Here is a 72,089-nt window from a genome sequence, read left to right as displayed (position 1 = left end):
GAGAGCCAGCATGGATTTTTAAAGGGTAGGTTGTGCCTGACAAACCTGATTGAATTTTTTGAAGAGGTGACTAAAGTAGTGGACAGGGGAATGTCAATGAATGTTATTTATATGGACTTCCAGAAGGCATTTGATAAGGACCCACATAAGAGACTGTTAGCTAAGATAGAAGCCCATGGAATCGAGGGAAAAGTACGGACTTGGTTAGGAAGTTGACTGAGTGAAAGGCGACAGAGAGTAGTGATAATGGGTTGGTACTCACATTGGCAGGATGTGACTAGTGGAGTCCCACAGGATCTGTCTTGGGGCCTCAATTATTCACAATATTTATTAACGACTCAGATGAAGGCATAGAAAGTCTCATATCTAAGTTTGCCGATGACACAAAGATTGGTGGCATTGTAAGCAGTGTAGATGAAAACATAAAATTACAAAGCGATATTGATAGATTAGGTGAATGGGCAAAACGGTGGCAAATGGAATTCAATGTAGGCAAATGTGAGGTCATCCACTTTGGATCAAAAAAGGATAGAACAGGGTACTTTCTAAATGGTAAAAAGTTAAAAACAGTGGCTGTCCAAAGGGACTTAGGGGTTCAGGTACATAGATCATTGAAGTGTCATGAACAGGTGCAGAAAATAATCAAGAAGGCAAATGGAATGTTGGCCTTTATATCTAGAGGACTAGAGTACAAGGGGGCAGAAGTTATGCTGCAGCTATACAAAACCCTGGTTAGACCGCACATGGAGTACTGTGAGCAGTTCTGGGCACCGCACCTTCGGAAGGACATATTGGCCTTGGAGGGAGTGCAGCGTAGGTTTACTAGAATGATACCCGGACTTCAAGGGTTAAGTTACGAGGAGAGATTACACAAATTGGGGTTGTATTTTCTGGAGTTTCGAAGGTTAAGGGGTGATCTGATCGAAGTTTATAAGATATTAAGGGGAACAGATAGGGTGGATAGAGAGAAACTATTTCCGCTGGTTGGGGATTCTAGGAGTAGGGGGCACAGTCTAAAAATTAGAGCCAGACCTTTCAGGAGCGAGATTAGAAAACATTTCTACACACAAAGGGTGGTAGAAGTTTGGAACTCTGTTCCGCAAACGGCAATTGATACTAGCTCAATTGCTAAATTTAAATCTGAGATAGAAAGCTTTTTGGCAACCAAAGGTATTAAGGGATATGGGCCAAAGGCAGGTATATGGAGTTAGATCACAGATCAGCCATGATCCTATCAAATGGCGAAGCAGGCATGAGGGGCTGAATGGTCTACTCCTGTTCCTATGTTCGTATGACGAAATAATGTAGACCATGACGAGCTATTTCACCTTGTCCAGAACAATAGAACCAGAGGGCACGGCCTGCACTTGATGGGGTAAATTCAAAACTAATCTACAGAAACAATATTTCAGCACTTGAGTGGTCAATCTATGGAACAAGCTCCCTGGAGAGATGGTGGAAGCAGTGAGTTCAATTTAGACTTTTGGGCAACTGATCGGCGGAGCATGCTGGCGAGCCGCCCCATTCCGGCGGCGAAGAGGCCCCTGCCATTTTGAGGCCCCGGCCTCATTTAAATCTGGCAGGCGAATTACAGGACTCCAAACAGGCGTCCTGATGTAGCTGGCTGGATTGAGGCCTCAAGATCGGGCCAGGGCGGCCGCTAGCAAGGTAAATTGCAGGCAGGGGGTCACGATCGCGGAGGGTGGCGGTCCCGGGTTTGCAGAACGGCAGATTTATTTTGTGGGTCCTGGAGAAGCACTCCTGCTCCTCCGAGGCCCACAAGAATAATTCAACACTTACCTCGTCGGGCCTCTTCAGTTCCATCACCCGTGGAATTGGTCGGAGTGTGCATGGCACAGGCTCCAACCAGTTCCCACCTAAAATGGGAATCAGTGTCCTATTTATGTCACAGGACCCAACCACCATATTAAAAGGGGCCTATTGCCTGAAACAGACAGGCGCTTTGGACACTTTGGAAAGAACAAAAGGAAGGTCTGTGATAAGATGGAGGGCAGCAATGATTAAATGACAAAAGGGATGATGGTGCAAGGCAAGGAGGGTGGTATTGGGACAAGTAAATCTGTTATGGTGGCACTGGTTGTTGGCCAGAACAGCAAGAGAACTTTGAATCGTGCCATGGGTTCTATTACATCTACCTGAATAAGCCAACAGGGCTTGAGTTTGATATCTCATCTGAAAGACGGCACTTCTGACTTTGCACCACTCCCAAGGTACTGCGCTGAAATGTCAGCCTTGATTATGTGCTTAAGTCCCTGCAGTGGGGCTTGAACCCTTGACCTTCTGACTCAGAGGTGAGAGTGCGACCGTAGAGCTAAGCTGAAACTAAGGTGATGTAGTCACTTATATGCTTGCACAATTTCAGCTGGGTCTTTTTGAAACCCTTGATTTACTGCTTGATTGCAATTGTATTGAGTAACTGATATCAGGCATTGCGTTGGCCATCTGGTTGTTGGTTTGTCTTCCCTTCCTCCTACAACCTACAGGCTTTTGCCTTATTTCCTACTCCCAATGGTGCCCTGCACTGTTGGTAAAATAAAGATGAGCGTGGTTTCTTTTTTTATCCATATAGTTCAGAAGACTGTTCAAACAGTGTTAGTGAGGGATCAAGAAGTGTTAGTGAGGGATCACTTTGGGACCAGTGATCATAATTCCATTAGTTTTAAGATAGCTATGGAAAAGGATAGGTCTGGCCCAAAAGTTAAAATTCTAAATTGGGGAAAGGCCAATTTTGATGGTATTAGACAGGAACTTTCAGAAGTTGATTGGGAGAGTCTGTTGGCAGGCAAAGGGACGTCTGGTAATTGGGAGTCCTTCAAAAATGTGTTAACCAGGGTTCAGGGTAAGCACATTCCTTATAAAGTAAAGGGCAAGGCTGGTAGAAGTAGGGAACCTTGGATGACTCGGGAGATTGAGGCCCTAGTCAGAAAGAAGAAGGAGGCATATGACATGCATAGGCAGCTGGGATCAAGTGGATCCCTTGAAGAGTATAGAGATTGCCGGAGTAGAGTTAAGAGAGAAATCAGGAGGGCAAAAAGGGGACATGAGATTGCTTTGGCAGATAAGGCAAAGGTGAATCCAAAGAGCTTCTACAAATACATGAAGGGCAAAAGAGTAACTAGGGAGAAAGTAGGGCCTCTGAAGGATCAACAAGGTCATCTATGTGCGGAACCACAAGAGATGGGTGAGATCCTAAATGAATATTTCGCATCGGTATTTACGGTTGAGAAAGGCATGGATGTTAGGGAACTTGGGGAAATTAATAGTGATGTCTTGAGGAGTGTACATATTACAGAGAGGGAGGTGCTGGAAGTCTTAACGCGCATCAAGGTAGATAAATCTCCGGGACCTGATGAAATGTATCCCAGGACGTTATGGAAGGTTAGGGAGGAAATTGCGGGTCCCCTAGCAGAGATATTTGAATCATCGACAGCTACAGGTGAGGTGCCTGAAGATTGGAGGGTAGCAAATGTTGTGCCTTTGTTTAAGAAGGGCGGCAGGGAAAAGCCTGGGAACTACAGACCGGTGAGCCTGACATCTGTAGTGGGTAAGTTGTTAGAGGGTATTCTGAGAGACAGGATCTACGGGCATTTGGAGAGGCGGGGACTGATTAGGAACAGTCAGCATGGTTTTGTGAGAGGAAAATCATGTCTCACGAATTTGATTGAGTTTTTTGAAGGGGTAACCAAGAAGATAGATGAGGGCTGTGCAGTAGACGTGGTCTACATGGACTTTAGCAAAGCCTTTGACAAGGTACCGCATGGTAGGTTGTTACATAAGGTTAAATCTCACGGGATCCAAGGTGAGGTAGCCAATTGGATACAACATTGGCTTGACGACAGAAGACAGAGGGTGGGTGTAGAGGGTTGTTTTTCAAATTGGAGGCCTGTGACCAGCGGTGTGCCTCAGGGATTGGTGCTGGGTCCGCTGTTATTTGTTATTTATATTAATGATTTGGATGAGAATTTAGGAGGCATGGTTAGTAAGTTTGCAGATGACACCAAGATTGGTGGCATTGTGGACAGTGAAGAAGGTTATCTAGGATTGCAACGGGATCTTGATAAATTGGGCCAGTGGGCCGATGAATGGCAGATGGAGTTTAATTTAGATAAATGTGAGGTGATGCATTTTGGGAGACCGAATTGGGCCAGGACCTACTCCGTTAATGGTAGGGCGTTGGGGAGAGTTATAGAACAAAGAGATCGAGGAGTACAGGTTCATAGCTCCTTGAAAGTGAAGTCACAGGTGGATAGGGTGGTGAAGAAGGCATTCAGCTTGCTTGGTTTCATTGGTCAGAACATTGAATACAGGAGTTGGGATGTCTTGTTGAAGTTGTACAAGACATTAGTAAGGCCACACTTGGAATACTGTGTACAGTTCTGGTCACCCTATTATAGAAAGGATATTATTAAACTGGAGAGAGTGCAGAAAAGATTTACTAGGATGCTGCCGGGACTTGATGGTTTGACTTATAGGGAGAGGTTAGATAGACTGGGACTTTTTTCCCTGGAGAGTAGGAGGTTGAGGGGTGATCTTATACAAGTCTATAAAATAATGAGGGGCATAGATAAGGTAGATAGTCAAAATCTTTTCCCAAAGGTAGGGGAGTCTATAACGAGGGGACATAGATTTAAGGTGAGAGGGGAGAGATACAAAAGGGTCCAGAGGGGCAATTTTTTCACTCAAAGGGTGGTGAGTGTCTGGAACGAGCTGCCAGAGGCAGTAGTAGAGGCGGGTACAATTTTGTCTTTTAAAAAGCATTTGGACAGTTACATGGGTAAGATGGGTATAGAGGGATATGGGCCAAGTGCAGGCAATTGGGACTAGCTTAGTGGTATAAACTGGGCAACATGGACATGTTGGGCCGAAGGGCCTGTTTCCATGTTGTAAACTTCTATGATTCTATGAAACCAGCATGAAGTGCCTCAGCGTTGCCCTGGCGACGCAGTAGACACGCAGTAGAAACTCTATCTTCTGATGAATGAGATGAACTGAAGTGCTGACATTTGTATTCTTCATGTGTTGACAGTAGGCCTCTCCAACAGAATTGAGTGACAATTGATGCTGTGCCTTGGACTGAGGTGCTGGCCGAGGATTTAGTTCACTCGAAGAAATTTGAAGAGGTTGGGGGTTAATTAGTTTCTACCATAATATTTTTGCAATATTTGCGAGAAGCGAGACAGCATAAGAAATTGAAAGTGGAAAAGTCAGTGTTGTATTCGGGTTTTATCAGAATCGCCTCAGCAATGGGATTCTAATAACAATACTTTATTCCCTTACAGGTGATTCGCTTGAAGCTTCCAGCTGTTTCTCCAGCCTGCTGTGTTCTCAGTATAAACAGTTCCACTGATCTGCATTCCTCACTACTCACTCAATGTTCCCCTGGGCCTTTTCTTATTTACACATACCTGACTTATAGCCTTGCATTGTAACCAGTGCTATTAGTGCATGGTGATTGAATAAGTCAAATTCAAGTTTTATTGGATGGGATACCAAGAATTTTTGGGCCGATTGCACTCCACAATTCTGCCGATTTTTCTTTGAAAAGCACAAATTGGTGGCCTTGATCGTAAATGGATAACCGTATGTTCTCCTTCATAATAAATATACTCAATAAATGCTCCCCCTCCCAGAGCTACAGTTAATAGTCGAATCTTTTTAGAAGAAAAGGTAGCCTCCTGGGTCTTGCTGTGGTACCTCCACTGTCCTGTACTTTAGGATTCTGAGGTGGTCTCTGGGACAGCTCCAGAGAGGTTAGTCTCCTTTGCTTTGGCTATTGATGACTGCCAATTGCTTTGGGATTTTTGATCATTTTTTTTTCTTCACACGTAGGATTTGGAAATGAGTTGTGTTTTGAAACAAAGTGAATTCACACAGGTTTTTTTTTAAAAGCCACAGGCTGCAGACGTTGATGATATGTATTAAAGCTAGATCAGCCATTTTGTGGAACGCCAAAGCTCACCATCTACTTCAAACTGAAGATAATGAGAGTCAAGGGACTCATCCCCGACAGTTTAAACCAGGATCCCTTTATTTATTTTGAGAATAGCAGGAGATGTTTTCTTTAAACTTACACCCCAAGGAGGGTGCTGGTTTTATCGCCAAGCCAACTGGTAAATCACTGAACGGGGAAGAAGACAGAGGGACAGCCCTCTGGCTGGCAGGGAACACAGAGTGAAAGCAACAAAGGGAAACATGGGCAGTTGGACAGCCAGGTACGTCTGGGGAGAATGCTTGGCCTGGCGAGGGGAAACTTGCTCATCTCAAGCCCAGAGCCAGTCCGGATCAGAAAGACTGACCAGGAAAAGTTAAGCAAGCCCGCGAATAGTGTGGCACATGTTTTATTATTTTTCTTGTTCTCGAGGAGGATTCTGTAGTCAGTGGATTCAAGGTGAGATTTAATGACATCTGTCACTCTGTACATTCACTTCATGTCTGTGCAATAAAACAGTTTAATGGTTTGTATCTGACCTCGTCTCACCAAATGTTTCAGCCCACCTTTAGGATGACTGGACAATCACACACGTGAAAGACATGGGACATGGGCGAGGACGCAAAATAGGTAGAGGTCACCCGTTATACTCTCCATCAGACATTCACTTCCACTGACTTCAGTGGAAATAAATATCGTGTCGTATAACGGGCCACAAATGCGATTCCACCAAAGTCCAATTTCACCCCATGTTATCCAGTTCAGAGCGTACGGGGGGTCCTATTGTTACACCTTTGGGTTATGCTACTAAATAACTAAATACTGGGTCGTATGAGCTGACTCCTGACTGTTGGCTACTTGGCCTGCTTACAGGAGCGATTCGCACCGCTGTACCTGAAGAAATATCTGACAGACCTGAAACTTGTTACCGTGACGCCCCCTAGAGTGCTAAATTCAGGGTCTCTTGGGCCGATCTTCAACTTCGGCCCAGAAACGGGCACAAAGTCGCTGGAGCGGCAGAGCCAGTGTTGGGAGGCCTGACCCACTTTCAGTTCGGGTCCCTTTCCAAACGGGCACCCAGCTGCAGTCCGCCCGTTTTGGGAGGCCAACTGATCGGGCTTGGGGCATGAATGGGTGGCTAAGGTGACCTCCCGCACCCCCCAAACCCCTGATTTTCAACTGTTAGTCACCTATTTTTCAGGTGAGAAACGGGCAGCCGTCAGTTGAAGATCGCTGCTTTGTGACTTTTTTCTTGTTCCTTCGTGTATTTGAACAAAATGGTTTCTTCTTACAGACCGACTAGGTGGTCAGAAAATATACAGTCAAAGGTATTGATGATTTTTATTGGACTGGTCCCTCGGCCTTTGAGTCTGTCATCATGGCCGCCTTCACTCAGTTGCAGTAACCGCCTCACTCTTGTGCAAAGTTTGAGATTAAACTGCACCATGTAAACAATCCCAGTACAGAATCGACCTGAACTGGAACTCGCACAGATGACAGGAGATTTTAATCTGAAGTGAAGCCAGTTTCAAGGAAAGTAAGATTAATTTTTTGATCACCCCCCAATATCTCAGTGGGTAAGTGCACTGTGTGGTATCGCACTGGACTCTACAGACTAGAAGGCCTGAGTTAGCTGATCACAACCAGGGCAGTGGTACCAACCTACACTTTATCTCAGTTCTCCTGGATTAGGGAGGGGGAAAATCATTCAGGGTCCCCAGCCCTGATCACTATTTAGTGACCTCCTGATGGATAGTGCATGTGTGCGGATGTTGGATGATGACAGGAATGTGGCTTGGCTGTGAGGCCCTCCACCGTGGAATAGCCTGCCAACACTCATTGTCTAAGATCTGGGGACTCACTAATGTCTGGGGACTTGTGCCAAAATTGGGAGAGCTGTCCCACAGACTAGTCAAGCAACAGCCTGACATAGCCATACTCACAGAATCATATCTTTCAGCCAACGTCTCAGACTCTTCCATCACCATCCCTGGGTATGTCCTGTCCCACCGGCAGGACAGACCCACCAGAGGTGGCGGTACAGTGATATACAGTCAGGAGGGAGTGGCCCTGGGAGTCCTCAACATTGACTCTGGACCCCATGAAATCTCATGGCATCAGGTCAAATATGGGCAAGGAAACCTCCTGCTGATTACCACCTACTGCCCTCCCTCAGCTGATGAATCAATCCTCCTCCATGTTGAGCACCACTTGGAGGAAGCACTGAGAGTAGCAAGGGCACAGAATGTATTCTGGGTGGGGGACTTCAATGTCCATCACCAAGAGTGGCTCGGTAGCACTACTACTGACCGAGCTGGCCGAGTCCTGAATAACATAGCTGTCAGACTGCGGCAGGTGGTGAGCGAACCAACACGAGGGAAAAACCTACTTGACCTCATCCTTACCAATCTACCTGTCGCAGATGCATGGCAGTATTGGTAGGAGTGACCAATGCACAGTCCTTGTGGAGACGAAGTCCCGTCTTCACACTGAGGACACCATCCAATGTGCTGTGTGGCACTACCACCATGCTAAATGGGATAGATTCAGAACAGATCTATCAGCTCAAAACTGGGCATCCATGAGGCACTGTGGGCCATCTGCAGCAGCAGAATTGTATTCCAGCACAATCTGTAACCTCATGCCCAGCATATTCCTCACTCTACCATTACCAACAAGCCAGGGGATCAACCCTGGTTCAATGAGGAGTGTAGAAGAGCTTGCCAGGAGCAGCATCAGGTCTATCTAAAAATGAGGTGCCAACCTGGTGAAGCTACAACATAGGACTACATGCATGCTAAACAGTGGAAGCAACATGCTATAGACAGAGCTAAGCGATTCCACAACCAATGGATCAGATCAAAGCTCAGCAGTCCTGCCACATCCAGTCGTGAATGGTGGTGGACAATTAAACAACTAATGGGAGAAGGAGGATCTGTGAACATCCCATCCTCAATGACGGCAGAGTCCAGTACGTGAGTGCAAAAGACAAGGCTGAAGCGTTTGCAACCATCTTCAGCCAGAAGTGCCGAGTGGATGATCCATCTCGGCCTCCTCCCGATATCCCCACCATCACAGAAGCCAGTCTTCAGCCAATTCGATTCACGCCATGTGATATCAAGAAACAGCTGAGTGCACTGGATACAGCAAAGGCTATGGGCCCCGACAACATCCCGGCTGTAGTGCTGAAGACTTGTGCTCCAGAACTAGCCGCGCCTCTAGCCAAACTGTTCCAGTACAGTTACAACACTGGCATCTACCCAACAATGTGGAAAATTGCCCAGGTATGTCCTGTCCACAAAAAGCAGGACAAATCCAATCCGGCCAATTACCGCCCCATCAGTCTACTCTCAATCATCTGCAATGTGATGGAAGGTGTCGTCGACAGTGCTATCAAGCGGCACTTACTCACCAATAACCTGCTCACCAATGCTCAGTTTGGGTTCCACCAGGACCATTCAGCTCCAGACCTCATTACAGCCTTGGTCCAAACATGGACAAAAGAGCTGAATTCCAGAGGTGAGGTGAGAGTGACTGCCCTTGACATCAAGGCAGCATTTGACCGAGTGTGGCACCAAGGAGCCCTAGTAAAATTGAAGTCAGTGGGAATCAGAGGGAAAACTCTCCAGTGGCTGGAGTCATACCTAGCAAAAAGTAAGATGGTAATGGTTGTTGGAGGCCAATCATCTCAGCCCCAGGACATTGCTGCAGGAGTTCCTCAGGGCAGTGTCCTAGGCCCAACCATCTTCAGCTGCTTCATCAATGACCTTCCCTCCATCATAGGGTCAGAAATGGGGATGTTCGCTGATGATTGCACAGTGTTCAGTTCCATTCGCTACCCCTCAGATAATGAAGCAGTCCATGCCCACATGCAGCAAGACCTGGACAACATCCAGGCTTGGGCTGATAAGTGGCAAGTAACATTTGTGCCAGACAAGTGCCAGGCAATGACCATCTCTAACAAGAGAGGGTCTAACCACCTCCCCTTGACATTCAATGGCATTAGCATCACCGAATCCCCCACCATCAACATCCTGGGGGTCACCATTGACCAGACACTTAACTGGACCAGCCACATAAATACTGGGTATTCTGCGTTGAGTGACTCACCTCCTGACTCCCCAAAGCCTTTCTACAAGGCACAAGTCAGGTGTGTGATGGAATGCTCTCCACTTGCCTGGATGAGTGCAGCTCCAACAACACTCAAGAAGCTCGACACCATCCAGGACAGCACCTCCCAAACCCGTGACCTCTACCACCTAGAAGGACAAGAGCAGCAGGTACATGGGAACAACACCACCTGCACGTTCCCCTCCAAGTCACACACCAGCCCGACTTGGAAATATATCGCCGTTCCTTCATCGTCGCTGGGTCAAAATCCTGGAACTCCCTTCCTAACAGCACTGTGGGAGAACCTTCACCACACGGACTGCAGCGGTTCAAGAAGGGGCTCACCACCACCTTCTCAAGGGCAATTAGGGATGGGCAATAAATGCTGGTCTCACCAGCGACGTCCACATCCCATGAACGAATAAAAAAAAGCGTACGCAGATGAATTGTGGTAGAGATGTTGGGAGGTGGGGCGGTTTGCTGGTATCCATGGAGATGTATCCTAGCAGGCATTCTCCTTTAGGAGAGGAGGTGGGGAAATTGGTTTAAAAAATTGCAGTTTTTTAAAATGAATTTGCTGTTCTCACAGAGCTTTCAGTGCATTACCGGACTTCCAGGCCAGGCTTTTCAGGCAGTTTAGCATTCCCTCTGTACAGCCCTGAACTCCAGAGAAGCATCTCAATGCTAACCCAAATTGACCTTCCTGTTTGGCATACCAGCTATGCTTGGTGTTTCCCTGGGGAAAATGATCAGTTAATGCCAACAGCGGGGCAGCTTTGTGTCTCGGCTTGTGCCCACTTAGAGATGGATTAAGGCTGCCTAAATGCATTTCACTTCGTATCTTTAAAGTCAATCAGAGTGAGGAGACACGTTAAAATACCATCTGTTTTGACTTTGACTTAAACACGTGTTCAAGGATTAGAGAAAAAATACAGACTGTTTCTGTTAAAATATATTCGGAGCGATTTCTGGCGCAAACATAGAAACATAGAAAATAGGAGCAAGAATAGGCCATTCGGCCCTTCGGGCCTGCTCCACCATTCAAAAAGATCATGCCTGATCGTCTAACTCAGTACCCTGTTCCCGCTTTTTTCCCATATCCCTTGATCCCTTTAGCATTAAGAAATATATCTATCTCCTTCTTGAATACATCTAATGACTTGGCCTCCACTGCCTTCTGTGGTAGAAAATTCCACAGGTTCAGCACCCTCTGAGTGAAGAAATTTCTCCTCATCTCAGTTCTAAATGGCAAATCCCGTATCCTGAGACTGTGATCCCTGGTTCTGGACTTCCCAGCCATCAGGAACATCCTCCCTGCATCTAGTCTGTCTAGTCCTGTTAGAATTTTATATGTTTTGATGTGATCACCTCTCATTCTTCTAAACTCTAGTGAATATAGGCCTAGTCGACCCAATCTCTCCTCATACGTCATCCCAGGAATCAGTCTGGTGAACCTTCTTTGCACTCCCTCCATGGCAAGGACATCCTTCCTCAGATAAGGAGACCAAAACTGCACACAATACGCCAAGGGCCTGTGTAACTGCAGTAAGACATCCTTGCTCCTGTACTCAAATCCTCTTGCAATGAAGGCCAACATACCATTTGCCTTCCTAACTGCTTGCTGCACCTGAATGCTCGCTTTCAGCGACTGGTGTACAAGTACACCCAGGTCTCGTTGCACCTCCCCTTTTCCCAATCTATCACCATTCAGATAATAATCTGCCTTTCTGTTTTTACAACCAAAGTGGATAACCTCACATTTATCCATGTTATACTGCATCTGCCAAGTTCTTGCCCACTCACCCAACTTGTCTGAATCGCATAGGAGCCTCTTTGCATCCTCCTCACTGCTCACATTCCACCCCAGCTTTGTGTCGTCTGCAAACTTGGAAATGTTACATTTAGTTCCCTCATCCAAAGAAGGCAGTCAGCAGATGGCTAAGGTATTAATTACCCTGTGGAGGTAAGTGATATGTTCCTATGGAACACAGAGTGTGGAGTTCAAATTTACCTCGACATCCAGCCCGATTGGATTCTATTAGACCGAAGACAGCACTTTTGTCTACATGAGGAGGAGCAGAGCTGGCAATTAGCTACCATGGTGTTTGGTGTCCTTCATAAGAAATTCATCTTCACCATTGACTTTGGGGGCAGTACAGAGAGATATTTACTCTCAGTGGGTTATGTGTTCCCTTTTGTTTTTTGAAGGACAGGAGATATGACTGTTTTTCATTGTAATTTAAACTCCCTAATAAAGGGTGCAGAAATGCACGGTCTCTGCAACACGATTTGTGAGAATGCTATTTCGTTCGTGGTAACAGGGAAAATTAGCAGCCAGTCCTGTAATAATGATCCTTTCATGCTTCTCGAGCAGCTAATGAGTAGAAATATCAAAGTGTAGCAGTACGGTGCTCAATATTTGTGTTGAATGGCTCAACCAATGTTGAGAAAAGTGCAACCAAGCCATGAATGCTCGGGTCATATTTACTCTCAGTGGGTTATGTGTTCCCTTTTGTTTTTTGAAGGACAGGAGATATGAAGAAACATGAAGCAGATTTTTGGCACAGAACAATTTCCCTCAGATATGTTAAGAAGTCAACAAGCACGGCAGTTTTTCCCCTGAAACTGTGAATGAGGTGTCAACAACTTGGAGGACCTTGCAGGAGGCCCAAGTTCTGGACTTGGCTGTGCAAGTTCAAAAGACCACAAAGGTGAGGCATGGAGCTTACTGTAAAGTGCCAGTGTAGGAATTACGTGGACATGAAGGAAAGCAGTAGTTGCGAAAAATATGTGTGCAACAAATTATCAGGGAAGACAGAAGAAATGAAAAGAGGAGGGTAAGTTTATCAATCCTGTACTTCCAATGGGGAACTATGCTCAATGGGAATTTGAGTCTGAGAACTGGGGCTAGAGTGTTGCAGTCCTTTGTCCAACACATGTTCCCTTTGAGCGCAACTCTCCCTGGGAGCATAGGGTTGGTGAATTAGCCCTACAGTTATTCAAATAATGTTCTGCACGCCATAATGGGAAAGAGGAAGGAATTTCCATGGGCCAAATTGCCATGAAATTGTAAACCTATGCTTCAATAATGAATTTGCTACACATAATGCACATTGGAAAGTTTGACCCATCTCCACTGCATTTATGTTTAAAGGAACAATTGGCACAGCATGGAACAGGTGATGGGCTCTATGATAAGAAACAACTTATTCCATATGAGGAAAGAATAGTTGATTTATTCAGAATAGAGTCTGGAAGGCATCAGGGCCGCAGAGATTGGAAAGGTGCACAGAGCTACCGTTAAATATATCATATATTCTGTGCAGTGTGTCATACATTACGTCAAAGTGTCTATACCCACACATTATGCATGAGTACATGTAATGTTAGTATAGTATCCACATAGATAAATGTATATAATGTACGCTTATCATACAGCAAGGAAACCACGGTAGTCTACAAGGTGCACCCAAAATGCACTAACCATCCCCTTCCGCACTTTAATCAGGCACCAGCACAGATATATGAAAGGATACACACAGGGTGGGGGTCGGTAAGAGACCAGTTGATCAAGGAAGAAGTTGTCTTTACCCTAAGTTATATAGGAATGTTATTGATCTTGCTTTCCAATAGAGGCTGGTACAGCATCAAGCCCCTATTGAGGATAGCTTGCCTTCATACACTCAAGATTAGAAGGTGGTAGAGTTAAACTAGACCAAGTGACTGGACTGCATTCTGCCACTAATCACATGGCAACACCAGTAACGCCTGCAACGGAGATCCCTATTATGCGGCCATAGGCTCAGTATGAGGATCTCATATGCATGTTCTCACTGCTGATATGGAGGCTTTGGGATCCAAACTCCAAGCTTACCTTTAGTCACAGCCAGTTTAACTTGCTTAGGGAACAGTTGCAGGCAACCATAAAAGAGGAATTCCAAGAGATCACCGATGCCCACAGTATTATGTTCACACAGACAGACTACCTCATGACAAGATGTCCTCCAGCAGTGGTGAATAGGACTAGCCAGCATGTTGGCATTCATTTCAGCTGCAGTTCTGTGCCAACATGTAGCACTGCACAAGTGATTGTAGGCGCTGTCTCAGAAAGCAATGAGCCCATAGTGACTCAGCAAATGAGATCCCTAGCACTGACACAGAAGCATCACAGTTAGTCAGAGGTAGATTTAGGGGATCTTCTGTATCCCCTGAAGCTTGTACCTTGGGGAATGTGTAGTAGTGTGCATATCCACAAATAACACAGGGAAGTTCAAAACATAAAAGGGACAAACCCACCAACAAAACACATTATGAGCCAGGTCTTGTTGGAATGGGGCACCTCGCGGTGTGCACCATTAGTTAGACTTTCTCCTGCACCCTTCAGCTCAAAAGATTTTTTGCGCCGTAACTTGCTGGAAGAGCGAACTGATAATAGGTCAATGCGGCATCTTAGTGAAATTCGGGACCAACAGTTCATCTCCTTAACCAATGTGATTTAAGGATTCAGAAAGAAACAGAGGAAGGACTGAGAATGATGGTGAATTAGAGTGGGTGAAAGAGAAATAAAGAGAGGGAAAGACAGATTGGATTAAGCAAGAGAGAAAAAAAGACAGAAAGGAAAAGAAAAAAAGTTTAACATTTAAAATTTGACATTTTTAAAATTTGCAACAACAATTCACTCCCTGAAGGAATGAGACTCTACAGTTTAAATTGTTCACTTTCTGGGCCACAGAGATTGATTGGCAGTCATTAACAATTATCATGACGTTAAAAGGGTACTTACACAATTAATTACTAGACTTAACTTTCTACAGTGAGTTTATTGGGCAATTAATGTGCAAATCCAGCAAGTTTTAAAAAGTAACAGGGAGGTTAAGGGCGAGATGCTGTTTGCATGAAGCAAAAGGCAGAGCGGTGTAAATCGACTAGCAAGTTCTAGAGTTTCACAATTCATGGCGTATCTCTTAATCCCGTGAATTTGGTGGTCGATTCGCACATTAATAATGGTGTGCGTCATTCACATGCGTTATTTTTTCAGCAAGTTCTGGCCCAATGACTTACTTTGACTTTATTACTACAATAGGACTGACAATATCTAAAGCTGTATCTTGGTTTAATGAGACAGTGAACCTTGACTTTACATTTACAGAGAGACAAAAACTGGTTGCTGTAGCAATGGCTGTTTCCTGTATACATCTTTTGTAAAATTCAGGAACAAAAGGGGAAATCAACTGTTTAAAGAGGAAGAATATTTAATAGGGCGGTACTGTTAGTGTGACGTGCTGTTTTCTTTTATGTTGCAAAAGATCTCCTCACCAGCATCCTTCTGCACTTTTGTCCTCAACGTGGCATCAGTCACAGACTCCATCAGCAAGCGTCTCCTTTCGAGAAATGGAGAATGCGCCTTTTACTTTTGTGAATGCCAATTCAAAGCTGTCAATCGTTGAGTTAAGTCAGCCTGCTGTGCACTTGGCCAGCGTTGAATTACTTGACGAGTGATGGCTTTGCATCAATATCCAAGAAAGAAATGGACCCCATCCCTATTGTTTTAATGGAGGAGATTTCAGACTGGGCCTTTGGTTAACATCAACTATGAGGGGACTCTACCCAAATCACAACATCATTGGGGGGGGGGGGGCACAATACTGGCAAGAAAGATTTCTCCTCAAAACGTTTTCATTTTATTTTCACACAATGCATTTTACATAGAATGACACAGAAACAGGCCATTTGGCCCAACTGGTCCATGTCAGTGTTTATCTTTGATCCAGCTTCATTAGCCACTTGCAGCAATGCATTTCATTTTCAAGTAACAGTGTGAAAAGCTTCTTCTAATCTCCCCCTTTATGATTCCAATTCTAAGTCTAGATTTATGCCCCCCCCCTCCCTTTTACTAATTCAATGACCATGAGAAACAATCTTTCACCAGTTACTATCTCAAACCCTTGCAAAACTTCTATTGGATCCTACTTAACCTTCTCTGCTCTGCCGAACACAGCTCTTTTTTCAAGTCTCATGTGTCGGACTAACACTGGCATAGACCTGTTGGGTCGAATGGCCTGTTTCTGTGATGTAAATTTTATGTAATAACGATATCCTCTCTTTACTGGTATTATACAAATAAACCTACATTGCACTTTCCCCATAGCTCTATATCCTTTCTACAACAGGCTGCTCAAAGCTGCACATGGTACCCCAGCTGCTTTGAGGAAAGACTAGAGAAACATGCTTTTCAGCTTGGAAAGGGGCACCTGAGGGCTGATCTTATAGAGTTATACAAGATTGTTAAGGGTATAGATAAAGTTAAGCTGGAATATTTCTTTAAACTGGGAGGGAGCAGAACAAGGGGACACAGGTTCACACTCGTAAAAGATAATTTTTAGAACAGATATCAGGAAATTCTTCTTCACACACAGGGTGCTCAACATGTGAAATGAACTTCCAGATAGAGTAGTGGAGTCAAAAACCCAGGAAACATTTAATGGGGGTGAGGGAAATTAGCATCTCTCGGGATGGATGAATTAAGATGGGAATGACCTTCCTCATCTGTTATAATCTTGTGATCTGTGTAACCAGTATCTTGTACAGACTCCTCATCAAGTCTTTCTGTCCCTATATATAAATATTCATAGTATCATAGTATCATGATACAACACAGAGGGAGGCCATTCGGCCCATCACACCTGTGCCGGCTTTTTGGTAGAGCTATCCAATTAGTCCCACTCCCTTGCTCTTTACCCATAGCCCTGTACATTTCTTCCCTTCAAGTATTTATCCAATTCCCTTTTGAAAGTTATTACTGAATCTGCTTCCACCGCCGTTTCAGACAGTGCATTCCAGATCATAACAACTCCCTGCCTAAAAAAAATGTTTCCTCATGTCACCTCCGGTTCTTTTGCCAATCACCTTAAATCTGTCTCCTCTGGTTACTGATCCTCCTGCCACTGGAAACAGTTTCTCCTTGTTTACTCTATCAAAACCCTTCATGATTTTGAACACCTCTATCAAATCTCCTCTTAACCTTCTCTGCCCATTTCACCAGTCTGTCTATGTCCTCCTGAAGTCTGTTACTATCCTTCATATTGTTTACTACATTTCTGATTCTCGTGGCATCTGCAAACTTTGAAATTATACCCTGTATACCCAAGTCCAGGACATTAATATATATCAAAAAGAGCAGTGGTCCCAATACCATCCCCTGAGGAACACCACTGCACACTACCCTCCAGTCTGAAGAACAACCATTCACCACTACTCTGCTTTCCCTCCCTTAGCCAATTTTGTATCCAAACTGCCACTGTCCCTTTAATCTCATGAGCTTTAATTTTGCTGACAAGTCTGTTGTGTGGTACTTTATCAAATGCCTTTTGAAAGTCCATATACACAACCGCACTACCCTCATCAACCCTCTCCGTTACTTCATCAAAGAACTCAATTAAGTTAGTCAAACATGATTTGCCTTTAAAAAATCCGTGCAGGCTTTCATTTATGAATCCATATTTTTCCAAGTGCCAATTAATTTTGTCCCGGATTATTGTCTCTAAAAGTTTTCCCACGTTAGGTTGACAGGCCTGTAATTGCTGGATTTATCCCTCTTCCCCTTTTTTGAACAGGGGTGTAACATTTACAATCCTCCAGTCCTCTGGCACCACCCCCTTATCTAAGGAGGATTGGAAGATTGTGATCAGAGCCTTCGCAATTTCCACCCTTACTTCCCTCAGCAGCCTAGGATGCATTCCATCCGGACCGGGTGACTTTTCTACTTTGAGTGCTGCCAACCTTTCAAGTACCTCCACTTTATTTTTAGGGCTGTGGCTGCTCCGTCGTTGAGTATATTCAAGGCTGAGATTGATAGATTTTTGGACTGTAAGGGAATCGAGGGATATGGGGATCGGGCAGGAAAGTGGAGTTGAGGTCGAAGATCAGCCATGATCTTATTGAATGGCAGAGCAGGCTCGAGGGGCCGTATGGCCTACCTCTGCTCCTATTTCTTATGTTCTTTTATCCTATCCAATTTCTCTATTATCTCTCCCTTTACTGTGACATTGACAGCATCGTCTTCTTTTGTAAAGACAGATGCAAACTACTCATTTAGTACCTCCGCCATGCTCTCTGCCTCTTTCTTCACAAGTTCTCCTTTTTTGTCCCTAATCAGCCCCATCCTTCCTTTGACTATTTATATGTTTACAAAGGACTTTTGGGTTCCCTTTTAATTTATCCGCTAATCTAATCTCATATTCTCTCTTTGACCCGCTTATTCCCTTTCTTAGATCTCCGCTGTGCTTTCTGTATTCAGCCTGGTTCTCTACTGTATTATCAACCTTACATTTGTCATAAGCCTGCTTTTTCTCTTTCATCTTAATCTCTATGTCTTTAGTCATCCAGGGAGTTCTAGCTTTGGATGCCCTTCCTTTTCCCCTCATGGGAATGTGTCTACTCTGTACCTGAACCATCTCCTCCTTGAAGGCCTCCTATTGTTGAATTACTGCTTTGCCTACCAATTTTTGATTACAGTCCACCAGGGCAAGATCCTTTTTGAACTCACTGAAATTAGCCCTCCTCCAGTTAAGTATTTTTACACTTGATTGTTCCTTATCCTTTTCCATAACTATCCTAAACCTAATGATATTGTGATCATTGTTTCCCAAATGCTCCCCCACTGAAACATACTCCATTTGCCCCACTTCATTCACCAGAACTAGATCCAGCACTGATTCCTCATTGGGCTGGAAATACACTGATCAAGAAAGTTCTCTTGTATACATTTCAGGAATTCCTCCCCCTCTTTGCTCTTTACCCGATTACTATCCCAGTCTATATTGGGATAATTGAAGCCCCCATCATCAGTACTCTATAGTTCTTGCATCTTTCTGTGATTTGTTCCTCTATCTCCTTCCCACCAATTGGTGGCCTATATATACACCCAGTAGTGTAATAGCTCCTCTACTGTTCCTTAATTCTAACCAAATAGATTCTGTCTTTGACCCCCCCCCCCCCCTCAACTACATCATCCCTTTCCAGTCCTATAATAGTTTCTTTGATCAATATTGCTACCCCACTTCTTTCTTTCCTTCCCTATCTTTCCTGAGTATTTCATAGCCAGGAATATTAAATACCCAATCCTCCCCTTCTTTGAGCCAGATCTCTGTTATTGCCACTATATCATAGTCCCATGTGGCTACTTGCGCCGGCAGCTCACCAACCTCATATACCACGCTACATGCATTTACACACCTGCATTCCAAACTCATTTTAGATTGCCTCGCATTTTCCCCCTGTCTGATCCCTCCTATTTCTGAACTATTCTTCACTCTAGTGCTATTTGTCTCTTCAAGTCCTCTGTGCACCTTGTTTCTCCTCTCTGATGCTTCATCCTTGTGCCCATCACCCTGCCAAATTAGTTTAAACCCTCTCCCCACCACTAGCATATTCTTCCACTTCATTGAAATCTAGGCCATAACTGGCTCAGTAACCTTATCCACAGTCATGTACCAGTCCTGTGTAGCATACCATGGCCTAAGCAACGCACAGGCGTAACTTCTTGATGGTAAAAAAGCCAAAGAGGTTAGGTAGTGTGATGGGTTTTTCACGTTTCCCTCTCCCCCACTCCTGCATTGATTTCACCAGCTTCACTGTGGGAAAGGGCTAACCGCTTTCCCTCATGGAGGCAAGAACAGAAGGTAAGGTTTGGCCCTTGGCTGGAGTTTTCAGACTGGAATATCGAGAGATCGGAGAACAAGTTGGCTACCTGCTTTTCTGACCAGATGCGCAGTGTGGCATGAGGTGACCTAATTGGAGACAAAGAGAAAATAACTTTAAAAGAAATTAAGTGAAAACATAGACTCATGATTCATATGAGCATTGCCTATGCAAATCAGGCGGTGCACCTCCTGCAGTTAAGCCTTGTTTTGCCTGTCCTCCATATATACAAAGGGAGAAGGGAGACAGTGACAGACAAATAACAGTGGTCCTAATCGACAAATTAATTAAAATCTATCACTTTCAGCCTCGATTTTAACTCAGGGCATGCAGAAATCCCTGTGGAAATTTCAGTGTAACTCCCGGGCCTCATTTAAATAGTGCTGAACTGTCTCATGGTGGGAATGACGTCAACACTGACGGGCGAGCGTGAAGACTGGGGCAGGAGTCAGACTTACCGAGGCCTGTTCTGGTCCAATGCTGCTTGGAGACTGTGCGTGAATCGTGCATTTCAGTGTTAAAGTACTTTGGGACCCAAATGATGTCATCGGACCCTGGCATTTCAATATTTATGAGGCCCCCACCTGCCTGTGGCCAGGGATGGGGGGGGGTCTTCACCCTCCCAAAAACACGGGAGATAAAATCGCAGTTGGGGGGGGGGGGGGGGGGGAACGGGACAACAAACACAGCGGGATCTGCATGGCCGCCATTTTAACCCCTCCATCCACACCATTCCCGCCTGATGGGCAGGGTTAAAATTCAAAAATGAGGAGGATTCTCTTCTGAATTGTGAGGATGGCACCACAGCAAATGATCTAGTGATGTCTGCCACTCCACAGTGCCTCTCCGCTCTGTGTACCTGCCCTCCTGACCCTACTGAGTGCAAATATTCAACACAACACATTGCTCTCTCTGACCGTATTGTCTGTCTCATGGAAGGAAATCATTCTTAAAGGCTTCATGACAGAGACTTTTTCAGGTGAGGCATTGAAAAATGATCAAACGCCATTGCTTACAGGATGGTTTAAAAAAAGAGAATAAAAAGTAAAGAAAAAGGATTTTAAAAGATTTTTAAGAAAAGAATGAAAACAAATAAAAAGGCAAGCATTCACCGTTCTTGCAGGCTGCATCTTCGGATTTGACAAAGAAATACTACTGTGATGATCAGTTAAATAGAACAGAGTGCAATGGTTAAAAACCCTTAAACTGTTGCTTAGGTAACCTCCATTACAGACAGTCGGGTATCAATGTCGATGGGTGACCTCCATTACAGGGAGTCGGGTATCAATGCCGATGGGTAATCTCCATTGCAGAGAGTCGGGTATCAATACCGATGGGTAATCTCCATTACAATCAGTCGGGTATCAATACCGATGGGTAACCTCCATTACAGAGAGTCGGGTATCACTACTGATGGGTAACCTCCATTACGAGCAGTCGGGTATCAATACCGATGGGTAATCTCCATTACAAGCAGTCGGGTATCAATACCGATGGGTAACCTCCATTACAGAGAGTCGGGTATCACTACTGAGGGGTAACCTCCATTACAAGCAGTCGGGTATCAATACCGATGGGTAATCTCCATTACAAGCAGTCGGGTATCAATACCGATGGGTAATCTCCATTACAGAGAGTCGGGTATCACTACTGAGGGGTAACCTCCATTACAAGCAGTCGGGTATCAATACCGATGGGTGACCTCCACTACAGGCAGTCGGGTATCACTACTGATGGGCAACCATTACAGACAGTCAGGTATCACTGGCGATGGGTAACCTCCATTACACACAATCGGGTGTCACTACCGATGGGTAATCTCCATTACAGAGAGTCAGGTGTCACTACTGATGGGTAACCTCCATTATAAGCAGTTGGGTATCAATACCGATGGGTAACCTCCATTACAGACAGTTGGGTAACACTGCTGATGGGTAACCTCCATTACAGGCAGTCGGGTATCACTACTGATTGTTAATCTCCATTACAGGCAGTCGGGTATCAATACCGATGGGTAACCTCCATTACAGACAGTTGGGTAACACTGCTGATGGGTAACCTCCATTACAGGCAGTCGGGTATCACTACTGATTGTTAATCTCCATTACAGGCAGTCGGGTATCAATACCGATGGGTAACCTCCATTACAGACAGTTGGGTAACACTGCTGATGGGTAACCTCCATTACAGACAGTCGGGTATCACTACTGATTGTTAACCTCCATTTCAGACAGTCGGGTATCACTACTGATGGGTAATCTCCATTACAGGCAGTCGGGTATCACTACCGATGGGTAACCTCCATTACAAGCTTCTGCTGTGATTCATATCAAGTTGGAATGATCAATTCAGCTACATTTAAATGTGGCTTATGTCCTGCCAAGAAAAGTTGCTCTGCCATAGTGTTTGTGTACAGCTGGCACCAGCAGGGTTCTCCTGCTGTACCCCATGGTCCCAGATCTACCGGTACTTGTCTATCTGATCCTGGTGTCTCATATTCACCTGGTTTGAGCTTACTTTTACCTTGATATTATACTTGCTGTTTAGATGGATTAATTCCTGTATATTAGACCTTTACTACTGAGGTCTCCTTTTATACTTCGATATAAAAAATTTTGAATAAACTTCTACTGAGGAAAAAGAAGAATGGCAGCCCATGGTCTATCTCATGGACACTGCTGTTAGTCATAAGATTGGAGTTATTATACTGAATTAGAATAAATGCCTGGGCTGAATGTGTCACAATGGGGGTAACATTGACTTTGGGTGATTTCGGATCAACTGCTCATTATACATCACTCCTGATTTTTATTTTCTTTGGCTTCAATGAGGTGTATAACAGGCGACTGATCTGAGATCACCCATTTTACACTATCATCCAAAGTCAACATTTCCCCCAATATTTCAGTAGTGGTCTTTCACTAGAATCTGGCCTCATTAACTCAAAACCATATAAACTACCCATTACAATGGTAGCCTCTCAGGTGAAAAAGATTAAAAATATTTGCATTTATATAGTGCCTTAACACATCATTGAAATGTCTCAAAAAAAAAATAGAAAGTGCTGGAAACACTCAGCAGGCCTGGCAGCATCTGTGGAGAGAGAAATAGAGTTAATGTTTCAGGACGATGACCTTTCATCAAATCTGGAAGATGTTAGAGATTAACAGCTTTTAAGCAAATGCAGAATCAGGGAAGAACAAAAGGGTGGGTCCAGATAAGGTGTAAATGGCTACAGTAGAGTAACAGAGAGGGAGGGAAGCAAGGAAAATCTGTCAAAGAGAAGAAGGCTCCCATGGCCTGGGAATGTGGCAGAGAAAGGTGGGTAGACCCCAGGGGTGAGGACCACCCTGCCGGTCTTGTACGGATAGGGAATCCCCACCCCAAGCACCAGCCCACACCTCCTCCACCCCCAGTGACTCTGGTGCAACCGTCCTCCATTACCAGCACCTATCTCAAATTGCTTCACACTATGAAATATTTTTGAGTGCAGGGACTGTTCTATAGGCAAATGCACCTGCCATTCTGCATCCACAAATAGGAATGGGATGAAAGACCATTTCATCTATTTTTGGTGCTGTTGGTTGAGGGAGGAATATTGGCCAGGACACCAGGAGAACTTTTCTGTTTTGACTCTGCAATGGTTTCCCTTTAGATTTTCACAATATAAAAGAAAGAAAATGTGCTGGGGAGTAATCTCCGCACATAGAAAAACAGCTGGTGAACAGGAAGGCCCTGGGATTTAAAATTCTGAACGATGGAATTTTAAAAAAAGTCTTGTGTCAATGATGGAACTGCCAGAGTTGTGAAATGTGCCAACACTCCCTTTACCTCAACTCATTTTTGGGACATCTTTCAGGATCTTAAATATGGAAATATGGAACTCCTGTAACTATAGCAAAGTACTCCACCTGCTGGGTGAAAGCAATGATCACATCTTGGGTTGCATAGGAATGGACATAATGTGAATGTCACACTTGGCAATGCTACATCTGTACTGGCAACACAGGGGACGGGGACCTGTGCAGCCTAGAACAGCTTCACTTTATTAGCGATTAAGATATCCCTGAGTGATGAAGGTACATGTGGTGTGTGCATAACAGAGAGAGTATTAGTGCTCAAATTGCCATTTATTTGCACGCAGCCCATAATCTTTGCCGTGTTCCCGTACCTACAAGAATTCCTATCAATTGCTGGCAAACCTACCAGATCAAAAAAGACAATAAAGAAAACTAGTGATCCAGAGACAGTGAGACAGAGAAATGAATTGGTCCCACCTCTTTATTAATACTGCTTGTAGTGGTTTTAAAACTGGAACATTTCAGGGTGTGGGTGAATGCTATTTTCCCACTCATCGGCCCACCTTCTCAACTATTCCACATCTGTTTTCATTTGGTGTGCCTGTTCCTTATTGATTAATCCCACCCTTCCTCCCCCACCTCAAGTTGGTGTCATGTACAAAGTTAGGCAGCTTTGTTTCTGACCCAGCAAAGGACTGCAGCGGTTGAAGGAGAAGGCCCACCAACACCTCCTGAAGGAGAAGGCCCACCAACACCTCCTGAAGGAGAAGGCCCACCAACACCTCCTGAAGGAGTAGGCCCACCAACACCTTCTCAAGGAGAAGGCCCACCAACACCTCCTGAAGGAGAAGGCCCACCAACACCTCCTGAAGGAGAAGGCCCACCAACACCTCCTGAAGGAGTAGGCCCACCAACACCTTCTCAAGGAGAAGGCCCACCAACACCTCCCGAAGGAGAAGGCCCACCAACACCTCCTGAAGGAGAAGGCCCACCAATACCTTCTTAAGGAGAAGGCCCACTAACAACTCCTCAAGGAGAAGGCCCACCAACACCTCCTGAAGGAGATGGCCCACCAATACCTTCTTAAGGAGAAGGCCCACTAACAACTCCTCAAGGAGAAGGCCCACCAACACCTTCTCAAGGAGAAGGCCCACCAACACCTCCTGAAGGAGAAGGCCCACCAACACCTCCTGAAGGAGAAGGCCCACCAACACCTCCTGAAGGAGAAGGCCCACCAACACCTCCTGAAGGAGAAGGCCCACCAACACCTCCTGAAGGAGAAGGCCCACCAACACCTCCTGAAGGAGAAGTCCCACCAATACCTCCTGAAGGAGTAGGCCCACCAACACCTTCTCAAGGAGAAGGCCCACCAACACCTCCCGAAGGAGAAGGCCCACCAACACCTCCCGAAGGAGAAGGCCCACCAATACCTCCTGAAGGAGTAGGCCCACCAACACCTTCTCAAGGAGAAGGCCCACCAACACCTCCCGAAGGAGAAGGCCCACCAACAACTCAAGGAGAAGGCCCACCAACACCTCCTGAAGGAGAAGGCCCACCAACACCTCCCGAAGGAGAAGGCCCACCAACAACTCAAGGAGAAGGCCCACCAACACCTTCTCAAGGAGAAGGCCCACTAACAACTCCTCAAGGAGAAGGCCCACCAACAACTCCTCAAGGAGAAGGCCCACCAATACCTTCTCAAGGAGAAGGCCCACCAACATCTTCTCAAGGAGAAGGCCCACCAACACCTCCTGAAGGAGGAGGCCCACCACCAACTCCTCAAGGCAACTAGGGATGGGCAATAAATGCCGGCCATGCCCACATCCCATGAACAAATTTTAAAACTATATAAAACAGCAATGGCCCCAATACAGATTCCTGTGGCACCCCACTCGTGATCCCTTGACATGTGAACCCATCTCTATTCACGGCCACCCTTCTGCTCTCTCTGGTTTAGCCAATCTTTAATCCACATCTGAACTTTGCCTCCTGTTCCATGCCTTCCATCTTGTGGACTAATTGCTTGTGTGACACGGCATCAAAAGCCTTGCAGAAATATAAATATACGATGTTCACAGAGTTTCCATAGTCAACAAGATTTATCATTTGCTCATAGAGTTCCATTAAATCTTAGGCAAGATCTCCTGCCCAATTGGTCAGTTGGTGTCTGTATACAGCACACATCAGCCTGTGCATTATCCTGTATACAGTGCACACCAGCCAGTGCATTATCCTGTATACAGCACACATCAGCCTGTGCATTATCCTGTATACAGTGCACACCAGCCAGTGCATTATCCTGTATACAGTGCACACCAGCCAGTGCATTATCCTGTATACAGTACACACCAGCCTGTGCATTATCCTGTATACAGTGCACACCAGCCAGTGCATTATCCTGTATACAGTGCACACCAGCCAGTGCATTATCCTGTATACAGTGCACACCAGCCAGTGCATTATCCTGTATACAGTGCACACCAGCCAGTGCATTATCCTGTATACAGTGCACACCAGCCAGTGCATTATCCTGTATACAGTACACACCAGCCTGTGCATTATCCTGTATACAGTGCATTTCAGCCTGTGCATTATCGTGCATACAGCACACACCAGCCTGTGCATTATTCTGTATACAGTGCACACCAGCCTGTGCATTACCCTGCATACAGTGCACACCTGCCAGTGCATTATCCTGCATACAGTGCACACCAGCCTGTGCATTATCCTGTATATAGTGCACCAGCCTGTGCATTATCCTGTATACAGTACACACCAGTGTAAGAATATACAGGTTTGCTGGAAGTACTGAATGATCAATATAATGTAAAATGTCCAGAACATTATGTTTAAACCTATATGTGTGCCTACATGCAGAGCCGAACAATGTCACTTTTGCTTGATACAGTTGTGAGTGAGTTCTGGATGATCATGGCCACAGCCCGCACTTGAAACCAGAGCAGTCTGTAAGAACATTGGACAGGAGTAAAATGGACATCTCCTGCTTAGCCAGATTAACCAGCAGGCAGATCGACACCATTCCACATTGTGTATGGAAGGCATGCCATCTTCTACTGTTGTAAACAATTTTACAACACCAAGTTATAGTCCAACAATTTTTATTTGAAATCTACAAGCTTTCGGAGGCTTCCTCCTTCCTCAGGTAAATGTCAAGAGCTCCTTGAAGCCTACGCATTTATACATATCTTCTACTGTGAGGTGTTAACGTCAGAGATTGGCCAGAACAATGGGAGGACAGGAAACCAGTGGATAGACCAGTCCCAAAACCACATTAACTTCCTGGGATGGGCCTAAGGCATCTCATTATCTATTGAAATGCCAGACAGGTTAAATTGATTAGCAGTTGAACAAACTGGATGGCCATTATCTATTGATGGCAGACAGGAAAACATCAGGTGAAGTTGATTGGCAGCTAATTAAGCAGGTTGGCTCTTGTACACACACCTCCTTGTATGTGATTGGACAGCAGTCACGTCGCCCAAGGGGGGGGCAGTGATGACAACATTAATAACTAGAGTGAATTGCACCCTTACTGATCGGCTCTGAGAGAGAAGAATGACTGTGGAGGAACCTGGTTGGCGTGGTGCAATTTCTGTGTCCTGTGTCTTTAAAAGCCGGACCAAACTAGCAGTACGAGGGTAGGATCCAAACTTGGAGTCATGTCCATGGGGAGGTAGGATCAACACGACGGAGGAAGGCACAACTTGATGGGGCGAGTTGGCGAATGAAGCACGGGGACATTGCCAGAGTGGAGCGGGTAATATCAATTCCTTGCACCGTTCTGTTAACTATCGCTTAAATGCTTGTATACATTGGTCTTTCACTTGTTGACAATAAAGAACCACTATAACTGTACTGGTGTCGGTTTCGAATAATTCGACTTCTCCAAAAAATACACCTGCCTGTGCATTATCCTGAATGCAGTGCACTCCACCTGTGTGTTATTCTGTACATATATAGAAAAGCTTCAGTGAAAACAAAATAAAAAACTGAGCAAAAGTTGCTCAACAAAAATAGTAGCAGATTACTCAGTAAAACAAGTGTGTACACACAGAAGCGGAAAGAAACAAAGAAAACAGTGTCTCACTCTGAAAACATCGCAGGGGAACTACACTTTTACACAGATATAAACTTTGGACTATTTATAGATCTTTCTGTGATCAGTCTCATGACTGCGGATGAACGATTTGGAGGAAAAAAAGCAAGAACAGAGAAGCACGAGTGAAATGTCGGATTTTATGTGTATATTTGGCTATTTAGTAGAGAACAACAATGTGTATTCATACAGCATCTTTAATGGAGTAAACATCCCAAATCTCTCAATAAAGGAGATGCTGAGCATTAGTACCTGAGTTAGGGGAGGTGACCATAGTCAAAGAGCAAGATCTTAAGTTAGCAAGGTGGAATTGTGAGGGGTCATGTTGGCTATGAACTGTTTTCACTAAGTACTTGGGCATTAATTAGTTAACATTAGGGCAAGTTATTTGTTATTATTCAGATCTGCTTCAGAATTGACATTTTCACTGCCACCAGGAACCTTAGAGTCATGGTTACAGCACGGAAGGAGGCTACTTGGCCCGTCGAGTCCGTACCGGCTCACTGCAAGAGCAATTTACCTAGTCCCACTCCCCCATCCTATCCCCATAGCCCTGCAAATTTTTTCCCTTCAAATACTTATCCAGTTCCCTTATGAAAGCCATGACTGAATCTGCCTCCACCCACCCCCTCGGGCAGTGCATTCCAGATCCCAATCACTCACTGTGTAAAAAAGTTTTTCCTCATGTCGTCTTTGGTTCTTTTGCCAATCACCTTAAATCTATGTCCTCTAGTTCTTGATCCCTCCACCAATGGGAACAGTTTCTCTCTATCTACTCTGTCTAGACCCTTCATGATTTTGAATACCTCTATCAAATCTCCTCGCAACTGTCTCTGTTCCAAGGAGAACAACCCCAGCTTCTCCAGTCTGTCCACGTAACTAAAGTCCCTCATCCCTGGAATCATTCTAGTAAATCTCTTCTGAATCCTCTCTAAGGCCTTCACATCTTTCCTAAAGTGCGGTGCCCAGAACTGGACACAATACTCCAGTTGTGGCTGAACCAATGTTTTATAAAGGTTCATCATGACTTCCTTGCTTTTGTACTCCATGCCTCTATTTACAAAGCCCTGGATCCCATATGCTTTCTTAACCGCTTTCTCACTTGCCCCGCCACCTTCAACGATTTGTGCACATATACCCCCAGATCTCTCTGTTTCTGTACCCTTTAGTTTATATTGCCTCTCGTTCTTCCTACCGAAATATATCACTTCACACTTTTCTGCGTTGAATTTCATCTGCTACGTATCTGCCCATGCCACCAGCCTGACTAGGTCCTCTTGAAGTCTATCTCTATCCTCCTCACTGTTCACTACTCTTCCAAGTTTTGTGTCATCTGCAAATTTTGAAATTGTGCTCAAGTTCAAGTCATTTATATCAAAAAAAGCAATGGTCCTAGTACCGACCCCTGGGGCACACCACTGTATACCTCCCTCCAGTCTGAAAAACAACCATTCACCACTACTCTCTGTTTCCTATTACTTAGCCAATTTCGTATCCATGCTGCCACTGCCCCCTTTATTCCATGGGCTTCAACTTTGCTTAGAAGCTCATTATGAAGCACTTTATCAAACGCCTTTTGAAAGTCCATATACACAACATCAACTGCATTGCCCTCATCGATCCTCTCTGTTTCCTCATCAAAAAACTCTATGAAGTTGGTTAAACACAATTTGCCTTTAACAAATCCGTGCTGGCTTTCCCTAATCAATCCACACTTGTCCAAGTGACTGTTACTTTTGTCCTGGATTAATGTTTCTAAAAGTTTCCTCACTACTGAGGTTAAACTGTCTGGCCTGTAGTTGCTGGGTTTATCCTTACATCCTTTTTTGAACAAGGGTGTAACATTTTCAATTCTCCAGTCCTCTGGCACCACCCCCGTATCTAAGGATGTTTGGAAGATTATGGCCAGTACCTCTGCAATTTCCACCCCTGCTTCCCTCAGTAACCTAGGATGCATCCCATCCGGATCGGGTGACTTATCTAAAATTGTGGTACTCAGGCAGCAAAGTGCATGATGTGTGGTAATTATTAAAATTTACTAAAGGATTTCCTTCAGGATTTTTGCACGAGAGACAAATCGCTTTCCCTATTCACCATCTTTCTATTCCCCATTTCAAGGAAGAATTGGGACAATCACACATCCGATGAACACTTGAATTAAATCAAAAATCCCAAATTGGGATGATTTGAATAAGTGCGTAATTTTCATGCAAGGCGGCAGATTTCTGTAAGGGTGATCTGTCCCTTTAGTTAGAATGTCCCAGTGTATGTCTGCAACATCTTGCAGGTAGTTCTCGTCTGTTCTCTGTGTGCGCGTGGTCATATTGGCCTTTCAGCGAAGGTCAGGTGCCATAATGTGCTAATATATCTGACATCAGAACAGACCTTCATGTGCCAGTATGGACAGTCAAATCTGGGAATGACTGAGAAGTAAGGTTATTTTCTTTCATCCCAATTTCCTTCCCTCTTCTCTTAAGGCACAGACTCCTCACTGGAGTACTTGTACATAGAGGTTGGCTACTCACCAATACCTTGCCCAGTTAGCTATTCATCACATCCACACCGTTGGCCACCTCCAGCCCCTACCTTATCCCCACTGTTGCTGAGACCCTTGTCCACTCCTTTGTTGCATCTAGACTTGACCTCTCCAATGCCTTTCTTGCTGGCCCTCCATAAACTGCAAACCACCTCGAGCTCTGCAACCTGCACTAAGCAGGAATGCTGTCTTCCCCAACACCCCCCGCCCTCCCTCCCACGAGACCCTCTTGAAAACCTCTCCCCGCGACTTACCTTCTTGCTAACATGCCTCCCTTTGATCCCCGCTGGCAGCCTCCTGCTGCCCGAACCTCCACTCCTGCCCACCAGCCAGCTGCCACTTCCTGCCCGTTTTGGGCAGGCAGCTAACTGGCAACATGCAGATGAGGCCTGGGCCTCACAGTGGTGAGGTAGGGGTGGAGAGGAAGGTTTGACCCTTGCCCTGTCCCCGCCTGCCAGAATCCAGTGGCAAGTTCAGACGACTAAAGAGGTGGTCCTTTTAGCTGTTCCCATGTTTTTGGAGACTGTTGAAATGTCCAGACTCTATCTGATCTAGAACAGCGATCAGACTTTGCACATTACAAGTTTTGCACTGAAAATCTGTTTTTCACGAAAAAATAATGGGCCGTAAATTGCTCTAAGTGGTGAACCAGCAGTGCTCGCCGTTCATTAGATTTAAATTCACCCATTAAGTTACCACGGTCTTTTTGGTGCCAACTTCCTTGAACTCCGAGTTCAAATAACATCAGTCTTCTTTCCCAGGCTGTGTGAGTGGTGAAAGGATCGCTAAGGCCCCTCAACCAATCAGCTTTAAGCAAGCCACGCTGTGAACCAGGAAGTGCAGTTCATTGACAATCCCCACAGACTAAAAATCAGAATGCTCCTGATAAGGTATTATAAAATGATATAAAGGAAGCAAAATAAAGAGGGGATGAGATTAAAAGACTGAGATAAAAGAGACAGAAGGAAAAAGTAAAAGAAAAACTTGAAATTTTTAAATTAAAAAAATGATTTTTTTAGATGTCCAAAAACTATTAAGAACATAAGAACATAAGAAATAGGAGCAGGAGTAGGCCAATCGGCCCCTCGACCCTGCTCCGCCATTTAATAAGATCATGGCTGATCTGCTCCCAACCACAAATCTAAATTCATGTCCAATTTCCTGCCCGCTCCCCGTAACCCCTAATTCCCTTTACTTCTAGGAAACTGTCTATTTCTGTTTTAAATTTATTCAATGATGTAGCTTCCACAGCTTCCTGGGGCAGCAAATTCCACAGACCTACTACCCTCTGAGTGAAGAAGTTTCCCCTCATCTCAGTTTTGAAGGAGCAGTCCCTTATTCTAAGATTATGCCCCCTAGTTCTAGTTTCACCCATCCTTGGGAACATCCTTACCACATCCACCCGATCAAGCCCCTTCACAATCTTATATGTTTCAATAAGATCGCCTCTCATTCTTCTGAACTCCAATGAGTAGAGTCCCAATCTACTCAACCTCTCCTCATATGTCCGCCCCCTCATCCTCGGGATTAACCGAATGAACCTTCTTTGTACTGCCTCGAGAGCAAGTATGTCTTTTCTTAAGTATGGACACCAAAACTGTATGCAGTATTCCAGGTGCGGTCTCACCAATACCTTATATAACTGCAGCAATACCTCCCTGTTTTTATATTCTATCCCCCTAGCAATAAAAGCCAACATTCCGTTGGCCTTCTTGATCACCTGCTGCACCTGCATACTAACTTTTTGATCTTCTTGCACTAGGACCCCCAGATCCCTTTGTACTGCAGTACTTTCCAGTTTCTCGCCATTAAGATAATAACTTGCTCTCTGATTTTTCCTGCCAAAGTGCATAACCTCACATTTTCCAATATTGTATTGCATCTGCCAAATCTCCGCCCACTCACCCAGCCTGTCTATATCCCCCTGTAGGTTTTTTATGTCCTCCTCACTCTCCACTTTCCCTCCCATCTTTGTATCATCTGCAAACTTTGATATGTTACAGTCGGTCCCATCCTCCAAATCGTTAATATAGATTGTAAAGAGTTGGGGACCCAGCACCGACCCCTGCGGAACACCACTGGCTACTGGTTGCCAGTCCGAGAATGAACCATTTATCCCAACTCTCTGCTTCCTGTTGGATAACCAATCCTCCACCCATGCCAGAATATTACCCCCAATCCAGTGATTCTTCATCTTGAGCAATAATCTTTTATGTGGCACCTTGTCGAATGCCTTCTGGAAGTCTAAATACACTACGTCCACTGGTTCCCCTTTATCCACCCTGTACGTTATGTCCTCAAAGAACTCAAGCAAATTTGTCAGACATGACTTCCCCTTCGTAAAGCCATGCTGACTTTGTCCTATTAAATTATGTTTATCCAAATGTTCCGCTACTGTCTCCTTAATAATAGATTCCAAAATTTTACCCACCACAGATGTTAGGCTAACTGGTCTATAATTTCCAGCCTTCTGCCTACTACCCTTTTTAAATAAGGGTGTTACATTAGCAGTTTTCCAATCTGCCGGGACCTTTGCTGAGTCCAGAGAATTTTGGAAAATTATTACCAAAGCATCCACAATCCCTACTGCCACTTCCCTCAAGACCCTAGGATGTAAGCCATCAGGTCCAAGGGATTTATCCGCCTTGAGTCCCATTAATTTACTGAGTACGAATTCCTTGGTGATTTTAATCGTATTTAGCTCCTCCCCGCCTCGAGCCCCCTGTTTGTCCAGTGTCCGTAAAGACTGAAACAAAATATTTGTTCAGCATTTTTGCCATCTCCATGTTTCCCACCATTAATTTCCTGGTCTCATCCTCTAAGGGACCTATGTTTGCCTTAGCCACCCTTTTTCATTTTATATAACTATAGAAACTCTTGCTATCTGTTTTTATATTTTTTGCTAATTTATTCTCATAATCTATCTTCCCTTTCTTAATCAATCCTTTAGTTACTTTTTGCTGTCTTTTCAAGACTTCCCAATTTTCTATCCTCCCACTAAGTTTGGCTACCATATATGACCTTGTTTTTAGTTGGATACTATCCTTAATTTCTTTACTTAGCCACGGATGGCTGTTATTTCTTTTACACCCTTTTTTTCCTCAGTGGAATATATATTTTTTGAAAGTTGTAAAATAACTCCTTAAATGAACACCACTGCTCATGTACTGTCTTACCCTTTAATCTATTTTCCCAGTCCACTTTGATCAATTCCGCTTTCATACCATCATAGTCTCCTTTATTCAAGCTCAGTACGCTTGTTTGAGAACCAACCTTCTCACCCTCTAATTGGATATGGAATGTAACCATGTTATGGTCACTCATTCCAAGGGGATCCTTAACTGAGGGGATCCTTAAAATCAGGAGAAATGAGACTCCACATTTTTAAAAGATAATTTTTTGTGCCAGAGAGGTTGTTTGGCAATCATTAAGACTTAATACGCTGTTAAAACTTAGTTGAAACCTAAAAAGTTAAGCTTACCTGTTTTATGGTGAGATTAGTTCGTTTCCAGCTGGGCAGCAGAGCAAGTTGGAGCTGGTCTGTTGATTCCATTGATTGAAGCCGGCGATATCCCTTTAAGGTAAAGCTGTCACAGGGTTGGCGAACCAGGAAAAGCATGTACTGGATTTTTGCATTTGACTGCGCATGTCCGGTCGATGGAACCTGCTCTTTGATTTCGCCACTAACAATGGTGAGTGCTGTTTGGCTCATCGTCATTTTAAAAGCAATTTCTGGGCCACTGTATACTGTCTTAATCACAGTAAGCCCTAATCAGCCAGGGTTCACAGCCAGCATCATTGGCAACATTCAAATATAGATTATTCCTCATCCCAGACATAGCTCATAACCTCAGGCCATGGGTGGTGGTCTCACTTCAATAATTGACCTCTGACTCCTGATGAGGATGAAGCCTTGAAGATCCTGGGGAGCCATACTGCTAGACCTGTTAGGAAAATAGGAACATAGGAGTATGCCATTCAGCCCCTTGAGCCCACTCCGCCATTTCATAAGATCTGTGATCGAACTCCATATACCTGCCTTTGGCCCATATCCCTTAATACCTTTGGTTGCCAAAAAGCTATCAATCTCAGATTTAAAATTAGCAATTGAGCTAGCATCAATTGCCATTTGCGGAAGAGAGTTCCAAACTTCTACAACCCTTTGTGTGTAGAAATGTTATCTAATCTCACTCCTGAAAGGTCTGGCTCTAATTTTTAGACTGTGCCCCTAGTCCTAGAATCCCCAACCAGCGGAAATAGTTTCTCTCTATCTACCCTATCTGTTCCTCTTAATATCTTATAAACTTCGATCAGATCACCCCTTAACCTTCGAAACTCCAGAGAATACAACCCCAATTTGTGTAATCTCTCCTCGTAACTTAACCCTTGAAGTCCGGGTATCATTCTAGTAAACCTACGCTGCACTCCCTCCAAGGCCAATATGTCCTTCCGAAGGTGCGGTGCCCAGAACTGCTCACAGTACTCCAGGTGCGGTCTAACCAGGGTTTTGTATAGCTGCAGCATAACTTCTGCCCCCTTGTACTCTAGTCCTCTAGCTATAAAAGCCAGCATTCCATTAGCCTTACTGATTATTTTCTGCACCTGTTCATGATACTTCAATGATCTATGTACCTGAACCCCTAAGTCCCTTTGGACATCCACTGTTTTTAACTTTTTACCATTTAGAAAGTACCCTGTTCTATCCTTTTTTGATCCAAAGTGCATGACCTCACATTTGCCTACATTGAAATCCATTTGCCACAGTTTTGCCCATTCACCTAATCTATCAATATCGCTTTGTAATTTTATGTTTTCATCTACAATGCCACCAATCTTTGTGTCATCAGCAAACTTAGATATGAGACTTTCTATGCCTTCATCTAAGTCGTTAATAAATATTGTGAATAATTGAGGCCCCAAGACAGATCCCTGTGGGACTCCACTAGTCACATCGTGCCAATGTGAGTAACTACCTATTATCCCTTCTCTCTGTTGCCTTTCGCTCAGCCAACTTCCTAACCAAGTCCATACTTTTCCCTCGATTCCATGGGCTTCTATCTTAGCTAACAGTCTCTTATGTGGGACTTTATCAAATGCCTTCTGGAAGTCCATATAAATAACATCCATTGACATTCCCCTGTCCACTACTTTAGTCACCTCTTCAAAAAATTCAATCAGGTTTGTCAGGCACGACCTACCTTTCACAAATCCATGCTGGCTCTTTCTGATTAACTGAAAATTTTCGAGGTGTTAAGTCACCCTATCCTTAATTATAGACTCCAGCATTTTCCCCACAACAGATGTTAGGCTTCCCTCTCCCTCCTTTCTTAAAAAGCGGAGTGACATGTGCAATTTTCCAATCTAGAGGGACAGTTCCTGAATCTAGAGAACTTTGAAAGATTAGTTAGGGTATCTGCAATGTGCTCACCTATTTCCTTTAAAACCCTGGGATGGAAACCATCTGGTCCTGGGGATTTGTCACACTTTAGTGCTATTATTTTCTTCATTACTATTGCTCTACTTATGTTAATTTTATTGAGTCCCTGTCCCCAATTCAATTTTCGTTTTCTTGGTATTTCTGGCATGCTATCCTCTTTTTCTACTGTAAATACTGATGCAAAGTAATTGTTTAACATGTCCGTCATTTCCCCATTGTCAATGACAATGTCCCCACTTTCAGTTTTTAAGGGGCCAACACTGCTCCTGACCACCCTCTTTTTCCTGATATAATTATAAAAGTTCTTCGTATTGGTTTTGATATCCCTTGCAAATTTCTTTTCATACTCTCTTTTTGTAGATCTTACTATCTGTTTTGTGACCCTTTGTTGATCTTTGTATCTTTCCCATTCGCCAGGATCTGTGCTATTTTTTGCCTTTTTGTATGCCCTTTCCTTATGTCTTATACTGTCCCTTACCTCTTCAGTTGTCTATGGCTGTTTTTTTTGGCAAGCAGAGTTCTTGCCCCTCAGGGGTATAAACCGGCTCTATATCACGTTAAATGTTTCTTTAAACATTTCCCCCTGATCATCAGTCGCTTTACCCATTAACAGATTTGCCCAGTTTACTGTGGACAGTCTCTGTCTCATCCCATTGAAGTCGGCCTTACCCAAGTCTAGAATCTTAGCGGTTGATTCACTTTTTTCCCTTTCAAACACTACCTTGAACTCGATCATGTTATGATCGCTATTGGATAGATGTTCACGCACAGTTAAGCTGTTAACTAAATCTGGTTCATTACTCATTACTAAATCTAGTATGGCTTGCCCCCTTGTTGCCTCTAGGACATACCGCTGTAGAAAACTATCACGTACACACTCAAGAAATTCACTACCTTTCTGACAGTTGCCAGTCTGCTTTTCCCAACCTATGTGAAGGTTAAAGTCCCCCATTAAGACCACTATACCTTTGTTACACGCTTGTCTAATCTCTGCATTTATACAATCTAGCACTTCAGAGCTGCTGCCAGGGGTCCTATACACAACTCCCATTATAGTCTTAGATCCTTTCCTATTTCTCAATTCAACCCATAAGGTCTCTGTTGGCTGCTTACCTCTCGTGATATTCTCCTTTATCATTGAAATGATTTCATCTCTAATCACTAAGGCTATTCCTCCCCCTCTTCCATTTTCCCTATCTCTCCTGTAGACCTTATAACCTGGTATATTTAGTTCCCAATCCTGACCATCCTGCAGCCATGTCTCAGTAATAGCTATCATGTCATACCCTCCAATTTGAATTTGTGCCTGTAGTTCATTTAATTTATTCCTTATACTCCGTGCATTTGTATATAGAACTCTTAGTTGGGCCACACACCCTAGCCTGACCTTCAGCTTTGATGCTGGGTTAATCGCCTTACGCCTTCTCGTTTTTATTTTATCTGTCGTGCCTAAAGTACACTTTCTTTCTGCTGCTGTATGCTTTTTCCTTTCACTTGTTCTTGAACAACTATTTGTATTGTAAATTTCCCCTGGGTCCTCCCCTCTCTTGCTGCTTTCAACTTTACTCCCTTCTGACTCCCCGCTCAGGTTCCCATCCCCCTGCCACTTTGGTTTATAACCCCCCCAACAGCAGTAGCAAACCCCACTGCGAGGATATTAGTCCCGGATCTGTTGAGGTGCAACCCGAACGGCTTGTACAGGTCCCACTTCCCCAGAATCGGTCCCAATTCCTCAGGAATCTAGATCCCTCCCTCCTGCACCAACCCTCCAGCCACGCATTCATCTGATCTATTCTCATATTCCTATACTCACTAGCACGTGGCACTGGGAGTAATCCTGAGATTACTACCCTTGAGGTCCTGCTTTTTAACTTATTTCCTTACTCCTTATATTCTGTTTGCAGGACCCGATCCCTCTTTTTACCTATGTCATTGGTAACGATATGTACCACAACCTCTGGCTGTTTACCCTCCCCCTTCAGAATGTCCTGCAGCCACTCAGTGACATCCATGACCCTGGCACCAGGGAGGCAACATACCATCCTGGAATCATGTTTGCGGCCGCAGAAACGCCTGTCCGCTCCCTTAACTATAGAATCCCCTATCACAATTGCTCTCTCGACCTTTCTCCTCCCCCCCTGTGCAGCTGAGCCACCCATGGTGCTCTGGTCTTGGCTCTGGCTGCACTCCCCAGGGGAACCCTCTCCCCCACCAGTACCCAGAACTGAATACTGGTTGGAGAGTGAGATGCCCTCAGGGGACTCCTGCACTACCTGCGTGGTCCTCCTTGTCTGTCTGGTGGTCACCCAGTCCCTCTCTACCTGCACTCTTTTAATCTGCGGGGTGATCACCTCCCGAAACGTGCTATCCGCGAAACTCTCAGCCTCGCTGATACACTGCAGTGACGCCAACTGCTGCTCAAGGTCCGAAACCCGGAGCTCGAGCTCCTCCAGCTGATGACACTTCCTGCAGATGTGGTTGTCCAGGACACAGGAAGCGTCCTGGAGTTCCCACATGGCACAGGTCGTGCATTCGATGGGTCTGAGCTGCCCTGCCCGGCCTTAATTTATTAGATTAACTTAAACCAAGCAAAAACAAATTAAGCCTTAAATACGGTTATTTTTGGTTTTGTTACTCTAGTTAAGTAGTTTAAGTTTTTAATTTTAATGAGCTAGCAGTAGTTTTACGCTTCTAGCTTTTAATTCAATTTTACCCAATTCCCTAACTCAGAGAAAAAAAATCCTGTAATACTCACCAGCCAATCACCTACCTGCTGTCCTGCAACGTCACTCCTTGTTTTTTCACCAATTGCCTTTCTGCTGGAATGAAGCCTATAGGTAGGCCCAGAGAGAGTGTGCAGGTGGGCCTTCGAACCTGGGCCTTTAGTAGCACTCCGAGTCCTGCACTCTCTCCCAGGTCCGCTCCCGTCTGTAGCTCCGCTCCGAGTGTTGGAGTTGGAGATGTAGGAGGGCAGTGGCAGGTTCATCTAGTCCATCTGCAGCTTGCCTATATAATGGTTTGGGAGCAAGAAATCAGCAAGAAACATAATCATATATAGAATCATAGAATCATACAGCACAGAAGGAGAACACTTGGCCAATTGTGTCTGTGCCAGTTCTGTGAAAGAGTTATCCAATAAGTCCCACTCCCCTGCTATTTCCCCATAGCCCTTCAATGTTTTCTTCTTCAAGTATATATCCAATTCCCTTTTGAAAGTTACTACTGAATCTGCTTCTAGCACCCTTTCAGGTCATAACAACTCGCTGCATAAAACAATTTCTTCTCATTTTTTCCCTGGAAATTTTTCCAATTGTCTTAAATTTGTGTCCTCTGGTGGAAACAGTTTCTCTCTCTCTACTCTATCAAAACCCCTTACAATTTTGAACACCTCTATTAAATCTCCCCTTAACAGTCTCTGCTCTAAGGAGAACAATCCCAGATCCTCTAGTCTCTCCACGTAACTGAAGGCCCTCATCCCTGGTATCATTCTGGCAAATCTCCTTTGCACCCTTTCCAAGGTCTTGACATCCTTCCTAAAGTGTGGTGCCCAGAATTTGACACAATACTCCAGCTGAGGCTTAGCCAATGATTTATAAAGGTTTACCATAACTTCCTTGCTTTTGTACTCTATGCCTCTATTTATGAAGCCAAGGATCCCATATGCTTTTTTAACAAACTGATCAACTAGTCCTGCCACCTTCTAAGATTTTGTCTGTGTTATAACAGCTCTTCATGTTCTTCTCCTATAGATAACCCCAGCAAGATGCCACTTGGAGAAGCATGAAGGGATAAGCAGCATTCTGCCTCTGCCCAACAAGCCACATCCTCACCATACCATCATTCATTCTTTCTCACACAGCAGCCATCCCGGGTGTGTAGATAATTCCAATGAGGATTTTTCGCTGGAGGAGACACAACAGACGAGGGTGCCAGAGAAGTCAGGGATGAACATGGGATCTGATGGCGGGCAGCGCAGGCTCTGCAGAAGTCAGCCCCTAGCTCTAGAGCCTGTGAACGGAGTTCTGTGGTCTTGCTGTATGAAGAGGGATGCTGGACGAGCATTGCACTCAGAATGGAGCACCTAGGGCCATCTCGGAGGAGCTGAGACAGATGGCAGAGACTATAGCACAGTTCAATGCCATCTGCAGTGCCGATATCTGACACCTTGCAGCGCTATGTGGAGCAGGTGGTGGCAACAGACTGAGGAATTCAGAGCCGGTTTGCTAAACAGACACTGACCGTACAATGTAGAACAGTATTGGAACAAGGGACAGGAAACAGAGAGTAGTGGTGAACGGTTGTTTTTCGGACTGGAGGGAGGTGTACAGTGGTGTTCCCAGGGGTCGGTGCTGGGACCACTGCTTTTCTTGATATATATTAATGACTTGGAATTGGGTGTACAGGGCACAATTTCAAAATTTGCAGATGACACAAAACTTGGAAGGGTAGTAAATAGTGAGGAGGATAGTGATGGACTTTAAGAGGATATAGACAGGCTGGTGGCATGGGCGGACACGTGGCAGATGAAATTTAATGCAGAAAAATGCAACGTGATACATTTCAGTAGGAAAAACGAGGAGAGGCAATATAAACCAGAGGGCACAACTCTAAAAGGGGTACAGGAACAGAGAGATCTGGGGGTATATGTGCACAAATTGTTGAAGGTGGCAGGGCAGGTTGAGAAAGCGGTTAAAAAAGCATATGGGATCCTGGGCTTTATAAATAGAGGCATAGAGTACAAAAGCATGGAAGTTATGATGAACCTTTATAAAACACTGGTTCGGCCACAACTAGAGTATTGTGTCCCGTTCTAGGCTCCTCACTTCAGGAAAGATGTGACGGCCTTAGAGAGAATGCAGAAGAGATTTACTAGAACAATCCCAGGGATGAGGGACTTTAGTTACGTGAATAGACTGGAGAAGCTGGGGTTGTTCTCCTTGGAACAGAGACGGTTGTGAGCAGATTTGATAGAGGTCTTCAAAATCATGAAGGGTCTAGTCAGAGTAGATAGAGAGAAACTGTTCCCATTGGCGGAAGGATCAAGAACCAGAGGACATAGATTTAAGGTGATTGGCAAAAGAACCAAAGATGTCATGAGGAAAAACTTTTTTATACAGCGAGTGGTTAGGATCTGGAATGCACTGCCCGAGGGGGTGGCGGAGGCAGCTTCAATCATGGCCTTCAAAAGCGAACTGGATAATACTTGAAAGGAAAAAAATTGCAGGGCTATGGGGAAAGGGCAGGGGAGTTGGACTAGCTGGATTGCTCTTGCATAGAGGCGGCGCAGATTCGATGGGCCAAATGGCCTCCTTCCATGCTGTAACCTTTCTATGATTCTATGATAAGGAACTCCCTTCCTAACATTACTGTGGGAGAACCTTCAACACACGGACTGCAGCGGTTCAAGAAGGTGGCTCACCACCACCTTCTCAAGGGCAATTAGGGATGGGCAATAAAATGCCGGCCTCGCCAGTGATGCCCACATCCCATGAACGAATAAAAAAAAATCTGCATCCATCCCTCCCAGGAAGGTCTCCAGACCAGTCAGTGCAACCAACATGGATACTTTGACTACAGGCCTTCACATCTGTTTCAAGGGAACATTGGCAACCGGCTTCCAAGAACTTCCAAATGCCAACTCTCGGGATCTGCAGGTTCTAATTGATAACATCATGTCTGCCCTTCCGCTGCTCAGTGGGCACTCAGATCCAGTACCCAGCAGAAGCGTCATGGCTTAGAGTCTGCCTTCATGATGCTGTCCTCCCACCTACTGACAGCTCATGTGACCTTTCCAGCCAGCCATCTCAGATGCCTTCTGATATTGGTAGCAGAGTACAGTACCAGGCCGTCCATGCTCCTGCAGTGGCAATGCAATTTGCCTGAAGAGTCCTCCTGGCACTTAGAAGTCCTGAAACTAGAGTCACCTCGGTCCCAAGAGGCTCATGATATCCCAGCATAGCCAAGCACCACTCAAGTCTCCTTAAAGAACTGCTGTTTCCTTAAGCAGATCTGATACAATCTCAAAGGAGTAGCGTAGCCCATTGACTCTGGTGAGATGGTACCTCCTAGTTCGTCTTCTTCTTCTTCGATGTAATCTAATCCTGCATGGTTCTCTCATTTCCTCTTTCTCCTGCTTATGTTCTGCCTTCATTTATGGGAATGGCCATAGTGAACACCATGGTAAGGGCTCCATGTCAGGTGGGAAGAGCAGGATTTTCCCGCCTGAAACTGCTGAAAGACAGTTTGTAGAATCCTCTCTTAGCAGCGGAGAAAAAAAAATCGCAATCACTTCAGACAAAGCTGTTGTTTCAGACAAATTTTGTGGACAACTAAAAGCCTGTGTGTTCCACCACTTCTTGGTTTGACAAGTCATGCAGATAACTTACCCCTTGATTCTGGAAGCTTAAGTTATGTCAAATGCAATTCTGGTGTAAATGGTGAAATTTCTGGGACAGCAGCTTTTGCCCTCAATATACTGTCATTTGTGTAAATGCCACCACTTTGGGTGTGGTACATCTACTGCCTGCATCCCATTCCACTGGAATTTTGGAATTTAGTGCGTATTTTAGAATGGGTGTGAGACCGGCTTATCTGACTTGCATCCCAAATTCCAGACCCAACTTTTACCCACAAAAGATCATGGAATTTCAGGCGCTGGATCTTTTCCTCTCTGTTTTCAGCACTTACATTACAACTGGTTTATTCTCTCTCACTGTGTATTCAATCAAGCCATGTTGATTACCTACATAGCATCCAGACAGGATGCAATGACGGCAGAGGATTTTAAAGCCAAAGTAAAAATATTAGACATTGCAGCTCTGGTGCAGGAGGTAACACTAATATAATGCCTCTTCTCACATGACCAATTTTGACCATCAAAAGCTGCTCCATGTGATGTAGTTTCACACTGCTACTATCACTCTCCACTGTCCAAATTTTGGTTAAAAAATATATTTTTATTAAAGCAGAACCTAGAAACGCAACAACAAACTTAAACACATTGCAATATTTTTTATAAAACCTCAGAAATAACACTTCTCCACAGCCTTATAACATCCACATTCCATGTGCGCCCAACTCCCAACTTGCACTGTACAGACCAAAATGACACAATGACTGAAGTACTCTTGTTGGTGAGTGCATTTCTACTGTTGTTAATCCAGCTCTCTCACAGTATTAGGCTCAGTAACTTCTCTTGGATAGCACCCTGTGTTAATAACTGCATCATTACTATGCTAATCCAGTTCTCTTGAACTCTTGGGCTTAGTAACTCCTACTAGCCAGCACACTGTTGATGTTTCTCCACTGATGTTAATCGAGTTCCCTCACATTATTGGGCTCAGTAACTCCTCACAGCCAGCACCCTGCATGCACGACTGCATTTCTAAAGATGTTAATCCAACTCCCTCAGACTGCCGGATTTAGATACCTGCCAGAATGTGACTGATTTCATTAGCTACATCCATCCAGGCTGAGTGCCTTTCCTACAGTTAAAGCCCTCGGCCTAGCTGACTCCTCTATTGGGCATGATGTGGAGATGCCGGTGATGGACTGGGGTGGACAAATGTAAGGAGTCGCACAACACCAGGTTATAGTCCAACGGCTTTATTTGAAATCACAAGCTTTCGGAGCTTTGCTCCTTTGTCAGGTGAAGTGAAGAGTTACATAAAGGCACAGCATATATAGTCAGAGAACAATGCCTGGTGATTACAGATAATCTCGGCAGAGAGATAATCACAGCAATCAAAGGAGTCAATGGTGTTCAAACAGGTTGGTCAGGGAAACATTACATCCAAGAATACTGAGGTGGGGTCACCAGGGGTCAAATGTAGCAGATGCTGGGGCTTGTATTAAAAACAGATAACATTTTTTGGCTGCAAATCGCAGCAGGTCCAGCCGCATCTGTGTATGGAGAACAAGCCAACTACGACTTGAGTCTGGATGACTCTACGTCAGGTGGGGTTACATGTAGCGTGACATGAACCCAAGATCCCGGTTGAGGCCGTCCTCATGGGTGCGAAACTTGGCTATCAATTTCTGCTCAACGATTTTGCGTTGTCGTGTGTCTCGAAGGCCGCCTTGGATAACGCTTACCCGAAGATCGGAGGCTGAATGTCCTTGACTGCTGAAGTGTTCCCCGACTGGGAGGGAACCCTGTCTGGCGATTGTTGCGCGGTGTCCGTTCATCCGTTGTCGCAGTGTCTGCATGGTCTCGCCGATGTACCATGCTCTGGGGCATCCTTTCCTGCAACATATGAGGTAGACAATGTTGGCCGAGTCTCAGGAGTATGAACCATGTACCTGGTGGGTGGTGTCCTCTCGTGTGATGGTGGTATCTGTGTCGATGACCTGGCATGTCTTGCAGAGGTTGCCGTGGCAGGGTTGTGTGGTGTCGTGGACGCTGTTCTCCTGAAAGCTGGGTAATTTGCTGCAAACGATGGTCTGTTTGAGGTTAGGTGGCTGTTTAAAGGCGAGTAGTGGAGGTGTGGGGATGGCCTTCGTCGAGTACCCTTCGCCGTCCAGTACTTCCCCGGAGCGGAGAAACTACGTCATGTTCTTCGCAGCCTTCAACATGTCATCGATGACGACGAACACCTCGCTAAGGCCATCCCCACACCTCCACTACTTGCCTTCAAACAGCCACCTAACCTCAAACAAACCATCGTTCGCAGCAAATTACCCAGCTTTCAGGAGAACAGCGTCCATGACACCACACAACTCTGCCACGGCAAACTCTGCAAGACATGCCAGATCATCGACACAGATACCACCATCACACGAGAGGACGCCACCCACCAGGGACATGGTTCATACTCCTGTGACTCGGCCAACGTTGTCTACCTCATACGTTGCAGGAAAGGATGCCCCAGAGCATGGTACATCGGCGAGACCATGCAGACACTGCGACAACGGATGAACGGACACCGCACAACAATCGCCAGACAGGAGGCTTCCCGCCCAGTCGGGGAACACTTCAGCAGTCAAGAACATTCAGCCTCCGATCTTCGGGTAAGCGTTCTCCAAGGCGGCCTTTGAGACGCACGACAATGCAAAATCGTCGAGCAGAAATTGATAGCCAAGTTCCGCACCCATGAAGACGGCCTCAACCGGGATCTTGGGTTCATGTCACGTTACATGTAACCCCACCTGACGTAGAGTCATCCAGACTCAAGTCGTAGTTGGCTTGTTCTCCATACACAGATGCGGCTGGACCTGCTGCGATTTCCAGCCAAAAAAAGTTATCTGTTTTTAATACAAGCTCCAGCATCTGCTACATTTGACCCCTGCTAACCCCACATCAGTATTCCTGGATGTAATGTTTCCCTGACTAACCTGTCTGAACACCATTGACTCCTTTGATTGCTGTGATTATCTCTCTGCCAAGGTGTGATGAAGGGCAGTTAGAAAGATTATCTGTAATCACCAGGCATTGTTCTCTGACTATATATGCTGTGCCTTTATGTAACTCTTCACTTCACCTGACGAAGGAGCAAAGCTCCGAAAGCTTGTGATTTCAAATAAAGCCGTTGAACTATAACCTGGCGTTGTGCGACTCCTTACAATTGTCCTCTATTGGGAAGACAGCCTGTGTTTTTCTTTGTGAACGTGGACACAAAGAACTCACTTAGGAAATCTGCTACTCCTTGGTCACTCAATATCGTGACACCCTTGGGATCCTTCAGGAATCCTACCTTTTCGTTCTGATTGCCTGCATGCTTGAATATATCTGTAAAAGCGTGTTATGTTTTTACATTTCCCAGTATCTTAGTCTCATTCTCTATTTTAGCTCTCCTGACCAGTTTCCTACGTCACTCAACTAATTCTTATATTCAGCTCTCTCATTCTCCCTACAGATTTATATTTGAGGGAAGTTCTTTTTTGCCCTTAATGCCACCTGATTTCCCTTGTTGTCCACATTGGTTTCCTTCCTTCTCATACTTCTTTTCCAGTGGCATATATTACATTGTGTTCTCTCTAATGTATTCCTGAACATATTCCAATTTTCCCCCTAGTACTTTTCCTTATTAGGAATGTGCCCCTGTGGAGCCCTCCTCGTTCCCTCTTTATCCCCGCTGTCGCAAATTGAGAAATTGGGTACAGGCTTACTTTTGGGTTAATTAGGTTAAGTGCTTAGTTCTGGTTTCTCAGACTATAGTCTATACTTCAAAAGGAGGTCAATTGCAGTTATTCTTGTGAATTAGATCCTTTAGTTAGGTTCAAAAGTCCACACTGTAAATATCTGGTCCTGTGTTAAAAGGATAGATGCTAACTAGTCAATCGTTCCCTGTCATTCAATGCAGGATAGGGAATTGTTTCGCTAATGTCTGACATAAATGCGTTTTTCATTAATATCTCATGACACTTTTAGCTGGCCGAAATGTGTGAGAGTGGACAAGTGATAGATTCCAGGCAATGTGTGTTTACCTGTTCATTTGCATTATTGGGATTCTCTTCATAATTCTGTGTTCTAATATAATGCGAATCTGTACCATTGGACATTTGATCAGGATTCATTGACAGTCTTATCAAAAAAAAATTGAGGATATAGGACATGAGGGCCTTTGAGTTACACCAGTGGTTCAGGGATGTCTGGAGCTGTCCAGAAACAGGAGCTTGGTAAGCCCTTATCTTAAATAGTCCACAAAAGAAACTGTGTGAAATCAAGTGTGAACGGAGAGTTTGGTACGTGTGGGAGTTCGGTGAAGTGGGGGAAGGAGGTGCTGCTTTGCCTTGCTTTTCCGAATTTTTTCCCCAGAGCGGCAGTGGACCTGAGAGTAGAAGACTGAGATTGTGGAATAAAAAGCAGCAGCAGACCTGCAACAAGAGACAACTACTGTGCGACGTCACAGGTGAGGCAGGAGAGTCCGAGAGGTGAGCACAGTATAAAAGGAGAGACCTAGAGCGGGAGGAGAGTCTGAGAGTCTAAGGCAAGTCATGGCAGCAGAGCTCGCACCCGTGATATGCTCCTCCTGCACTATGTGGGAAGTCATGGACACTACCAGTGTCCCTGGCGACCATGTGTGCAGGAAGTGTGTCCAGCTGCAGCTACTGGCTAACCGTCTTTCAGAGCTGGAGCTGCGGGTGGATTCGCTGTGGAGCATCCGCAATGCTGAGACTATCGTGGATAGCACGTTCAGTGAGGTGGTCACACCGCAGGTAAAGATTACGCAGGCAGAAAGGAAATGGGTGACCGCCAGGCAGAGTAAAAGGACTAGGCAGGTAGAGCAGGAGTCCCCTGGGGCCATCTCCCTCTCAAACAGATATTCTGCTTTAGATACTGTTGGGGGAGATGGCCTAGCAGGGGAATGCAGCAAGAGCCAGGTTCGGGGCACCACGGGTGGCTCTGCTGCACGGGAGGGGAGGAAGAAGAGTGGCAGGGCTATAGTGATAGGGGATTCAATTGTAAGGGGAACAGATAGGCGTTTCTGCGGCCGCAAACGTGACTCCAGGATGGTATGTTGCCTCCCTGGTGCTAGGGTCAAGGATGTCACGGAGCGGCTGCAGGGCATTCTGGAGGGGAAGGATGAACAGCCAGTAGTCGTGGCCCATATTGGTACCAATGACATAGGTAAAAAAAGGGATGAGGTCCTGCAAGGCGAATTTAAGGAGTTAGGAGACAAATTAAAAAGCAGGACTTCAAAGGCAGTGATCTCAGGATTACTACCAGTGCCACGTGCTAGTGAGTATAGGAACAGGAGAATAGACAGGATGAATGCGTGGCTGCAGGGATGGTGTAGGAGGGAGGGATTTAGATTCCTGGGACATTGGGACCGGTTCTGGGGAAGGTGGGACCTGTACAAGCGTGATGGGTTACACCCGAGCAGGACCGGGACCAATGTCTTCACGTGGGTGTTTGCTAGTGCTGTTGTGGAAGGTTTAAACTAGAGTGGCAGGGGGATGGGAACCTGAGTGGGGAGTCAGAAGAGAATAAAATTGAGAGCAGCAAGAGAGGGGAAGACCCAAGGGAAATCTACAATACAAATAGTACAAACAGTTGTTCAAGAACAAGTGAGAGGGAAAAGCGTAGAGCAGCGGAAAGAAAGTGTACTTTAGGCACGACAGATAAAATAAAAACTAGAAAGCGTAAGGCGATTAACCCAGCATCAAAGCTGTGGCAGGGGGTTGGGAACCTGAGCAGGGAAACAGAGGAAAGCGTGTCAGGAAGGGACAGAAGGTATGGAGTAAAAGGTAAAGTGTTAAAAAAGGAAAAAGCAGGAACTAAGTGTCACAAAACATATTTGAAAGTTCTTTATCTGAATGCACGTAGCATTCGTAACAAAATGGACGAGTTAACGGCACAAATAACTACGTATGGGTATGATCTTGTGGCCATTACAGAAACATGGCTGCAGGGTGACAACGACTGGGAATTAAATATGCCAGGGTATTTAACAATCAGGAAGGACAGGCAGGAAGGAAGTGGAGGTGGGGTGGCTATATTAATAAAGGAAGGAATCACTGTAATACAGAGAAATGATATTGGGACAAAGGATCAGGATAATGAAACAGTTTGGGTAGAGATAAGGAATAATAAGGGGAAAGAAACACTAGTGGGCGTAGTATATAGGCCTCCTAATAGTTGCAACTCTGCTGGAAGAAGTATTAATCAGGAAATAGTCGGGGCATGTAATAAGGGAACAGCTATAATTATGGAGGATTTTAACTATCATATTAACTGGACAAATCAAATTGGGCAGGGCAGCCTTGAGGAAGAGTTTATTGAGTGTATTAGGGATGGATTTCTTGAGCAGTATGTAACTGATCCTACAAGGGGGCAAGCAACCTTGGACCTGGTCCTGTGTAATGAGCCAGGATTAATTAATAATGTCCTAGTTAAGGATCCCCTTGGAATGAGTGACCATAACATGGTTACATTCCATATCCAATCAGAGGGTGAGAAGGTTGGTTCTCAAACAAGCGTACTGAGCTTGAATAAAGGAGACTATGATGGTATGAGAGCGGAATTGATTAAAGTGGACTGGGAAAATAGATTAAAGGGTAAGACGGTACATGAGCAGTGGTGTTCATTCAAGGAGTTATTTTACAACTTTCAAAACAAATATATTCCACTGAGGAAAAAAGGATGTAAAAGAAATGACAGCCATCCGTGGCTAAGTAAAGAAATTAAGGACAGTATCCGACTAAAAACAAGGACATATAAGGTAGCCAAACTTAGTGGGAGGATAGAAGATTGGGAAGTCTTCAAAAGACAGCAAAAAGTAACTAAAGGATTGATTAAGAAAGGGAAGATAGATTATGAAAATAAATTAGCAAAAAATATAAAAACAGATAGCAAGAGTTTCTATAGTTATATAAAAAGAAAAAGGGTGGCTAAGGCAAACGTAGGTCCCTTAGAGGATGAGACCAGGAAATTAATGGTGGGAAACATGGAGATGGCAAAAATGCTGAACAAATATTTTGTTTCAGTCTTTACGGTAGAGGACACTAAGAATATCTCAACACTGGACAAACAGGGGGCTCGAGGCGGGGAGGAGCTAAATACGATTAAAATCACTAAGGAATTGGTACTCAGTAAAATAATGGGACTCAAGGCGGATAAATCCCCTGGACCTGATGGCTTACATCCGAGGGTCTTGAGGGAAGTGGCAGTAGGGATTGTGGATGCTTTGGTAATAATTTTCCAAAATTCTCTGGACTCGGCAAAGGTCCCGGCAGATTGGAAAACTGCTAATGTAACACCCTTATTTAAAAAGGGTAGTAGGCAGAAGGCTGGAAATTATAGACCAGTTAGCCTAACATCTGTGGTGGGTAAAATTTTGGAGTCTATTATTAAGGAGACAGTAGTGGAACATTTGGATAAACATAATTTAATAGGACAAAGTCAGCATGGCTTTACGAAGGGGAAGTCATATCTGACAAATTTGCTCGAGTTCTTTGAGGACATAACGTACAGGGTGGATGAAGAGGAACCAGTGGACGTAGTGTATTTAGACTTCCAGAAGGCATTCGACAAGGTGCCACCTAAAAGATTATTGCTCAAGATAAAAAATCACTGGATTGGGGGTAATATTCTGGCATGGGTGGAGGATTGGTTATCTAACAGGAAGCAGAGAGTTGGGATAAATGGTTCATTCTCGGACTGGCAACCAGTAGCCAGTGGTGTTCTGCAGGGGTCAGTGCTGGGTCCCCAACTCTTTACAATCTATATTAACGATTTGGAGGAGGGGACCGAGTGTAACATATCAAAGTTTGCAGATGATACAAAGATGGGAGGGAAAGTGGAGAGTGAGGAGGACATAAAAAACCTACAGGGGGATATAGACAGGCTGGGTGAGTGGGCAGAGATTTGGCAGATGCAATACAATATTGGAAAATGTGAGGTTATGCACTTTGGCAGGAAAAATCAGAGAGCAAGTTATTATCTTAATGGTGAGAAACTGGAAAGTACTGCAGTACAAAGGGATCTGGGGGTCCTAGTGCAAGAAGATCAAAAAGTTAGTATGCAGGTGCAGCAGGTGATCAAGAAGGCCAATGGAATGTTGGCTTTTATTGCTAGGGGGATAGAATATAAAAACAGGGAGGTATTGCTGCAGTTATATAAGGTATTGGTGAGACCGCACCTGGAATACTGCATACAGTTTTGGTGTCCATACTTAAGAAAAGACATACTTGCTCTCGAGGCAGTACAAAGAAGGTTCACTCGGTTAATCCCGGGGATGAGCGGGTGGACATATGAGGAGAGGTTGAGTAGATTGGGACTCTACTCATTGGAGTTCAGAAGAATGAGAGGCGATCTTATTGAAACATATAAGATTGTGAAGGGGCTTGATCGGGTGGATGCGGTAAGGATGTTCCCAAGGATGGGTGAAACTAGAACTAGGGGGCATAATCTTAGAATAAGGGGCTGCTCTTTCAAAACTGAGATGAGGAGAAACTTCTTCACTCAGAGGGTAGTAGGTCTGTGGAATTTGCTGCCCCAGGAAGCTGTGGAAGCTACATCATTAAATAAATTTAAAACAGAAATCGACAGTTTCCTAGAAGTAAAGGGAATTAGGGGTTACGGGGAGCGGGCAGGAAATTGGACATGAATTTAGATTTGAGATTAGTATCACATCAGCCATGATCTTATTGAATGGCGGAGCAGGCTCGAGGGGCCGATTGGCCTACTCCTTCTCCTATTTCTTAAGTTCTTATGTAAGAGGCTGAAGGTTTGCATGTGCCAAGAAGGTAGACCTGAAAGAGTCCGCTGGAAGTAATATTTGCCGGACTGTTTGATTTAACTGAACAAGGTTCGATGCTTGAAAAGGGTAAATTTAATCCCATGCAAAGCATTTCTCGTTCAATTGAGATGTGTAGAATTGCTTAACATCTTTGATTCTATATTTAAATTTAAGTAAATCTGAGGGGTTTTTTGTCCGTAAGAAATGGTTCCGTTGTTTGATTCTTTCCATCTTCTGAATTATGAAGAGCTATGACAAGAAAATTACACACATTCCAGTGTGCATGTTACAGCTGAATTGGGAAATTATTAGCTCTGCGCAATGTAACCAAAGGCACTCATTACCTAATCACAATGGTTAAGGCCAACTCGTGAATAGCCTGGTACAACTGCTAAAATAGAAATTATGTTTAAAAAGCCCAGACTATAACATCCTCCAAATCCATCCTCCTAAACTCGAGAATCTCTGTTGTTTTCCTCCTGTTCTTTAATGTAAGCCTGACATTAAACTTATACTTTGGCCTCTGTTTCTAAGGTGCTAACTATAACGTCCTCCAGCATTCTCTGGCTGTTACATCACCCATTACGTGCAGCTTCCATAATCATTTGAGTCATGGGAGTATATTTTTGTCTTCAACACATTTTTTTATTCATTCATGGGATGTGGATGTCGCTGACAAGGCCAGCATTTATTACCCATCCCTAATTGCCCTTGAGAAGGTGGTGAGGCGCCTTCTTGAACCACTGCAGTCCGTGTGGTGAAGGTTCTCCCACAGTGCTGTTAGGGAGTTCCAGGATTTTGACCCAGTGACGAAGAAGGAACGGCGATATATTTCCAAGTCAGGATGGTGTGTGACTTGGAGGGGAACGAACCACATGGGCGATATCTGGCATAGCAGATTTCCCCTCTGTTGCAGAACCGGTCTGATTGTCATGCCATTGCTATCAATTGAATGAAAATCGGACAGGTTCTACGATGGATGGGTGATTCGCTTCACCAGATTACCACCCATTAAAAGGACTTGAAATTATATAGCACCTTTCATGACCTCAGGACATGCTAAAGCACTTTACAACCAATGGAGTACTTTTGAAGTATAGTCACGTTGAAATGTAGGAAACGCAGCAGCCAATTTGCACACTGCAAGGTCCCACAAACAGCAATGAGATTAATGACCAGATAATCTGTTTTAGTGATATTGGTTGAGAGATAATTATTGGCCAGGACACAGGGAATAACTCCCCTGCTCTTCTTTGAATAGTGCCATGGGATCTTTCATGTCCACCTGAGAGGGCAGACAGAACCTTGGTTTTGAACCCCATCCAAAAGACAGCACCACCTCAGTACAGCACTGGAGTATCAGCCTGAATTAAGTACTCAAGTTTCTGGATTGAGACTTAAACCCACAACCTTCTGACTCAAAGGGGCGAGTGCAACCCACTGAGCCAAGGCGGACACCAAGCTACTTGTTTTCACAGTATGGTGGGGGGTGTTGAACTGTTTCCTTGACGCTGTTGGTCCACTTTTGCTGGTTTTCTATATTGGCACGTTTGGTCATTCTTTCTTCTCTGTTTTCTGTTTGCTCGGCAAGGTTTACCCTTCTCCACTTATTAGTACTTTAAATCCTCCTCAGGACCTGTTGATCAGGCTGACTAATTGATTTGTTCAAGCTGTTGAGTAACAGTAAAGTATTTGCTTGTTGTTGATTCGTAATAAAGGATTAAAGGTTTTCTGACAGATTGGAATTGAACAGGAAACATGCTGTTCAGTAGCGTTTTACTCTGTTCCAGTATCAGAAATCTACACCCTTTCACAATCTCTAAAGCTCTCTCCTGTTTAAATCATTTCAATGAAAGAAAAAAGGGGATGCACTTAATCAATCCTTAACAATTCATGATGTTGCAGTCAAGCTTCATTATTTAAAGTCTTAAACACAAAAATTGTGTTGACAGCGGCACTAAACCTAGATGTAAACGGGATTTAACTGAGCACTGATTGCATTTGCAAGGCAAATTTTTAATGGAAATTTGTTAAAAATAGAATTAAAAGGGGATATACATACATATATATATATAAAATACTTGTCTATGATTTAAGCCTGTTACTACATTTTGCATTCTAATGAATTTTGTTGTTTATCCGATTCCTTGCCCCAACAATAAACTCGTCGCTTAGTGGGGCTTTTTAATTCTTGTCCTTGAAGAGCAAAGTGCTGGAAGGCAGGGAGGATGGCGTTTATTTACCTTGAATTAAGCTCCTGCTGTAAGTCGCCCACTGCACGTTCGGCGGGAGGATGTTCTGGGTGTATCTAGCAAGCGGTGCCAAGTTGGTTCCTACATTATTTACAGGGATATCTCTCATTACAGCAAGGTAACCGTGTCCCTTTTCCTACCGACACGTACTGAGCACTTAAACCCAACCCACTGTTTGACACCTCACCCTGATCTCACCCCGCCCTGCCTGAAAGACTCATCTCCAAAATCCAACCCACCTCGTAAATCCTTGCTGTATCTCCTCAGCAATACATCAGACCCAAGCTCTTGGATATCCGCTGCTTTCTCTCTCTCTCCCTCCCTCCCCCTCCATCCCCGGGCAGTTTGGAGTCTCTCCCCGTCTCCTTTTCATCTCACCGTTCACTGCCAAGATTGTGGATCCCTATTGAAACGTCTAGCCAGCAAACAGACCCAGAACATAGGGAGTACAGGTGGGAGCTCAGTACAGGTAATGGATGCATTACAAACAAAGCCGTTATTTTACAGAGACCTCCTGGCCAATTACTTTTTGTGTTTCACAATATTTTCTAAATAGAATCAACATCTAAAGATTAAATATATCATATACATGGCTAATGCATTTATATATTTTATATGTATGTGGAATTTGATATTTGCTTTGTGAAAACCGTGGTCAGATTAATAAACCTGCTAATGATAGTTGTAAAGATGCAGCTCTTGGTGCTTATACTGACTGACATTAATTTAGTTAAACCTCCCAGTGTGATCTATGAGCTGACAATATATTTGTTGTGGCAGCTTAATTTTTTTGACAAGGTAAAAGTGCTTCCCTAGAAAAAACAAACGTTTTGTTTTCCAGGACGGTCTAGTGCTGATTAATGTTTACTCAGATCTATTTGTATAATCCTGGAAATTAATAAAATACATGACTATACATTACAGTATATATTATCAGTACTTGGATTGTATTGGATGATGCAATTAGCTGGATATTAGTCAGTATTGAATAATATCCAGATGAAGAGTATTTTATTGAATTGATTACTTAATTTTTCTCATTCTGATTGAACCCTTAAGGCTGTGATGGAAGAGTAGAAGCAGCACAATTAGAAACACAGAGAGACTGTAGCAAATGACCTGGGAGTTTCAGAACTTCCCACTTCCACCTTCCACCTTCCGATTTCAGTTTTAAAAGGACAGTTGAAGATGATTCTCCCTGCAGTGCTGCTGCTTGTTTTTCGACCCAGCGTTACATCTGAGACCTGGTCCCTGTGTCCCAGAGGGTGTGATTGTAGAGAAGGCCTCAAGTATGTAAACTGTTCAGCTGCTTCACTCCACCAGGTCCCCAAGAGCATACCAACAGATACAGAGCACCTGGACCTCTCCAAGAATAACCTGACCATTCTTCCAGCCAAAGCCTTCCAGTCCTTCTGGAGAATTAATATTCTCCTCATTAGCTCCAGTAATGTCAAGGAAGTGGAGGATGGAGCCTTCACCGTACTGGGGAACCTATGGAGGCTTGATCTCCAGAGAAATGATATCAGGCAGCTAAGCAACAGCTTTTCCATTGGCCTTTCCTTCCTCAACGAGCTAATACTATCAGACAACAATTTAGAGGAGCTCAATTCACAAATGTTCCAGTACCTAGACAATGTGCAGAAACTCTACCTGAATAATAACCAGATTTCTAACATACAGAATGGGGCTTTCAGAAGTATGACGAGGCTGCGACAGCTGCACCTTCAGAATAACCAACTCGATATCTTAAATAATGGTGTTTTCTTCATGCTTCAAAGTTTGGAGGTGTTAAATCTTCAGGGTAATCAAATCAAAAATGTTGACTCCGGTGTTTTCACGTCATTGACAAGCTTGACACTCTTAAATCTGTCCAAAAATGTATTGGAACGAATCAAATACAAGACTTTCTTGGGTATTCAGACTTGGGGCACGCACATTTTACTGTCTGAGAATAACTGGACCTGTGACTGTGAGCTCCAGAGGGTTTTCGGTAAGCTGCACAGTGTCCAGCGCCTGATTGTGGATGACTATAACAATGTGATCTGCCTGGAGCCCCCTGGATTGAAGGATCTGCCTTTAGCATCTGTTGACACCCAGTTGTGCATAGCAGAGACAGTCACAGTCCTGGTCATCACTTTTACAGTCTTCATCACTGTAGTAGCTGCTATTGTAATGGCTGAGAGGAACAGGAAGAAACGGACAGGAAAACACTGGAGCGAGGAAAGCGAAGACTTCGATTCACAAAATTAATGTACGTAATTCAGTGGACAAGGGTAAGGTTAGGTCACATACCTTCCTCAATGGGTCATGGGGTAAATGAGCCACATGGTGTGGCATTTAACTATCTAGACTAGGAAGATCCCAAGTTCAACCCATGGTCTGGGCTGAGTTAGCCGAACTGGGTGTGCTACAACTGACCTCGATGTACCCAGATTAGGCAAGGGGATAAATCAGCCTATTCCTGTGTTGCAATGTAATGATTTACCCTGGAATTGTGTTTCTGTGGACACTGCACGAGGGCAGCATTAGGTTCAGCTGTTAAATAGTCGCAACACTCGCTGTCCACTTTCACATAAGGGTGAGGTGTTGGACAGCTACTTCATCAGTTGCTGTCTTCATAAGAGGAGGGGTATGGGCAGAAAAGTGATAGGAAGCAAAAGAAAGGATAGGCCACAATATATAGAGTGTCAGCTGGCTCCATCGTAACCCTGGTCTGGTACCATAATAATGTAAAATGGGTTTTCAATCACATATTGCAAAGTGACATAGGCAAGGTCGCTAGTAATAGTGTTGGTAAAGGAAAATGCAAACTCCAGAGCACTCAGATGGGAAGAGCTTAAAATGGTTAAGGAAATGAAATTGTCTTATTTTTAAGAAGAAGCATTAGTGAGTGTTTTCAAGAATGGTACTCACTCTGGTTCGGTTCACCAACCACTCTCAATTGGCTCTTTTGGGTTACGATGTCATCTGAACCCTTTGAATGTGTTACAGCCTTATAACTCACTCTCTGCCATTGTATATTCTCTATTATTGCTGCCATTTTCTTATTGCTGCCAAGAAGACTAAAGACTAACCTGCTGTTAGTCACATTGAAATGCCCGATCTGTATCCAGGATGCCAAAAGGCAACCAAGGTAATAACAGTGGACCAGAGAGAAACCCATACAATATGTAAGTCTTTCTGAGCTGAGAGTCCCAGTACGGTGAGCCTCCAGCTGGCTGACTTTTGACTGGGAAAATGGCGGACTTCTCCTGTCTGCTGGGAGACATGATAGACTTTTTTTTTCAAATAGTGTTCAGAATGTTCTTTAAAGAACTAGAAATCAGGTCGGTGGGTAAATCCACCATCTTGGATGGTACTCCGACACGCAGTCCAGGAAGATCTCAAGTTTAGCCTGTGGTCTTGGTTGGGTCGGTAGTAAGGGTGCTACTGTTTAGCCTCTGTGCAACTGGGTGAGGGAGTGGGGAAAATCAGCCAGGATTCCCACTCCTGATTTATATCTGGTGACCTCTGCTGGAAAAATCAGCCAGGTTTCCGACTCCTGATTATGTCTGGTGATCTCTGCTGGAAAGTCTGGGTGCATGGATATTGTGGAAAAACAGGATTGAGACTAGCTGTGATTTCTCCCTGCCTGTTGTTTGTAGAGTTTGCTGAAACTTGCTTTCTGTGCTCACACACAAAGAGTGGGGGATGGTGGTGGGGGGGTGGGGTTGTAATTTTGACTTTGGGCGATAGTCAATGGAAATAAAAATCGGGAGAGATGTATAACAGGAGGCTGATCCGATACCGCCTGTTTTACACTATCGTCCAAAGTCAAAATGACCCCCAGAGTGTCCACTTGGGTCAGAAACCAAGAGGCTGCTAGCAAATGTGGAACTGTACCCCAGTATGAGTCATTGTCTTCAGGAGAGGAGGGGAAAAGCCTGGGGGAAAAATGAGCTTGTTTTCTATTAGATTTTCCTGATTCTGACACCGTGAACTATCACAATTGGGATTTGACTCTTGTAAAAGAGCCAGCAGATTGAATATTGCGGGTTGCTGCAGTCCTGTTTGTGAACGGGTTTATCATTTAACCAGCTCAGGTATTTGTTTACGTGAGGTTCGTTTCAATGAGGGACTGAGAAACAAAGTCAAGGTGACAGGAAGTGACATTTCTGACCAGGCAATATCTGAAATTTTAAATCAGGGAGCCACAAAATAATTGAAAAAAAATCTCTAACAAATCTTTGGTTGTGTGTAGCCTGCGTAACCATACAAAATGTCCGGCCTCAGATCAGTGTCGTATATTATAGGTAGGGCACACTGAGAAAACAAGGTAGCCTTTCTCTGGGGACTCACGGGAGGTGATTTTAGACTTCCTACTGAAAACGGGTGCAAAGTTGGCAGAGTGACGCAGTGCCAGCCCGAAGCTGATATCGAGAGGCCCCGACCATTTCCAGTTTTGGGCTTCATTTGAGCGCTAGTGGCGAGTTGCAGGTGTCAAGCAGTATCTCATTTTAAGCTTGCTAGTTGTTGGAGGGAGGGAAATCAGTCGGGTCGCATACCGAGCTGGTCAGCAGATTGGGCCTGGGGGTGGGGCTTGGGGGGGAGATCTGCAATCAGAGCTTCGACAGCCGCCTGCAGTATTTTACTGTGGAGCCAGGGGGAGCAGCCCCACAAAAATTCCCCAGAGACATCTTTGGGCCTTTTCTCGAGCGGTCCCTTTAATGACCGCTGGTTAAGTCGCCTGGTAAAAATGGGCGGAATATGCGCAGTGCACGCTCTGCCCATTTAGGAACATAGGAACAGGAGTAGGCCATTCAGCCCCTCGTGCCTGCTCCGCCATTTGATAAGATCATGGCTGATCTGTGATCTAACTCCATATACCTGCCTTTGGCCCATATCCCTTAATACCTTTGGTTGCCAAAAAGCTATCTATCTCAGATTTAAAATTAGCAATTGAGCTAGGATCAATTGCCGTTTGTGGAAGAGAGTTCCAAACTTCTACAACCCTTTGTGTGTAGAAATGTTTTCTAATCTCGCTCCTGAAAGGTCTGGCTCTAATTTTTAGACTGTGCCCCCTACTCCTAAAATCCCCAACCAGCAGAAATAGTTTCTCTCTATCCACCCTATCTGTTCCTCTTAATATCTTATAAACTTCAATCAGATCACCCCTTAACCTTCTAAACTCTAGAGAATACAACCCCAATTTGTGTAATCTCTCCTCGTAACTTAACCCTTGAAGTCCGGGTATCATTCTAGTAAACCTACGCTGCACTCCCTCCAAGGCCAATATGTCCTTCCAAAGGTGCGGTGCCCAGAACTACTCACAGTACTCCAGGTGCGGTCTAACCAGGGTTTTGTATAGCTGCAGCATAACTTCTGCCCCCTTGTACTCCAGTCCTCTAGATATAAAGGCCAACATTCCATTTGCCTTCTTGATTATTTTCTGCACCTGTTCATGACACTTCAATGATCTATGTACCTGAACCCCTAAGTCCCTTTGGACATCCACTGTTTTTAACTTTTTACCATTTAGAAAGTACCCTGTTCTATCCTTTTTTGATCCAAAGTGGATGACCTCACATTTGCCACAATTTTGCCCATTCACCTAATCTATCAATATCGCTTTGTAATTTTATGTTTTCATCTACACTGCTTACAATGCCACCAATCTTTGTGTCACCGGTAAACTTAGATATGAGACTTTCTATGCCTTCATCTAAGTCGTTAATAAATATTGTGAATAATTGAGGCCCCAAGACAGATCCCTGCGGGACTCCACTAGTCACATCCTGCCAATGTGAGTACCTTCCCATTATCCCTACTCTCTGTCACCTTTCGCTCAGCCAACTTCCTAACCAAGTCCGTACTTTTCCCTTGATTCCATGGGCTTCTATCTTAGCTGTACCTAAAGATTGCAAACGGAGTCCTACAATTGGCGTAGGACCCCAATTTGCACATTTAAGCGGCCTCCTGCCAGTAACAAGCGGGCGTGCCGCTCACTCATTTACAGGCCGGCCTGAAAATCGCAGCAGGCGGGCCTTGGACGCCAATGAGCAGCCGAGGTGCCCCTCCTCCCCTCACCCATTTTCAACTGCCGGCTGACTATTTTTCAGGCGAGAAACGGGCAGCCAGCAGTTGAAAATCGGCCTAATTAAGTGAAAAGAGGCCTACGATTTATCTACGCTAAAAGGTTGTGCAAAATCTATCAGAGAGCCCAATAATAATGATGCAGCTCTTAGCCCAGTCCTGTAAATCTGTTTTCAGCCATTGCTCTGGTATATCCCAGCAAGCGAGGCGATGCAAATGATTTTACAACTATGTGGACACTGAGACAATGAAGAAGGTCGAAGTCATGTGTACTCGACCCAATTGAAACCTTGGATTGTTGCTTTTAGACCTTCAGCTGTGCTGCATCGATTGTGTTAATTTGCTTGTCTGCAACTTTCAACGGAGTTTGCACATATCACTCAGTATAACTATAGACATCGTACAAATCTCCTCTTCACAATCTCACATCTCTTTTCGTGATTTAATTTCTACTTTTCCTAGCTGATGTTTTCCTTTTCCATTATGTTTGGTACTTTTTGGGGAAAATTTTGCACTCCTCAAGGACAGGATTTTCTTCCTAGGGAATGGAACATTTCTATATCTGCCCCATCACCAATTGTGTCATTTTGTTTGCCTCTGCCTCTGCTTCTTCCCCCTCCTCCCACCGCAACTCAAATATTAGCCCATGTGCTCATCATGTCGAGGGTCTCCTAGCCTGCCTCCCTGTCTCCACTCTTCACCTTGTTATCACATGTTCAAAGCCCACACACTTGTCCACTCAAAGTCCAACACTCAGTGGGTATTAGGAGTCAAATTTGTCGTGTGGGGCTGCAGTCGCATGTAGGCCAGGCCGGGTAGAGGGTGGCAGTTTCCCTTCCCTGAAGGACATTAGTGAGCCAGTTTTTTGATGACACTCTGGAACCTTTCGTCATTATTTAACTCTGGTGCCAGCCCATACATTACCAGATGTATTGAATTCAGTTTCCTGCTATGGTGGGATTTGAATTCATGGGGGTAAATTTTAACAGGGAGCTGGGAAGGTGATGGGGCGGGGGGGAAAATTCCTGATGGGAAACTTGGAACTATGGATTTCCCGGACGTCCTTACGATTTTGATGTAAGGACGTCTTTCAATTTTTTTCAGGCTGCCTGTCAGTCGGAAGGGAGAGCAGCCAGGGAGCGGAAGCCAGCAGTTAAGTCTTAGATTGGGGGGGGTGGTGGGGGTCCGGTCATCGGGGGTGGAGGGGAGGGGATCGGTCAATGGCAGCCATTGGCGGGGGGGTGATCGGGGGGATGGTCATCAGGGTCTCAGTCATAGGAGGGTTGGACATCGGTGGGGGGGGGGTTGTTGGAAATCATGGGGGGGGGTTGGAGTTGGTGGGGGGTCGGAGATCGTGGGGGGAGTCGGAGATCGTTGGGGGGTCGGAGGTCGTGGGGGGGGTCAGAAATCTTCAGGAGGGCCGGATATCGGGGGGGTCGGAGATTGCTGGGGGGAGGGTCGGCGATCGCGGGGAGGTGTCTGACATCGGGAGGGGGTCAGCCGATCGCGCGTGTGGGATCGTGGCAGGTAGGCTTGTTGGACCTGGAGAAAACATTCCTGCTCCTCCTGGCCCATAAGCAGTGCAATAAAAGCATTTACCTGCTGATCCGGGCCTTCTCTTATGTGGCGTGAAGCAGAAGGCCCGGGAATCCTGGCCCCCAGGAGTTAAAAATAAAAAACCTATTAAAATGGAGGCCCACAACCTCCTTAAAAGATTTCACTGATTGACCCGCCTCCTGAGAACGGGTTGGTCGCCCGCCCGTCGACCTGTCTCCGTTAAAACTGGAAGTGGGCGGTTTGGAGGCGGGTTTTACTTTTTTATGATTTTTACCTTCCCACCCACCCCGAACCCACCCGTTCGTGGGGTTGAAATTTACCCCATAACCTCTGGCTTGTTAGTTGACTGCCAGAAGCACTACACCATTCTACTCTTTTTTTTTTAAGAGGCACCTTTATGCTACGTTCCATACCAACTAGGAGCTGAGTTAGTTCACACAGGACTCTTACAGTCAGCAGAGAGAAGAGACATTCCTCCCATCGGTGTGGACTGGATTCAAACCAGGTCCCAGAGGTGGAAATTCAAAACAAATCCAGTGCATCACCCAGTCCAGCATTTCATTATAATGCATACAAACAATGATTTCAATTAATTCTGTTGTACAGTTGTTCCTGTGCTATTTAACTGTTGAATAAATGTTATTCACTTGTAAGATTCCCTTGCCCCAGCCTTTCCTATCCCTTGGTGGGCAACTGTGGCAGAAGATAATTATCAGCACAGTGAACTCTACAGCAGAAACCAATCGTACAAAATTAAACAGGTAAAACTAGTAGCCTTGGCGACAGCGACCCACCCATTGCAAAATGCAGCAGTTGTCAGGGAAAAGGCAGAGTCAAACGTCAAAGCTCGTGGGAAAAGTAAAACTAGACTCTCAGTCTATGTTATGAAAAATAATAGACAGCGGGGAGAGTGGCTGATGTTGTAATGATCTTGGGTTTCTGCATAAACTGCTCTCATTTGATGACAGCAGCAGAGCAGCTGCCCAGCCCCCATTCCATCCCATCCCAACCCATCCCAACCCATCCCAACCCATCCTAACCCATCCCAACCCTTCTCAACCCATCCCATCCCAACCCATCCCATCCCAACCCATCCGAAACCATCCCAACCCATTCCATCCCATCCCATCCCAACCCATCCCAACCCATCTCAATCCTTCCCATCCCATCCCAACTCTTAGATTCCATTGTCGCCTTTTTATTGTCAGTTTGGTTAAATTGGTAGCACTTTCATCTCAGAGTCAGAGGCTAGGGGCCCAATATTACCATGGCGGCGGGGGGTCGATTGGGTGTGTGGGTAACGCGCTCGGTGAAATCAGTTTGCTCCGCGCGCAATCGCAAGCTGATTGGATCCACTTACCTGATCTTCCGGGTTCCCCGCTGCTGAGCTGTGCAGCGGGCGGTCTGTGCATGCGCAGTAAGGTCTGTCAGCTGGAGGAGCTCTATTTAAAGGGGCAGTCCTCCACTGACTGATGCTGCAAGAAATAGGAAAAATTACAGCTTGGAGCAGCCCAGGGGGAAGGCTGCTCCCAGGTTTAATGATGCCTCACTCCAGCTCTTATTGGATGGGGTGATGAAGAGGGGGAGGACAGAGATCTTCCCCCCGGCGGGCGGGAGGAAGTGGCCTGCCTCTGCCACCAAGAAGGCCTGGCTCGAGGTGGCAGAGGAGGTCACCTGCACCACCAACATATCGCGCACCTGCATACAATGCAGGAGGCGCTGCAATGACCTAAGTAGGTCAGCCAAAGTGAGTACACTTACTCATTCCCCTACTCTCTGTCTGCCACATCACCACCCCCACCCCACATCTCCTTCTGCACTGCCAACACTACTCTGTCACATCACCCCTCACACCCACTCAAACCTCATCCTCATCTTACCTGCACTTAATCACCTCGCCAGTACTCATCCCGCCACTACCACTCAACCCAATCCTCATACAATCTCATGGCTCTATCTCATACTCAACCTCTCATGCATCTCTTTCACAGTCAGCCTTACTCAACCTGCCACTACCTGTGCTGCAGCCACAGGGCATGCATCACATATGTGCAGTAGGAAGCATAAGGCAAATGTGTTGTGAGCATGAAGGGGATGCACAAGGGTGTTTGAGGGTTTGTCATGGTTTTTACTTCTATTTAATTTCTGATCAACTCACATTACATATTATATTGGCACCACTACTGTCACGTCTTTGCGAATCTTGTCTGGTTTGTGCAATAATGCCCTTTCCTGAGGATCACAATGAAGACCAACAACTGATGCCACCCATTGTGTCAATGCAGACTGGGTATAAGTGTAATTGCAGGGCTCTTTTGTACAGACGAATGAGAGACATCGGCGATGTCCCTAGTGGCACCCTGGAAGGACGCGGAGGAGAAGTTGTTGAGGGCAGTGGTGACTTTGACAGGGACAGGTAAGAAGATGGTGCTCGGGCCAGCCGGGAGCAGCTCGGCATGAAGGAGGCTGCAGATGTCCACGACTACATGTTGAGTGACTCTGAGCCTCCGTGTGCACTGCTGCTCAGAGAGGTCCAGGAAGCTAAGCCTCGGTCTGTGGACCCTGTGGCGAGGGTAGTGCCCTCTGCGATGCATCTCTCTCTGCGGTTGCCCTCCCTCCTGCTGTGCAGGTGGATGTGTCACAGCACTGTGTTGTGGAGCTCCACGTGTCAGAGGTAGATGGCGTGGCCGGTGAGGCTGGTGATGCTGTTCACCCTCCGAGGAGGTCATGACTGCAGCTACGGCGGCCCCCATCCAGAAGATGTACATCTGAGGGAGTCCGCAGGGTAGGTACATGTGTCTGGACACCGGGGTAAGTGTGCAAGTTGGTGAATTTTGTTGTTAGGAGGAGGAGGGTGGTGGAGGCCAAACTTTGTCCCAAGTGACAGAGTGGCCTCCTGCAATGAGTGAGGGTCTCCCCCCACCATCTGTCAAATGGACCTTTGCAGCTGATGGCTGCAACACGTCCATTTGAACTGGGAGTGTTTCCCCCAGTATGGGAAACAGTCCCAGTCAGTTGCAAAATCCCATCCCTGCTAAAATATCAGGTGAATCAGGTCTGTAAACGACCTGAAGTACCTGTTCAAGTACTTTAAGTGGCTCCCCGCTGGCTTTAATTGCCGGCGGGAGTCCCACATGCGGGGGTTGCTCGCGCATGTGAGCGCGTCAGTGGGGAACCAGGAAATGGGGCGGCTTGGAGCCGGGCTCCCGACCCCCGGGAATCCCCGATTTTCGCAACCCCCCCGCCACGAACGCACCCGATCGCGGGTGCTAAAATCGAGCCCTAGGGGTTCAAGCCCCATGACAGGACTTGAGCACATACTCTAGGCTGACACTCCAGTGCATTACTGAAGGTGTAATGCCACATTGGAGGTTCTGTCCTTGTATGGCACATGGGGGGTGAAATTGGTCTTGAGAAGTAGCTAGAATGAGCGATAGCGAATCAGCAGCCCGTTTTACACGCTGCCCGATTGAACTCAACGGAAAAGAAAATTTGGTGTTGTGTAAAACAGACTGCCATCAATTTCAGTTCCATTGGTTCAGGTGGACATTAATGACCCCATGGCACTATTCATTGAAGAGCAGTGTCCTGGTCAGCATTTTCCCCTCAACTAACACTACCAAAACAAACTAATTGGTCATTCATTTCATTCTGTTTGTGGGCGCTTACTGTGTGCAAAATGGCCACCACATTTACCCATAAAACAGTAAAAGCACTTCAAAGCCCATTCATATCATCTGATACACTCTTGAGATATTTCTGAGATACGTGTAAGTCTCTTTTTTAAAGTCTTTTAATACACTCCCAGCCATGGGTCTCTAATCTTTTGTCTTGTGTTCTATCAGTAGGATCCTTGTCGACCTTAAGATATTAAACCTTATTCATGCATCAATAAAACTTCTCAGTAATAATCCCTAACGCTACAACAATGAAGAGAACTTCCTGAGATGGATTTTTAACATGATAATATAAGCTGACATTTTCAATCAAGTTCCCTGATAAACCTTGCATGGGGAAAGAGCGTGGGATTGGGACTAATTGGATAGCTCTTTCAAAGAGCTGGCGCAGGCACAATGGGCCGAATGGTTTTAAGCATGCATGGTAGAGTGAGGCTGCCATATCATACCAATATTTATAAAATTAACCTGCTGAATTTTGGAAGATCTTTTCAGTTTTCCATGCTGTCTGAAAAATTGTTTTTTATTTCTATGTAAAACAATTTTGCGCACCCGGGGTGCCACTGTTAGCTAGCTAGCTTTAGGTGAGTTCATTCGATGTCAGTAAGACAATACGCACACAAGCAAAGTTTCTCTTATTCAAACTTTAATCCTTCAAATAAGGTAAAGTACTTACAAAATCAAGCAAACCAGATTCTGGAAAACGAGGTCTATTGAGTGTACAACACTTGGGCTCAAAGTTCCCGGGTCGAATCCAAAGTCCTGTTACAATTCGTCACCTTTTTATACCTTCCTGAGCTAAAATTCACTAATCTAAATACTCTTATAAGGTAGGCCACTAACTCTCCAAACTCCGATATATATATATATATATATATAGATCTAATATAACCAATGGATAAAGTTGCACTACTAAGGAAAGGACTTGCATTTATTTAGCGCCTTTCATGACCTCAGGACGTCCCAAAGCACTTCACAGCCAATGAAGTGTAGTCACTGTTGTAATATAGGAAATGTGACAGCCAAATTGTGCACAGTAAGATCCCACAAACAGCAATGAGATAAATAATGAGACAATCTGTTTTTAGTGATGTTGAGGGATAAATATTGGCCAGGACACTGGGGTGAACTCACCAGCTCTTCTTCGAATAGTGTCCTAGGTCTTTTATGTCCACCTGAGCGGGCTTGGCTTAACGTCCCATCCAAAAGACAGCACCTCTGACAGTGTAGCACTCCCTCAGTACTGCACTAGAGTGTCAGCCTGGATTATCTGATCAAGTCTTTGGGGTGGGACTTGAACCCACAATCTGATTCGAGGTCACCGGACCCATTTAATTAAGTCTCACACAGTCCCATAAATGGGTTCTTTCATAATGGACAAGATAAGCCTGCAAGTGCTTTTCTTGGCTTGAGAGCTGGATTTTGCATTCCAGCAGGAAAAGTAAAAGCATGAGATTCTGTGTTCAACTTCCACTGTTCTTTTAAAATTCTGTCCATATTTCATAACACTATGGAGGACATTTTGTCTCTCTTCTCTAACACCTTCCTCACACTATTTAATCCTCCTGTCCTGAAGGCAGTGACTCATACTAGAGTATGGTTGCACAGTCACCTCCTGTATCTGGCCCAAGTGACCGTTCTTGATCTACAGGCTGATAGAGAGAGTATCAGTGGGCTTTTCAAATTCTGGGGCATTGCACTCAGTCCTTTTCTCATCCAACATCCACTAAGTCACATTTCCAGGGGTAGTTACTGGAAGGCAGATCAAGAGCAGAAGCTTTGGCTGATTTTTGTCCTCCCTTTCCGGCCAAGGGGTACTGAGGACAATTGTTGTGTCTCTATTGTTCCTCAGTCGAGATCAGTTAACTCAACACAAGCCAGGGTTTGAACCTAGGACTTTGCTGTTCCTTACCTTCAGTGCAGTTACCCACTGAAGAATCTGCCGATCCCATCAATACTGGGCTTATAAACTTAGTTTTATGGGAAGAGATGTTGGAAGAGGTGATGACCCCATTACCTCACTGATATATCCCCTGATAAATTTTGTTCTGGGATTTTTTTGTTGGTGCATATGGCTGAAATGGAAATTCCAAATGAAAAAATGTAATTTCAAATTGGCAATTAAACCAACTTTACTTGAACTGACCTTTAGTCAATAGTAACCTTACTAATGGTTTGATATGTTGAAGTTGTTCTGTAAGACATGAGTTACTCAACTCACTGATGACAAGATTGGCCTCTTGAAAAGCACTTCATTGGTGTCTTGACCAGCCAGAGTATGCGACTATATGAAAAGAAGGATGGAAAAGACCATCTGACCCATCAAGCCCACCATGTCCATTGTGGCCACCTTGTCTGCGACTACACTCCCTAGTCTCGCAATCTCCTGGGTGAGGCAAAAAATAACTAAGGCCAATTTAGAAAAAGCGCTGAGAAATTCCTCTCTGACTTCTTAAGGGAATCAGGCAAATCTCCAAGGGACCATGATGCCCCATGAACTGTTCTAATCTCAGTTTACCCTCTTTAAATGGAACTGTCCTCCTCTTTCAACAACTTATGTAGCTGCTTTTTGAAGGACTGTAGGGAATCCATACACACTGCAGGCTTCAGTAACTTTTTCCAGAGGGAGATAACTCTGAAAAGAATCATGAAAAGAATTCCTACCATGTAATCTGACTCTTTGCTATCCATCTTAAGTAACTTATCCAACTGGACAGAATCTAATCACGTCATCATATAAAAACCCTTATTAATATTCCCTCTAAGCCATGTTTCTTTAATGAAAATAGCCTCAACTCCTGGAGCTAATCCTGATGATTCAGAGCCCTAAGACTGGGTAGCATTTTGGTTGCCTTCCTCTGTACCTTCCCTAGGGCTTTGATGTCTCTGCCATGTATGGGACCTAAAACTGAACATGATACATCAGGTATGACCATGCCAAAGCCTCGTGTAGCCTAAGAATAGTGCCGTTAGTTTTACTTTTGTATTAAGGAAAGTGTATGAGCTTCTTTCTCTAGGTATCTAAGTTATCAGCAGTCATGATGTCCTCAGTCACCTTGTGGCTGTTTCTCAAAGCTGATGTCAAACAATTACGATACTATTATGTGGACAGATCTAATAATCTTGAGGGCCTCTCTCTCTCGCTCTCTCTCTCTATTTATGTTCTATGCAACAAAGATTCTATGCTGCCTTTTTCCAAATGGTGCTTTGTACGTTAGATTGTTCACTGCATAGCTCTCCACTGCTGGTTTGCTATTTGCCACCTTTCAGGAAGCTTCCACTGTGCTGCTCATTGTTTGGAGGCTGATGTTATTGGATATTATTGCAGCAATCTGACTAGGGCCCTGCTGTCTCTGGGTGTCCTGGGATCTTGTTTGCATTTTTCAAGGTCAGGAGTAGTTTTAACAAACTTTCAACTGAGGAGTACAGTATGGCAGCAGCTGGGGGTGGGGCTGGCTTGGCTCAGCGGTTAAAGGAGTTACACTAATGGGTTCAGCTCTGTGATGGAAAATCCAGCATTTTTTATCATTCCATGTTAGTCAATTCTGCCTGTCTTTCATCAGAGACAAAGCATAATTTAAAACGGTAAATACAAGGAACAATGTATATTTACCCCAACACCAATCCTCAACAATTAGTTTGTTCCCTCTATTTGATTTTCTTTACAAATATAATTTGCATTACCATTTTAACTGAAGTGTACATGCAGAGATGACAGAGCAAGGGAGCTTCAGTATTGAGCATCTGCTCCATTACATGATTTGTATTTGTTGTGTTTACGAAAGTATGGAAAAATATAGTTCCTTCTTGCTTCATTAAGAAGGGATCAGGTGGCACAATAATTAACAGATTGTGCTTTCACCTCTGGGACCTAAGGTTAAACCTAATGCAGATTAATGGGATAATGGTCCCCATGCCCTGCTAGTTGTAATACTGTTATCAATTTGGGGTAGTCTTCACTGCCCACAATTTGGCACATTTATAACGTCACTGAAAGGTGGCAAGTGTGGGAAATGGAAAAGTTACACTGTTGCCACACAGAGTGCACTCTTGAGGTTGGGGTTAAAACACAACGGGAGAGCAGAGCACAGGACGCTTCACTCTGCTTCTAATCCACGCTATATCTGATCTGGGAGTGCGAGATAATGTCGCTGGCTATAAATAACAGAAAAACATTCCATTCCCTGGCACTGACATTCTTCACTTTGATGTGGAAGCAACCTCACCAGAGGCTTAAAAGTTAAATAACAAATTAAAACACAAGCAACTCTGATTTTGTATTTCAGTAATGTCTTTTGTTCTTGTGTGGTTAGGTTTCTATGGAGTGACAAACCATCTGTGATCAGTGGACTATTGAAATGTGGAGACTGATGGTTTGTGGGAGAAGATCAAGGCCTACTTCCAACCATTTTTCTGTAAGCCTCCCTTTAACCAAAAGGATCTATCATTAGCAGCAGTAGCGGACTGATGAGTGAAGACTCTGAAAAGGGATTTCCAGCTGCTTGGGACCTGAGAATCAGAGTGGAGAAACAATGATGTTGCATACTTTTTGGTGCATTCCATATCGTTCATCAGAACCTGTCCAATTGGAAGTCTCCTCTGCTGACTGTAAAAGTCTTATGTGAAATGAGCTGGGTGCAGTCTCATTCCAGTTCCTAGTGGGCATAGGTCACCAATTTGGCATTAAATTAGCTTCTCACTCAGAGAGGCCACAGGATGGCTGGTGTGGGAAATGGAATATGTTGATGTAATAAGTCTTTGTTCTTCTGAGGTTGGGACTGAAGCACATAGGAACAAGAAAAGGCTATTTAGCCCCTCAAACCTGTTCTGCCATTTAATTGGATCATGGCTGACCTGTTCCTCAACTTCATTTACCCCCCTTTGCATCATATCCCTTGATACCCTTACCATCCAAAAATCTGTCAGTCTTAGTCCTGAAAATTTCAATCATTTGGAGGAGAAGGGGAAGGAAATGAAGCACAAAGTAGAGGGAATATAATTGTGTGTTTAATCCAGAACAGTTAAAACTTTGGTCTGCATAGGCCAAGTAGGTGCTTACCATGGACCCTCAGGAACGCAAATAGGCACACCGCACTGAGAGGCAAGATGCCGGCCTAAAATTGGGCGATGGGCCTCACATCAATAATCTAGGAGAGCTGCCAGAGCCTGTTGTGCCTCCACAAACAGCTCACCCCGTTCAGAAAATGTTAGGGCCTAACATCTATTTTAGGTGACCGATCTGGATGCCTATAAATCGTCCAAGGTCATTATGCTGTTGGACGTTTTCAGGCATCCTTGGGGTGTAGGGCGTAGCCTCGCGGAATTGATCATTTTTTTCTCCCATTTTCCATCCGGAAAACGGGTGCAACGATGAACAATTTCTACCATTGAGTCTTAACTCAATTGTTTCCACTATAACTCAAGTGATACCAGTCGATTGGTGATCTGGTTTTGTACTTATCCACCAGTGAGGCAACAGTGCTAAAACCAGTTGTTTCCAAACCTGTAAGCCCACAAAATTCAAACAGGGCAAACAAGCAAGTAAGAAATATAAGCACCAATAGAAATGAGTTGCCTGGGCTTTAAAGGCCAGATTGCATAGCATTGGCCCAATGCACCTGTAATGTGCCTGATCTGAGAGTGCCTGATAGTGCGTCATTGCTCCACACTATCATCACTGACCTATTTAAGGAGTGAACTGACACCCTCTTCTGCTGATGAAATATTGACCAAGGTACGGCGTCTCTTCAAAATGTCCCTTCACAAAGAGAGAGTTTAATTATCTATAACTGCAAACAAATCCTGAAAAGATCTCATTGTATCACTGATCCCAATTTTAAATAGATATTGACAAGTATGCATAGAATGATAAATGAGTTCATAAAGCCTATTGCTATTTAATGGATAACTGATCTGATGTAATTATGAACCATGCATAGAATATAAAATCCTAATTGAAGCATAATTTTCCCATTTATCTGTTTCTAATATATGTGAGTTACTGTATCAACTGCATGGAGTATCTGACCATTGATATCTATCTGTTAATGTTGGATTGGTTTCATGTGCTGGATAACACCAAGGGTATTTCAGAGTGGCAATATCATGGGAACACCATCATTTCCAAGTTCACCTCCAAGTCACACACCATCCTGCTTTGGACATAAACCACCGTTCTTCCATTGTCGTTAGGTCAGAATCGTGGACTCCCTACCTAACCGCATTGTAGTAGCACCGTCACAAGAACTGCAGCGGTTCAAGAAGGTCCACCATCACCTTCTCAGGGCAACTAGGGATGGGAAATAGATGCAGCGTTAGCTATATCCATAGGAACATAGGAATTTCTAGACGCAGAAAGACCAAGGTCCATCTAGTTCGCCTTCTACCATCCTGGTAGTCACATGATACAATGATAATGCAGTTGTTGACTAATCATAGCAATCAATTGCCATCAATTAGTTTACAACAAACCCAATCATAACATGAGGAAAACTCCAGTGGTGGAGAGCTCTGGGAACCATGAAACAACTTTTAAAAAAGGAGCCTGTAGGAGCACTTAAGGAAGAGTCAGTGCAGTTTAGCTGTAAAAGGAAAGAAATTCTGGTGTGAGAAAGAAGCAGGGAAGTAATGGGAATGGAAGGTGATAGCTTTGTGTACATTCAGAGATAAAGGTCAGAATTTTAACCTCCCTTGTCCAGTGAGAATGGTGTATGGGATGGGTTAAAATTTGAAAATTCTACCTCCCATCTACAACCCGCCTTGTTCTTGACAGCTGTGATTTTTATGACGGTGAATCAGGCCATCAATGAGGCCCCCACTAAAGGCAGACAGGGGCCTACTTAACATTCGCAAGTCGGGCCCGATGATGTGATCAGCCGTGCAGCCCGAAGTCGGGGGGGCCCGCACAGTCTGCAGCTTGGCAGCAGAATCACGGCGGGAGACGCCAGCTGCTCTGGAAGAGGCCCAGGTAAGCCTTTAAAAATGACCTCTGTAAGAACTCCTTGTGGGCCAGGTGGGGTAGGCATGCTCCCCCCTGCCCCCCCCCCCAGGTCCCGCAAGGAGTCCTTGGATCTCCCCATTGATCTCCGATGGCCCTGGTAACCCCAGCCCTGATGTTCCCCTGATCCAGGCGATTGCCCACAGGATCCCTCCTCCTACTGACTGCCAGGGACCATTTTCACGATTTCCCACGATTTCCCACCTGTAGCCTCCTGCTGCCAAACCACTGCCCGCACCCGCCGTCCAGGGAGTGAATCTGGCTGGGTGTCGGGTGGGACTTGGGGAACTTTTATTTAAATGAGGAATTGCCATTAAGATTGGCAGGGTCTCCACGTCTCCGAACGCTCACTACCAGGCTCGCGCGTACCGTTCCCGACCCCCCCCCCACCTCCCCCAACCCATAAAAATCAAGGCTAAGGACTCGGCAAACATGCGTTTGATTCAGCTGTCAGTGGCAGCAATTCTGGATATTGCACAGAAGATAGATAAGTTAGTTATTATTAGCATGTTGGAATAAACAAAATAAGGGCCAGACCATGAGGAAGTTCAGACATCTTGTAGGAACAACAACAACAACAAATGTTATTTATATAGCGCCTTTAACGTAGTAAAACGTCCCAAGGCTCTTCACAGGAGCCTTATCATAAAAAATTTCACACCGATCCTCATAAGGAGATATTAGGACAGGTGACCAAAAGCTT

At 44.8% G+C, this 72,089-nt stretch overlaps 1 protein-coding gene across 1 annotated transcript; it reads left to right on the top strand.

Annotated features, from left to right (window-relative positions):
- Positions 1–42,416: 42,416 nt before the first annotated feature.
- On the top strand, positions 42,417–55,333 carry LOC137324052 (leucine-rich repeat-containing protein 70-like). Its single transcript, XM_067988221.1, has 2 exons — positions 42,417–42,479; positions 54,407–55,333. Exons 1-2 carry the CDS (start codon positions 42,417–42,419, stop codon positions 55,331–55,333), a joined length of 990 nt encoding a protein of 329 aa, XP_067844322.1.
- Positions 55,334–72,089: the final 16,756 nt, after the last annotated feature.

Source organism: Heptranchias perlo, chromosome 7 (genome assembly GCF_035084215.1).
Source record: "Heptranchias perlo isolate sHepPer1 chromosome 7, sHepPer1.hap1, whole genome shotgun sequence".
NCBI classification, from domain to species: domain Eukaryota; kingdom Metazoa; phylum Chordata; class Chondrichthyes; order Hexanchiformes; family Hexanchidae; genus Heptranchias; species Heptranchias perlo.
The sequence above is the reverse complement of the archived record's forward strand: the minus strand, read 5'-3'. Positions and strand labels throughout refer to the sequence as shown.

Bases quoted from the DNA above. Each gene is read 5' to 3' on its own strand.
- LOC137324052 (XM_067988221.1), top strand. From the start codon at position 42,417: ATGACGGCAGAGGATTTTAAAGCCAAAGTAAAAATATTAGACATTGCA. The intron at 42,480-54,406 runs GTAACACTAATA...TCACTCCACCAG, and splicing joins TTGCAGCTCTGGTGCAGGAG to GTCCCCAAGAGCATACCAAC.